Source organism: Phyllostomus hastatus, unplaced genomic scaffold (genome assembly GCF_019186645.2).
Source record: "Phyllostomus hastatus isolate PE091 unplaced genomic scaffold, TTU_PhHast_1.1 phas_contig_40, whole genome shotgun sequence".
NCBI classification, from domain to species: domain Eukaryota; kingdom Metazoa; phylum Chordata; class Mammalia; order Chiroptera; family Phyllostomidae; genus Phyllostomus; species Phyllostomus hastatus.
The window spans coordinates 40,774,236-40,846,324 of record NW_025333872.1 but is presented as its reverse complement, the minus strand read 5'-3'; the positions used below and the strand labels follow the sequence as shown (position 1 = coordinate 40,846,324).

General features: G+C 38.1%; 1 protein-coding gene across 2 annotated transcripts; it reads left to right on the top strand.

The window, feature by feature from the left end:
* Positions 1–18,271: 18,271 nt before the first annotated feature.
* CNR1 (cannabinoid receptor 1) lies at positions 18,272–42,935 on the top strand. Of its 2 annotated transcripts, XM_045844257.1 has the most exons (3): positions 18,272–18,964; positions 20,428–20,464; positions 37,453–42,935. In XM_045844257.1, the coding sequence occupies exon 3, from the start codon at positions 37,516–37,518 to the stop codon at positions 38,929–38,931; it is 1,416 nt and encodes a 471-aa protein (XP_045700213.1). In that variant the 5' UTR covers positions 18,272–18,964; positions 20,428–20,464; positions 37,453–37,515; the 3' UTR covers positions 38,932–42,935. The 2 variants fall into 2 exon arrangements, with proteins under 2 accessions (XP_045700213.1, XP_045700212.1); XM_045844256.1 differs by lacking the exon at positions 20,428–20,464.
* Positions 42,936–72,089: the final 29,154 nt, after the last annotated feature.

Genomic DNA, 72,089 nt, shown 5'->3' with positions numbered 1-72,089 from the left:
AAAAAAAATGTCAACCAATAACACTATACATGGGAAATCTGTCCAAAAATGAAAAAGAAATAGACTTTTTAAGACAAACAAAAGCTGAAGGAATTCATAATACTTGAACTGTCTTAGAAAAAATGCTAAAGGGTTTTCTTCAGATTGAAATGAAAGGATGCTAAACAGTAACAAGTAGCATAAGAAAGTATAAAACTCATTGGTAAAGGTAAATATATAGACAAATATAGAATACTGCATTAATATATTTATTACTGTATTAATTAATGCAGTGTATCACTTAATATAGCATAAACATTTTAGATACTTTTATTATAAAATCATCAGACACTTATATATTTATATGTATAGATATAAATTCATATATATGAATTTTAAAGATTTTATTTCCTTATTTTTAGAGAGAGGGGAAGGGAGGGAGAGAGCGAGAGAAACATCAGTAGGTTGCTTCTTGTATGCACCCTGACCAAAGGCTGAACCCACAACCCAGGCATCTGCCCTGACTGGGAATTGAACCAGCAACCTTTCACTTTGCAGGGCAATGCACAATGAACTGAGCCAAACAGGTGAGTATATAGCTTATATTATATTAAAGATAAAAGTATAAATATAACTATAATTCATATGTTAATGACTATACAGTAAAATATATGTTAATTTTGAGATCAAAAACAAAGTGTGGAGAAGGAAAAGTGTAGAGTTTTTGTCTGTAATTGAAGCTATCATTTTAAAGTAAACTATTATAACCATAACATTTTATGTAAACCCCAGGGTAGCCACAAGAAAAAATACCTTCAAAAGTTACACAGAAAGAAAACAAGAAAGGAATCAAAGCATATCAATACCAAAAAAAAGTAATGAAATACAAAATAAAACAAGAGAAAAAATGAGGATGAAAGCACTATAAGACAGAAAATGACAAAACAGCAATAGTAAATCCTCCTCTATCAATAATTACTTTAAATACACATAGATTAAAATCCCTAATCAAAAGATATTGAGTGGCTGAATGAATTTAAAAAAAGTAAGATCCAAAACTGGACTTCCGGCCAAGACGGAGGCATAGGTAGATACACTGTGCCTCCTTGCATAGCCAAAATAAGAATGACACAAATTTAGAAACAAACAAATAAAAAAACCCAACCAGTACTGACAGAAAATTGAACTGTATGGAAGTCCAACAACCAAGGAGTTAAAGTAGACACATTCATCCAGACCAGTAGGAGGGGCGAAGTCAGGTGGCCAGGCAGAGACGGGTTGTGGGTGACGGCAAAGTGGTGGCTGGTGGACCCAGTGAGGTGGTGGATCATGAAGGGGCGCAGTGCACAAGGCAGCTGGCAGACCTGGCAGTCCCACATTCATGTGCAGATAAACCAGGTGAAACTGGGGAGCGAGACAGACCATGCAATGCAGGGTCCCAGTGCAGGGAAATAAAGCCTCAAAAAAACAATTGAAAACACTTGTGAGGGTTGAGGCAGTGGGAGAGACTCCCAGCCTCACAGGAGAGTTCATTGGAGAGACCCACAGGGTCCTAGAATGCACACAAACCCACCCACATGGGAATCAGCACCTGAAGGGCCCTGTTTGCTTGGGGGTAGCTGGGGAATTGATTGAAATCCAGGAGAAGGTGGAGCAAGTGCTATTGTTCCTACTTAGCCCCTGCCCCCACATACAGCATCACAACCCAGCTACTGGATTGCCCCACCCAGGGCGAACACCTAAGGCTCTGCCTCTCACTACATAACAGGCATGTCAAGACAAAAAAAAATGGCCCAAATGAAAGATCATATCAAACCTCCAGAAAAAATAGATCTAAGCAATAAAGAGATAGCCAACCTATCAGATGCACAGTTCAAAGCACTGGTGGTCAGGATGTTCACATAATTTATTGAATTTGGTCACAAATTAGATGAAAAAATGAAGGCTACCCTAAGTGAAATAAAGGAAAATGTACAGGGAACCAATGGTGATGGGAAGGAAACTGGGACTCAAATCAATGGAGTGGACCAGAAGGAAGAAAGAAACAATCAAAGAGAAAAGAATGAAGAAATAAGAATTCAAAAAAATGAAGAGAGTCTTAGGAACCTCTAGGACATCTTTAAATGTTCCAACATCTGAATTGTAGGGGTACTAGAAGGAGAAGAGGAAGAGCAACAAGTGGAAAAGTTATATGAACAAATAATAAAGGATAAGTTCCCCAATCTGGCAAAGGAAATAGACTTCCAGGAAGCCCAGGAAGCTCAGAGAGTCCCAAACAAGTTGGACCCAAGGAAGAACACACAAAGTCACATCATAATTACATTAGCCAAGATAAAAAATGAAGAAGAGAATCCTAGAAACAGCAAGAGAAAAGGAGACAGTTACCCACAAAGGAGTTACCACCAAACTGTCAGCTGATTTCTCAAGAGACCTTGAAGGCAAGAAGGGGCTGGAAAGAAGTATTCCAACTCATGAAAGGCAAAGACCTATATCCAAGATTGGTCTATCCAGCAAAGCTTTCATTTAGAATGGAAGAGCAGATAAAGTGTTTCTCAGATAAGGTCAAGTTAAAGGAGTTCATTATCACCAAGCCCTTATTATATGAAATGTTAAAGGTACTTATCTAAGAAAAAGAAGATAAAAGACATACACAGTAAAATGACAGCAAACTCACAATTATTAACAACTATACCTAAAACAAAAACAAAAACAAACTAAGCAAACAACTAGAACAGGAACAGAACCATAGAAATGGAGATCACATGAAGGGTTAGCAACAGGGGAGTGGGAGGAGGAGAGAGGGGGAAAAGGTATGGAGAATAAGTAGCGTAGATGGTAGGTAGAAAATAGACAGGGAGGGCAAGAATAGTATGGGAAAGGTAGAAGCTAAAGAACTTATAAGTATGACACATGGGCATGAACTAAAGGGGGGAAATGTGGGTGGGAGAGGGTGTGCAGGGTGGAGGGAGTGAAGGGGTGGAATGGGACAACAGTAATAGCATAATCAATAAACTATATTAAAAAAATAAGATCCAACAATATCCTGTCTAAAAATGGCTCACTTTAGATTTAAGGGCACACATAGGTTGAAATTGGAGGTATGGGGAAAGATTTTCCATGCAATTGGTAATCAAAATAGAAATTGTATAGATAGACAAAATAAAATAAAGCTGCATTTGCTAATAAAGAAAAATCTTTATGATTTATTATTAAATAAAAAGAATAGTGAATAGATACATAAATAATATGATCAAACATGTGTAAAAAGTAAGATATGCATATATACACATGTATAAAGTACCTTTAAAAATAGACATGAGACAACAAAGGATGATTGTTCCTAGAGATTGGTACTGGGCATGGTGCAAGGAGAATGACTTTGATTTTTCATTTTCACCCTGAAAGTTTTTCTATGTCTAATATTTCTTTCATAATTAAAAAAAATCCATAAATTATTTTATCCAGTAATAAAGATTACCTTTACATCAAAAGACAAAGAAGAAAGAGCAAAAGGAGAAGAAAAAAATAGGAGAAAAAGAACAAATGAACGAAAAAGTAACAGGTTGTTGTATTCATAGCATAAGCATGTTATACAGTAATAATTTGGTCGATCAGTTAAAAATTTGTGGATAAAAATAAATGAACCAAAGAAAATGTCAATGATTCAGCACATTGATGCTTTTTGTGAAATTTCTAAAAATTCCTGGTGTCTGAATGTCTCTCAAATCAAACATTTTGTGGGAATAATCAAGGAAAAAAGAAATAGGGTATAAATAAATAACACTAGGAAATAATGGGCAGATTTAGTACAAATATATCAGAGATTAAAATGATAAAGAACATATAGAAACTTCACACTAACACATTTATAAAAGTATATGATATTAAATTCTTATAAAAATATAAGTTAACCAATCTAAATCAAGAAGAAATGGAAAGCCAGAAATGTCTGCAACCATTAAAGAAATTGAATCAGTAGTTTAAAATCTTCCTACACTAAGCCCAGATGGTTTAGCAGGCAATTTAAGAAACTTTCAAAAAAAACCCCCAGAAAACTAGACTATTTCAATCTTATATAAAGTCTTTCAGAGGATAGAAAAGGAGGAAATTCTTCTCTATTCATCCTATAAAGGTAGTAAATCTTAATTACTAAAACAAGACAAAGATGATATAAGGAAGCAAAATTATGGGACAAACATTCTTTTCTTTAAGCTTTTATTTATTTGTTTTTAGAGCGAGGGGAAGGGAAGGAGAATGAGAGAGAGAGAAACATCACTGTGTGGTTGCCTCTTGCACACCCCCTATTGGGGACCTGACCAGCAACCCAGGCATGTGCCCTGACTGGGAATTATACCAGTGACCCTTTGGTTCACAGACCAGCACTCAATCCACTGAGCCACACCAGCCAGGGCCAATTTTACTTATTCTAAAGAAAATATTAGTAAATGAAATTGGCAGTGCATGAAAAAATATATGATGACCAAACCAAGTCAAAAGTGCAAGGATAGTTAACACTAGAAAATATTGAAATGGAATTCAAAGTATAGGGTTAAAGAGAACAATATAACCCTCTCAATTGACAAGGGGAAAAAGGCATTTGATAAAATTTAACACAATGAAGGGTAAAATTTAACACAAAAATACAGTAAGCATCATTATTAGTTTTTAGAAACATTCCCTATAAAATCAGGAACAAGAAAGGATGCCCATTTTTAACATTTCTATTCAACACTAAATTGGAAATCCTATATAGTATGGTAACAGAGAAAAGAAATAAAAGCAAAATGACTGGAAATTAAAAAACAGAAACAAATCAACCTTTACTTGCCAATGATATGACTGTCTACATAGAAAATCTAAAAGAAGTTTACTAGACTACAAATTACTAGATTAAACAAGGTTTGGCAAAGTGACTGAATATGCAATTGATATATAATATAAAATTAATTGCATTTGTATAAAGACACAGAAAAATGTACTTTTTTTGAGAAAGGTATGGTTATGGTGGTTACAAAATATATAAGACACCCAGTGACACCCAGGAAGAAATCTACCAAAAATGTACAAGGCCTTTATGGTGACCTTTATGAAATACTGAAATATATTAAACAAGACTTGAATAAAATTATACAAATGTTAGAGAAAAACACTCAATGTAATAAAAGTGTTAATTCCCTCTAATGTATGGATTATATATAATTCTTTCAAAATCTCAACAAGATATGTAGAGAAAATTGACTAGTTGATTCTACAATTTATATTGAAAAGCAAAGAATGTGGTATAGTCAACACATTTCTGAAGGACAAAATTAGAATTTCAGTTTATTGAAAGACTGTAAAGAAAGTAAAAAAGCCAATCCACAAAATGAGAGGAGATACTTGCAATACAAACGTAACAAATAACACATTATTATTCATAATTGATTTCTCTCTCTGATTATCATTTGTCTACAAATTGATAAGAAAAAACTATATTCTATATATACAATAAAAAGGAGCAAAGACATGGACAGAAATTTCACAGAAGTGAAAATAGAAATGTGAATAAACATATGAAAGATGTTCAACCTCAATAGTAATCAAGAAAAGTCAAAATGAGATACAACTTTATACCTACCAAGTTAGAAAAAAAGTCAAACCAAGTTTTGATGGTGACATGAAGCAGGCAGAAGTATCCTACACTGAGCACAAGAGAGTAAAGTGTACAGGCACTTTGGGGAAATAATTTAGCATTACAACGTGAGTTGAATATGCCCATACATTATAACCCAGCATTTCCATTCTTAGATATATTTATCCTTGAGAAACTTTTATCTCTTATCTGAATTCCTGAACAAGAATCTTTATAGCAACAAGCATCCTTCAAAAGAAAACAGTTAAATTAATTGTGGTACAGCCACACAAAGATATACCATTCAGAAGTAAAATACATTTAGCTATTAAACAAACAAGTTAGATAAATCTTATCTACATAGTACTGAGTGAAATAAGCAATCCACAGTACAATATATCTTTTATAAGTATTGAAAACAGTAGTTTTGGTGATAAATACATGATGGAATTTATTTGAAATTATAAAAAACAAAACATGATAATACAAATTTCAGGATATCAGTCACTCCAATGGGGAGACAGCTTATAGGACAGGACAGGAGTACAAATATGCATTTTAAAAAGTGGAAACTTACTGGCTCTTAAGTTGGGTAGCTATGCACATAAGTATTTGTCTTATTAATGTTTCAGAACTTACTTACATCACATATACTCTTTTCCTGTTACCCAAATGTGGGGAAGCTGCATGCAGCCTGAATAAGAACTGATTCTCTGACCATGTGTTGGGAAAGAGGTGCACTGATCAGCTGACAGGGCTACCTGACTCCATCAGTAGGTTCTTGTAATGAAAGATGGGTGTGTTAGGCTTCCTTAGCTTCATGCAGCTTCTGGGAAGGTCACCAACCTTCTTTCCTCTGTTCTCATGCCTACTAACTATGTCTGATAGTAATTCAACTTCCTGTCCACTGAGAAAGACTGTGCAGGCCAGACAAATCACAGGTGTGCAGTTCTCACCATTCATTGTCATTTCAGCTTATATACACTGGTTTCTTGTGAGTTTGGTTGCCATAAGACAACATTTCTTAGGAGATCTAGGTTAATTAAGGACCCAATCAATGACAAGACCATGTTTCTCATCACACAGAGCCAAGGGTCAGGAGATAGATAGCCTGTGGAATCGCCTTCAATGTGCTGCCACCCTGACTGTCCAGTCCCCATTACACATCATGGTTTTTAACATTCTCCGATGGAATCCCAACATTTCTCTACAATGTGAACTTGTTTAGGACCAAGAAAATGTTTTTTTCTTATGTGAGATAAATGAAAAATGTTTTCTTACATTCCTATGTAAGATATGTAATATCTTACATTTTGAGAAATGGATGGATATATATTTTAATTCATTTACTTTTATTGAGCACCTACATAGCAAGCTTCTTTAGCAAGCATGTTCTAGTGGAGTGTAACAAATAAAAAGGAAGGCTCTCTGCATACACACACAAAAATGTGCTCTTGGAGTAATTAGAAGAAAAGTGGTTTAATATTTTTAGATAAAGTTGAGAGAATAAGATTGAGATGCTAAGATTGAGATGGACTTTAAGCAAGCATAAAAGAAAACAAAACATAGTAGCATAGTAGATTAGTAGCATTAACATGTCTAACTATATAAGTACCCAGGTGTATTTTTAGGTGATCTATCTGCTTTAAAGTGAAATCAGATTATATGATATTGTAAAATACACATATCAATATTTATATAGATAGAGTAACCAGTTTATACAAAAAGACCAAATATTAATAATCATTTCTGGGTGATGGAATTATAAATTACTTATAAGTTTATTATTCATACTCTTCTATACTCTCTAAGTTTTTACAATAAGTATTTATTACTTTTATAAGGAGAAAAAAAGTCTATGGCAGTACTTCCAGTGGAAAATAATAATAGCAACAACAATATTCTCTGCTTACATATGAAGTTTTACTACTGACCTGCTTCTAGTAGTGGTGAGGATTTCATGGATCCTTGTAGCCTCTTATCCATGGGTGACCAATGATACATACCCCCTAGACCTGTGGTAGGCCTCAGGACAATGAGTGAGTATTTTTGTGTTTTTACTACTCTTCATTGTGCTTCATTGTCACTGGTTTGACCAATTTACTTCCTTATAGCAATAGAAAGAAGCTTTTCCACCCACAAATTGCCTGTACATTTAGAAAGTACTGGGCAGACTATCCAGGCTGACTGGTTTTCTGGAGTAGCTCTGTAAGACTGGAGTAACACTTGCCTCTGGGTTCTGTGGCCTGGAGGGTGAAGAAAAGATTCCAGAGCCTGAGCAAGTCAAGGTAAGTTTGAAAACCAGAAGACACACAAGTCAGCATTTCCCATCTGACCTGGGGAACACAAATGTCCCCTACAACAGTGGCTTTTGCCCCTGTCAGGCACAAGGCCTCTTTTTGTAACAAATATTTTGTAGTACAGTAGTCTTCTCTTATCTGCAGGGGATGTGTTCCAAGACTCCCAGTGGATGCTGGAAATTACAGATAGTTCCAAACCCTACGTAGTTTGTTTTTTTTCCCATACATACATATCTACAATAAAGTTTAATTTATAAATTAGGCAAATAAGAGGTTAAAAATAATAACTAATAATAAATTAGAACAATTATAACAATATAGAGGCATACCTCTGAGATATTGCTGGTTCCATTCCAAACCGCTACAATAAAGCAAGTATCACAATGAAGTGAGCTATAACCTTTTTGTTGGAGGAGGGTCTTGTTTTCCATTTGTAAAACACATAAGACCTATGATGCACAAGAAAGGAAAGCACAATAAAATGTGCAATGAAAACTATAATAAAAATTATGTGAATGTAATCTCTCTCAACATACCTTTTTGTACTGTACTTACCCTTCTTCTGATGAGATGAGATGATGCTGATGCGACCAGATGAAGTGAGATGAATGACCTAGGCATTGTGACCAAACATTAGGCTACTAGAAGGGTTACTTGAAGATAAGAACTAGGACACTGCAACTGATAACCAAGATGTCTCCTAAGTGACTAATGGGTAGGAACAGAGCATATATGCAATGTGGAGACACTGAATGATTCACAGCCCAGGCAGGGCAGAACAGGCCTCTTGTGATTTCATCATGCTACTCAGGACAATGTGCAACTTAGAACTAATGAATTGTTTATTTTTGGAATTTTCCATTTAATATTTTCAAACTACAGTGGAACTACAGGTAACAAAAACCATAGAAAGAAAAACCAGGATGGGGGTGACTAATGCATAGTCTTAACTAAAGTGAAATAAAATTCATAGGTAATATAAGTTACTACACACATGCTTTAAAAAAATTAACACCTTGCCTTAAATAAAATATAAAAGAGCCAAAGAAAGTAATTTACATAATATCCATATATATCATTATGTATAAGCTTGGGCAGAGTGATGCCCTTAGTCAGATTACATGTAGAATCACTGTGAATGCACTAGTTATAAATAGATACCAATAAAGACATGTTGGATTAGGGCTTAAATGCCACAGTGATGCTATTTTCCAAAGTATTCCACTCTCAATTTACATGGTGGTTGTAGTCCCGCAAAATTTAATGTATATTAAAAATATGGATAAAACAAAAAATCATAAAAAAAATTTTGAATGAATTTATACATAAAATGTAGTTAAGCTTTGGGCTCAGAATAATATTCTTCACCAATACGAATGCCCATCAATACATTTGTAAATTGTATGGAACACAGGTCAATTTTTAACTGTGTGAGACTGTCCCATGCATTGCAGCTTGTTTAACATCCCAGCCCCTTAATCCACCCTCCCAATCCTGATGACAACAGAATACTCATTCTCCTTCAAAGTCCCAAAGCCCCTGGGGGCAGTACTGGCCTATCAGCTTTAAGTCAGTGCTGTCTTAGAGATGGGGCCAGATTGGGTTTTCACTTCACTCCAGCCATGTGTCCATATGGGTTGATCATGTTCATTTAAAGGGCTCAGCATGCATTTGGCATTTTCTTTCAATATTTGAAATACACAAGGCTTGTTCTCCAAAATTTCATTTCTAGGAATGTCTCCTTTAATTCATTTGGCCAATTATACTTGCAAACATTTGCAAACATGTGTTAACGGATAATATCACACCTAACAGCAAACACTTCTAGATTAAAGAGTTGGAAGATGAGGGTATGAGATGGGGTTTGACTTTTTACTTTCTAATACATAGTTTTTAATTATACTGAGCATGTTTACTTTTATTAAAACACTAGCTTTTAAATTCTATTTTTACTCAAAAATAATTTTAAAGGCTGAGGATGCAAAGATCAATTTCAGTATTGAACCCATGGTTTGCTTCACTGGCCTAATCAATTGAGCACATGAGCCCCAACATATTATTGTAATCTGAATAAAAGATGTTGCCTCGACACTGCATTATCTTTGAATCCTTTTTTAATCAAATAAAACTAAATATTCACAATTTCTCTCAATGTGCTCTAACTTTCAGTGTTATTCCTAGGCCTGTTTGCTCCTCTGAAGTCTTTTAGAGCAAAAATGAGTCAGAGGTTGCCCTGGCAGAAGACTCCAGAATTCTCCAAAGTCAGAGCCTTGGAGCTGAGCTCCCTGAGAAAGCTAACCAGTATTATTGCTTTGTATTAGGCCAAGTGTCAGATCCCAAATTTCACCTGCCACCTCAAGTTTCTCAATTTTAGTATTTAAGAGATTCTTAGAGGTTTAAATATTCTTGAGAAATGTTCCATATTTTCTACTTTCCTCCTGTTTCTTTTTCCCTTCAGTTGATTTTTCCTTTCCTTATCTGCTGCCTGCCCAACCACTCACCCACCAGTGGGCTCCTTATTAACCACAACTCCTATTGAAAGGAGAAAGACCTAGAGAAAGGGTGAGAAAGCTTTCCTCTAGCACAGCAATTTTCAACCTTCTTCATCTCATGGCACACATACACTAATTACTAAACTTCTGCAGCACACCAAAAAATAAATATTGAAAAAATTGTTTTTCTTTTATTGCCAACCTGACCAAAAAATGTGTTTAATTTTGATTCATTTATACCATATGGCTATTTTTGTGTTAGCTGTGGTCATTTTTTTTATTTGACAGTATAAGAGAAAAGAGGTTGATGCCTCTGACTAAATAGTCAGGTATTGTATGTTTTAAACATTCTTACGGCACACAGGTTGAAAACCACTGCTCTAGAAGGTGACAGAGGAGAGAATATTTCAGAGTACTGGAAGCATTGGTCTTGACATTAGGATTCTCCTCACAATAGATCATGATAGAAAACTTTAAAATTGAAGTGTTTTTTTAATGACATTTGCTGATGATTTATTGTCCCCATATGTTCTTCTTTTTAATTTTATTTTAATCATTGTTCAAGTACAGTTTTCTGTCCTTTACTCCCATCCCAGCACCCCCTCCCATCCCTCCCCACCTCCCTCCCATTTCCACCCCTCCTAGTTTTTGTCCATGTGTCCTTTATATTTGTTCCTGTAAACCCTTACCTTTTTCCCCTGAAATTCCCTCCCCTCTCCCCTCTGGTCACTGTCAGCCTGTTCTCTATCTCAGTGTCTTTGGCTATATTTTGCTTGTTTGTTTGTTTTCTTGTTTAGGTTCCTGTTAAAAGTGAGATCATGTGGTACTTGTCTTTCACTGCCTGGCTTGTCTCGCTTAGCATAATGCTTTCCAGCTCCATCCATGCTATCACAAAGGGTAGGAGCTCCTTCTTTCTTTCTGCTACATAGAATTCCATTGTGTAAATGTACCTTAGTTTTTTGATCCATTCATTTACTGATGGGCACCTAGGTTGCTTCCAGCACTTGGCTATTGTAAATTGTGCTGCTATGAACATTGGGGTGCATAGGTTCTTTTGGATTGGTGTTTCAGGGTTCTTAGGATATAATCCCATCAGTGGAATTGCTTGGTCAAAAGGCAGATCCATTTTTAGTTTTCTGAGGAAGTTCCATACTGTTTTCCATAGTGCTTGTACCAGTCTGCAATCCCACCAACAGTGAACTAGGGTCCGTTTTCTCCACAACCTCTCCAACACTTGTTGTTTGTTGCTTTGTTTATGATGGCCATTCTGACTGGTGTGAAGTGGTATCTTATTGTGGTTTTAATTTGCATCTCTCTGATAGCTAGCAATATTGAGCATCTTTTCATGTGTCTCTGGATCCTCTGTGTGTCCTCCTTGGAGAAGTGTCTGTTCAAATTCTTTGCCCATTTTTTAATTGGGTTGCTTGTCTTCTTAGAGTGGAGTCATGTAAGTTCTTTATATATTTTAGAGATTAAACCCTTGTCTGAGGTATCATGGAGCAAGGGACATAAAGGAAAGAATAAATAAATGGGATCTCATCAAAATAAAAAGCTTCTGCATGGCTAAAGAAAACAGTATTAAAATAAAAAGAGAATCAACTGCATGGGAACATTTCCCCATATGTTCTTTAGTAACTTTGATACTATAAAATTGTCATGTGACTTCTTTTTCTGAACTGTTGTGCTGAGTTGATACATAAGATCATATCTGGTAAATTATTAACAGCTTCTTAATGAATTTGTTGCATGGAATTTCCAGTTTTACAGGTGTTTTTCTGACACCTGAGAACCACACATTACATAGAAAGGATATCACCCTTATTTTACTCAGCATGTACTTCAGGGAGAATGTGAGTTATGCAGTCTTGACACTTACCAACCTGTTTTGAGGCAAATATTTTAAAGGTAATAATAAATCACCCATTTTTCTGATTTTTATGTATAAGGATACTATGTCTCCTTGAGTTAAAAAAGTAACCCCCACCAGGCAACAATTTGTAGCATGCAGCAGCAATAATCATGGGTGGACCAGACAATTTACCAGCTTAAAGAGAAATATCATCATTCCACCAACTGAAGTACCTTTCAATATACGTAATCATCCATTACATATATCCTGTATTCTTACTTACCAGTCAACTTGGTGATCAGTACACTGCATCCTTTTCTGGCCCTTAGGCAAAACTCAATGTCTTCAGAGCTCTCAGAGTCACAATTTGTTTATTGTTTTCCCTTGAAATGAGCAGAATAATTAAAATATCCTATGAAATTTGATACATCTGAGAATACAGTGGACCATCACATCAGATAAATTATAAATGGTAATAAACTTTTTCATTGAAATTTTCTTGAAGCTTTTTTCAATGCATTTCTACCTTTATTATCTCACTAGATATTCTCAAAGACTGTGTAAAAGAGGTCAGACAGATTAGTGTTATTCCCATCTCACAGAATAGAAAAGTGAGGTCTAGAAATGCTCATTGATCACCTTGCTCACTGGTGCCATAGCTGGGGGTTTAATATCTACATGCCCAGGTGTTCTGCTTCCAAACCTCACCTCACCCTATCTAAATCAATAGTTCTTTAAGCAAAAATTAGAGAAAACAATATACATTCAATTCTGCAATGCTGTTGAAACATTAAGTCTGAGTTATACTTGGTTTCTTTAACATGTTTTGAATAAAACAGACAAGACAACACATGCATAAACTAATCATACACCCCATTGGCTTTTGTCAATTCTCATTTTTACTGGCAGCTGCATTTCAAGGAAAAGCTAGTGAACTGTAGGGAGTAGATAATGTGGACTTCACTTCTCAAGGAAACAGAACATCCAGACCACTGTCTAAAGCAGATAATCTACAGCATCTGTTTAGAATGGGAGCGACAGCAAAAAAATCACAGCTGAGCCCCAAGAAACCCTCAGAATGTGAGCACTTTATTTATGAATCAGCTGCCCACCCTCTGGTTTGAGAATGAAAGAGCCTCCAGTCACACTGTGGTCCTCTCCAGACGGGGAATACAAATGCAGTTACAGTGTGGCAGCAGTTATCATTTATTGAGAGCCCGAGTTCCAGGTGCCAGGCTGGGAGCTTTGTTTATTATTTCATTTCATCCTCATAACCCAAGATAGATGGTCATTTCTTTTGCTTTTTTAAGTTCCCTTCTGAAGTTGAAAAGACCTTGAAGAGCACTAGGAAGAGAGTTTACTCAGAAGGCAGGCCAAGTAACCATTGAAGAGGTACACATCTCTTAGTGCTATTTTTCTATTACTTGCCATATTTTCATATCCTAATACTGCTGCTTCTTGCCCTATTTTTTAAATGTAATATTTAGGTATACAATTTCATGGCCTTTTTAATTACAGAGTTTTGATGACTATTTTCCAAGAGTTTAATCAAGAGGGGACAAAAGCTGTAGTAACCTGTTTTCTCGCTCTCCTTATTTGCACTATGTGCTTGTTTATTATCTGTGAGAGCATACTCCTCATACGGTTTGAAATGAAAGGATGATCCATCTCCTCATTACCAATCCTCTGCTTGGTGATGAGAAACAAAACAAAACATAGGAACAAAGGAAAAATGCGTTCCTGTCATTTCTCAGCCTTCCTTGCTGCTGCTCAGCTGGGACGTTAAAGAGTGGGGTTTAATGAAAGAAGGTGAGAAGGTGAAAAAAAGCCCTAATGAGCATGTGCTTCGTTATATGGAAAGATCACTGAGAAGCGGCTGTCATTTTCTTTGTGCCTAACATAGCAGTGTCCCCTAGGTCAAGGAAGCCCATCATCCTTCCTTCCCCACCCATCCTTCCCTTACCCTGGCAAATAGCTTCTCCACCTAGAATAGATTTCGTGAAGTTTAATTTCTGATGGTGGAGTGAAAAACAATGTCATTTCCCATCACTAGCTTACAGCCCTTGAGACACATGCAGACATGTTGCAGGAGGTTCTTTCGGTTGTTTGCATCACTGGTAGAGCACCTCATGAGCAGGCATTTCAGTTCTACAGCTCAGGATGACAGAGCCCCAGCCTGGACTGCAGGCTTGCTGACACTTACCCTTTAGACTAAGAATGAAGAAGCAAATTCCCATCTAGCAATACAGAGCCACTGGAAAACAAAATGTTTCAATGCTTCAAAGGAGAGTCGATAATAGCTGTCAAACCTCTAAAGCAATGCTCTGAATTAGAATGAAATCATGTAGTCATAATATCATTCCAAAAATGTCTTTCATCAGTGAACGTTCCAGACCTTGTGTGAGCATCACACCTAAAATGCCAAATAAAACATGAGAACCAAACTCAGAAAGAACCTCAAAACTCTGAGAGTGATGTTTTTGGTCCACCAGTTTTCAAACCAGGAAATAATTTCTCATCATTCCCAAAAGACCACTCATTTGGGGAGTGGGAGAGAGGCATGACCGACCATAACAAGTAAAACCAAGAAATCTTAAAGTACAGCTCCTTTTGAATTGACAGCTATCTCAGGGAGGCAGGACATGTTTCTCTAATGTCTATGGCCAGTGCAACTGTTAACACTGGCAGAAATAAAGATCTTTCTTTGAAGTTGAAATATGCAGCCTTCACTGTGTTCCCATCCTCTACATTTCACCAAGTGAACAACCTAAATTACACGGAATGGCAGTAAATTGGCTCATCATAGATAGCCCTGTTCTAATTTTAAAAGGATAAAGAACTAAAAAACAAGAAAGCTTCGCATGCAGTAGTTCAGGGACTAGTGAAGTCCCTTAAGGGGCTGCCACAGTCTTTCCCTAGAAGGTTATGGGTTCAAATTCAACCTAGATTTGTGGTGACTAAGGACCATTTAATGTCTTGTGTTAAATGTATGTGTGCCTTCAACATAATGTTCCTAATAGGGATGCTGACAGCTTGCATTTGTCATTCTTGCTGACTCTCTTAGGAGTACAGTGGAAAGCTAACCACATGTGGAAACTAAATCATTCCCTGCCATATAAAGATGATCCTTACAAAATGTAAACTCTGAGGCACAAAGAACATCTTGCTTTCACACTGTCTATTGTCTGCCCCTCTTCCATCTCCGAGAAAAAAGTATAGCAGCTCTTTGACTGGCAATCTAACACCCGAATGAGCTCAGGACAGACTTTAAATTATAAAAACCTACAGGCATGTCCACAAGAATAGTGTTTTTCGAACAACATAATAACTCTCTCAGTTTCCACAAAGCATTCACTTGTGGTAATAAAATGCCAGGTCACAAGTCAAATTTTGACTCCATTACAGAGCATTATCTTTGAATTCTAAGTGGAAAGGCAGTACAATTCACAAGCTGTTAGGTTCCAGCCTTACCCCTGGACAGCAACAGAATAATAGGCTAAACAGTTATAGCTGCTGTAATCACTACTTGATTCAATTCTTAATGACTTGGCTCTCTCCACAGGTCACTTCAGCCAGTCATTCAACAAATAGACTTCAAACAATTTGGATTCTAGGCTTCTGCTTGGAATTCCACCATCGGTGGAATTCAGTGAAGAAACCTACCATCAAAAGAGATTTGGTATCACTTAGAGACACTTAAGGTAATTAGGGTACTCCTCTGTGAAAAAGCAAAAGTTGAGGTGGCTGAGTTGACATAGAAGGTTTCCATGGAGTTCCCTCTAAAGTTGTAAATGGTCCCCACCTTTAGATATGATGTTGACTACCAAAGAGTAAGTTGATCAGTGGGAGAATGCCCTATAAGGGACACCTCTAGGATGTGTCAGTGTTGTGTATCTGAGTGGTGCTAGATGGATTGGCCACCCCAACTGCACAGATCACCCAGTGGTAGGAGAGGGTGGCAGCACCCATGTGAAATCCTGTTGCTCGAAAGCTCTCAGTGAGCCCAGCTCCCCAGCTTTTTCTGTTGTCTAAAAGATGTCCTCGTCACAGCCAGAAGGGCTCCCTAGATCCTTGCTTTCAATTACCAGCCATCACTTGAACCTGTGCTACCAGGAAGTTGTAAAACTTTGAAGTTATTTCTTGTCAAGTCACCAGGTCAGTTGGGAAATGAGAGTCTGGAAAGTCACAAGGAGGGAATAATTTTGGGAATACTTCCTCCTCCCAAGGGTGAGGGGAGGGTGAAATCTACCCATGACATGACCCCTAAAAGAAAAAAAAGACAACAGATGCTGTAGCCTCTCCTATACCCTTCACCCGCTGCCCCTTATAAATCTCCAGACGCAACTGTCTTGGCAGTGGAGGTGGGCTGAATCTGCCTGAGGCTGACACTTCAGGTTTAATGCCCAGCTCCCATCCCACATCTACCCACCTACCTAGCAATCATTCCTCCATCTACTGATGGGTACATCAGATCTTTATTTATAATGTCTTCCATCTGTCTACCTAGTAGAGACTGATCATTTCAGCTCTATCTCGAACGGCCATTTTCCTGTTGGGGAAATGGGAAATAAATACCTGTTCTAACCTAAAGCAGTCTAGGAGGATCTTCAAGGACTGAAGCAGCACTCTGCTGGAAAAGTCTTTCTAGATTTGGCCCAGTGATTCCAAAAAGCACTTACAGTCTTCCCTCCTTCAGGCCTCTGTACCCACCAACCTTGGGCTTCCTTCCCGCGATTTTCCTCCCTTCCATGAGAGGTTCACTTTTCCGGATTGTCAGTATGTAGTTCAAATATGGGGACCAGATCTGTTACTCTTGCCGTGGGGCTCTGGGCTCGGGCCAGAGGAGACTGTAGGCGGGAACTAGATGAGGTGCGGGATGAGGACTAGGGCAGAATTTGCCAGATCCCTGGGGAGGCGTCATAAACTGAATGCAGAGGCTGCCACAGAGAGAGACTGGGGAACCGAACCGAGAGCCTTCCGTGGGGCTCTTGGGGCCAGAGTGACGTGGCCTCATCAGGTTGACACCATGCAGTCCTCCAATGACCCAACTCGTGAGAGATGTCCACATAACCACGACCGTCGCCGTCACTACCCTGCGCAGGCCTAAGGAGTGGGGAGGGGGAGCCTTTTCTGCTGAAACTGCGTCTGGGGCTTGTTTGTAGGTTCGCAATTCACCATGATAAATGTAAAGACCAATTAAGGTTTGATCCGTGCACACGGGAGGCTTACGGAGGCTGATAGTGGAACCAATTAACGAGCATGTCCCCTAATTCCTACCGCAGCCGCCGGGCGCACTGTGGATGCCCAGGGGCCTGCGGCGGCTGCCCCGGAGCTCCGAGCCCCTGCCGTGCCCTGGAAGCAGGTGTCCTCCCTGGAGGCAGGTGTCCTCCTCCAGCGAGAAGGTGCGAGGAGCGGGGCCGCGGGGCGGCTGGGGAGGGCCACGCCGGGCCAGGAGGCTCAGAGCTAGCCGCCTACGGGGCCCAACTGTTTGCTGCAGGGGCTGGGCGGGTGGGGGAGCGCCCGAGTGGTCCGCGCCGGGAGGGGACAGCGACTGGAAGGCGCCCGGCGCAAAGCCAGGCATTGCCCGAGGGCGGAGGACAGGTAGCCGCACGGCCGCCGCCAGGTAGCGAGTGGCTCCTGAGCGGCTCTGTCCCAAGGTTTCGCCTGCCCCGGGCCCGGCTAGCTTCTGCCCGCAGCGGGGGCGGCCTGGCGTAGATGGAGTGGGGCACCTCGGCCTCTTCCTTCGAGCTCCTCTTTTCTTTCCGGCTCAGCCCGCTGCCCCAGACATGACCCCCGCGCAAGGTGTTGGTGCTGCGCGCAGCCGGGGCGCGCGTGATTAACGGCCCCAGGTCGAGGACGACGCAAGCACTAGACTGTCCTTGCCTCGGCCAGGGTGTGAGGGTATCCGGGAGGAGAGGCAGGTCACGGCAGTGGGGGCCCCCGGGACCGCGGCCGCGGAAGAGGAAGAGAAGTGGGAGACGCGGGTCGGAAAGGCTCTTTCCCTCTAGCTCCGGGGCAGGCTCCGCGTCAGCAAAGTTTGGAGCCACTGGCGCCGCGCCGCGCGGGTCCCTCCCCACGCAGTTCCCTCGGCGGGGTCTGTGCCGCCGTCGCTGCTGGGGCAGGACAAAGGCTCATTAACACGTGATGGGACCGCGCCTCATAAATGGGACTGGAGCGCGAGGGAGCCTGAGACAGAGCGCGAGCGGAGGGACAGACAGGGACCGAGCGAGCTGGGCGAGGCGACGGGCACCGGGACTGTGGAGACGTGCGACCCCACGCCGGTCCAGGCGGGGCGAGCGGGAGGAATCTGCGAAGAGCCCAGGGAAGGGGCGAGGCTCGCGGGCGGAGGGGGCGCCAGTCCCGACACTTGTCGCTGGCGGGCGCTGCAGGCAGGGAACGCCGGCTCGTGGTTAGCGCAGACCGACTGACTTACTGACCGACGGACTGAGGCACATCCCGCGCCACCCCACCCCGTCCACATCCCAGCGCCGGCGCCGTTTCCCTCCTGTTACTCTCGCGGCCACCCCTTCCTTCTCCACTTCTTTTCCGCCTCCGCCTCTTGTAGGCTCCCTTGGCGCCAGTGCCTTCCCCTGGCCCGGGCGGGGCGCCTCCGCTCCCTGCAGATCTCTCGGTAGAGTCAAGGGGGACGTTCCGTTCTAGCAGAGCAGCAGCCTCTGCGCCGGGCGAGAGGTGCCCAGGGAGCTTCCCATCCAAGGACCAGGGCATGCGAAGGGTAAGACGTGGCAGACTTGCGTTTGAAAATACTTTTTCCGCTTCTCTCCTGCTTGGGTGCTGACCAGTGTGGTCCCCAAGTGTCCATCGCGGAGTTGTTATTCTGTGAACAAATCGTGCGTTGGTGTTTACTTAGCTGTGTAGCCCCAGCCTGTTAACTGTGGTCTGTGCTACTTCTGGAGGTTTCTACCGTTTACTAGTTACTGAATGTGTGTGCACCTGGCTCTCTGTATGCACTCACTGATGTCTGTTTGTGGAAAATGTGTAATTGTGCCTGTTTCAGAAACAGTTAGTGCTTAATGTCTGTAAACCGTATCAGCAGCTGTCTTCCCAGAGAAATACATCGATCTCTGCACCAAATCTAGAAACTGTCTAAATGATCAAATGTCCTATAAAGAAATGTATGTCAAATAATAAACTTTTGATGTAGAAAAATACAGCTACAGGCAGCACTCTTCTTTGAGGAAAAATAAATGGGCATGTAACTAATACCTAATCTGAGTAGTGATAGAACATTTAACTCGGAAGTGGCCATTAGCTGAGAAAAGTTGATGTGTTTTTTAAAAACACATTTCTTGCTAAGGCTCACAACCATAATGGATCACCTCCTGAATGCAAATGTGTTTGCTGTGCTCGATGTGAGAAGCTGTCATTTGGTCACTTGAAAGTTTAAAAGCGACATGCATGTTTCTAATTTTAGTTTTAACTTGAACAGATGAGAAAAAGATTTAGTCAACCAATTAATCATTTTGTCTCTCATCTTTTTTTCTTAAAAAATGTTATTCTTGCCTCTGTTGTTGCTTTCTTGATATATTAGGCATCCTCTAGCATTTAATCCAATAAGAGATTAGAATAGATTTATTGGTTTTAAAGGTGTTGAAAGATATTTCTGTGGGTCCCATAACTTGTCATTTTTATTACCAAGTTAATATCCTTTGAACAACGGGGGATATGCAATTTCTTAGCGGAAACTGAGTGGACATTGACTATCAGTGGGATGGCTACTGCCATCAATCTATTTTGCAGAATATTGAGAAGCTCAGAGCAACCAACCTTTAAGGTTCCCATAGGGCTTTATCTGATTTAAAGTGTTGCTTTTCTAATCCCACCCTGCTGACAATTTGCAAGGGAAGATAGACTGATTGATTTTTCTTGGTCCCTTCCCCCCCATTCCTTTCCCCTCCCCCACTCTTCTAACTCATTTTAGAGCAATTTTATCAAAATAAAAGGCCATGTATACTTTCTTAAGTGAGACAAATTATTTTCTGATTATATCCATTCTGAGTATCCACACACATACAGAATTGTAATCATAATATATTGCTGGCAGTTATTTGTAGGTACCTACAACAGTAGGTACCATAGTTGGGCAGAAGGTTTGAGGATGGATATGGTTTTTTAAAAACTAATTCATTTTAGGTTATCAAAAGAACTTATTATAAAAGGACTCTTTTTGTTTCAAAGATGTCTTCACTCCAGGCAAGGAGCAGTCTTGGCTGAGGTATGTATCAAGTGTCTGATAGGAAGATGTCTCATTGTGTTCGTAAGTCTCCATGGGGGTAAAATGATGCCACAGGGGGAAATGCTCAGTCCTGACCCTTCAAAAACAAAATGACTATGCTTGTTGTTAGGAAGGCCAATCAGATCTTTCATGCCCCCCAGTTTTAATAAGCAACATCAGTAAACATGCATGCATACAAAAAGAATGTTATGCCTAGTCGTTTCAATAAACATAGGTGATAGTATCTAATTTGCTGTGTGAAGTTTTCCCTCCTGGTGAAAATGTGGTCTCACATTGGAGTAAGTGCTCGGCTTTGTTTCTTATCCAACGTTTTCTGTCTTTTTCTGTTACCCTTTTCCCAGTGGACTGCCTGCCTCCCTGTCTCGCCTGTGAGGCTGTTCTTCTCTAATAAGCCTAGCTGCAGGATCAGTGTGTTCTTTTTGGCATTTCAAAATGTTAAAATAGTGAAATTGTTAAATGTTACCAAGATGAAACTGCTGGGAATGAAATTCTCCAGAAGAACCACTATGTTTGTGGCATATTTCAGTGTATTCCAAAAGAAAGCCCCTTGAATTGGTTTACCTATTTTTCTCAAGAAAAAAGCAGCCCACTTGATTAGTGTTGATAAGTGTTTAGTATGCGGTGTCAGCTTATTAATTACTAACGCAAAGCCTGAAAAACTCTTTCAAAATACTGTATGACATCTTTCTGTGTTTTGACCCAGAATTAACATTAACCACCAGGAAACTTAGACAGGCTCCCTGGTTGTCTTGCATATTAGTGATAGAGATTAGAATTGAAATACTTTGCTGTATAAGAATAAACTGTTATGAAATGGAACTCCTAACAGCACTTTACAGTTCACCACGCTTACCAAATGTTTCTTCCCAGAAAACAGTTGGCCTAATAAGAAAGGGGCTTATTTCTTATAATTAGCTCTCCAGGAATGCTGCAAAAAAAGTAATAAATTGAATTTGGAAATCCCGAACAACATGTGATGAATAAAATGAGATTTGGTGATAGCGTCTTGAATTTGGCCAGTAAGCTGGAGCCTGTCCTTTAGGTTGCTGCCTGTAATGTTCTTCTAGGGGGTAATTATGTTAGCTCAGTTGCATGAAGAACACAGATGAGAGCTTTCATTCCTGCAAAAAAAGATGCTGTGTCTCCACCAGTGTAAGTCTGTCTCTTCTATTTTTGTATTCATCACTTTCTAATTGAACCAACAAATTAGATGAAACCAGCATTTGGGTTTAAATTATTTATAATTCTGTTTTTCACTCTGCAACAACCTGACCCAGCAGTGTGTGGAAGACTGTGCTGGGACCAGGTTTATGTTTTGCACATCTACATTTTGAGGGACCACAAGCTCTGCTGATTTTTTTTCTTGACTGAAAATTGGTAAAGAAGTTAAAGAATAAGAGGAAATCAAAACCAATTGATGTACTTTATATTGGCATAATTTTAACTTCATACCACCCCCCCCATATCTCCTGCTCTTTCCTAATCCTGATCTGTAATAATGTTAACTTTATAATTCCATGAATGCTGTTTCTGAGGGGTGGAGGAATTTAACTTTGCCACTGAATTGCTATCAGCTATTTTGATAACCATTTAATTAGATCAGATTAACTTTATGACTTATTGTATAGGTCAACTTAGGTTTCTCTCAGATATATTCTGGACTAAAATAAACAGTAAATGTCATTTGGAATCTATAATATCAAATTATATGCTGCATAATTTTAGGTGATTGGATATATAAACATACTTTTATACATAGATATGAACAAACTTTTTCATAGATGTATATCATGACCAAAAGAAAATTAGATATCTTGCCTTTATATATTTGGACATACTTGAACATATAATTTAGGTTTTAAATAAGTATTATAGATTTGGGGAAGTGTCCAAATTCAGAGCAGTTGGACACTAAAGACTCAAGGCAAAGGGATGTATTCACCTTGCATCAAAACAAGGCTGTTTTTGTTTTCCACCGTAGTGGAACAGCGTTTCAGTCCCAGGTGTTTTAAGAATCTTGTGAAAATGCCAGGATGGGCATAACCACATTTGGTCATGGTTTTATCATAAACACTAATTGATGGGTTTAACACAGTTTTCACCAATCTTGCTAACTGCTTATTATTTGAGGGAAAAAAGTTGGGAGAAAGTTGGAAGAAAATATACAGTTATGACTGCATCACAAAATGCATATTAACATAGTAATATTTGTTACACATAACAAATTGTAATGCTATCAGAAGTAAGTTACAGCTATAGGAAATTTGTGAGGCCTGAAAAAGGGAGGGTTATGTTCAGTGGTTTTTGTGCCTCTCTCTTGATACTATTCAAATGGTTTGATGTTAGATGAACTTCTATCTCAAACAGGGCTGCATGGATAATACAGAAGTTAGGACATATCAACAATAATAGGTCAAAACCATCATTGAAGTAATCATTATGAACTTCTAGTTCATAACATAAAACATTTGCCAAAATTTTTCCTGGGTCATGTTTCTTCAATGAATAGGCATCTCATAAAAAAATAAAGCACTACACTTGATTATAATTGTTTTTTCTAGGACATTCTTACCTAGTTTTCATTGATATTTTCCATACATATTATTAATGTATAATTTGGGGATATCCTCTAATTTAAAAGTTTCATTTGGACAGGTTAATCGCATAACTTAGTGGCCATGGGATTCTTGAAGTTCATAGTTGTGTTTATGTAGGTGTTTGAGGGAAGGACTGTTGACTCACCAGACCTGAGCGAATGGGCCTGGCAGAGTCACCACAGTTGCTCCAGAATGCTGTGAGTTGTTTTATCCCAGCTGGTGGAATTTTCACACCTGCACTTTAGGAAAGCTTTCAAAGTTTTTCTTTTTTTGTTTTGTTTTCTTTTGTTTTTGAATATGTGAGTTGAGACTGGTTAGGTAGGAATCAATATTTTTTAGCTAACTCTTTTTTTTTTAGCTAATTCTCTTTTAACCCACTGTGTCATAGCATTATATTCTGTATTTTTTAGTAAGATTCCTAGATTTTGTATTTTTAAATGCAACAAGGGATGCAAGTTCCCTTTTATCCTAGATGCAGATGGCAAATCATTTTCCCCTAAGCATACAATATTTTATCTAATGTCTTATTTTTCTACTCTAGTTTAGATTCATAATTGTTTAGAGTTTGTATTTGTTGACTAAAAATTTGATATCTTTTGAGTTGACTCCTTACCACCAGTATCAATTCTGAATAGCATTTTTAATAATTTTTAACTTCAGGAAATAAAATGCAGTATAGCTACCTAAATTTGGCAGTGTAATATCTATTTTTTTAATTCCTATTAGCAAATTCTATGCTATTGCTTTTTAAAGAAAAGCAGAGGCATTTTTCAAAGATGTGCCAGGCAATCTGCTGTGGTAGTTGGACATGCTGGCAAATGCTTCCACAAACTGTGTATGTCAATAATATATTTAAATATAATTAAAATAACATGCAATTAGGAAATTATGTTTGTCAAAGTTTATGTTTAAATGGGAGGGTTCCCCTCTGTTCCTCATCATTTCTTCATCCATTATTTTGGACCATATATTTAGAGAAGAGAATTGGAATCAATATGAGTTCTATGAATTGTTATAAGGAGTTTAACATTTAAATTGGTGATAAATTCCACCATGCTTCTTAACAAAATGTCTATTCTCACATATAAACACTCATACTAGGAAGTTTTCTAACGCTGTTTTCCGCTGGTCAAGAGGCTAAAAATGATGTTTTTAGTACAGCAAGTGAACCAACATCATAGGTCATATGCCTTTGTCACTCTTGCTTGCTTTTAACTCAGCTATGTTTCAAAATAAATCAATTTGACTTATTTTTACAAGAGAGACTTAATTCAATGCCACTCTGATCTGTGTATTTTGGTTTATTCCTATGTAGATTGTTAAATGGACTAGATTTTCAACTAATTTTAATGCATTGCTACCAGAATTTGTAAATGTTTTCTCCAGCTTTTATGTAAGTTGCGGTGAGCAAGCAATATGTGTGTGGAGAAAAAGGAAAACTGAACAACTTGACATATAACCAAAGTAAGCAAAAGATTATCTAAAGAATTCTGTATCTTTGCATATGTGGGAATTTAACTTTGGAAAATGTACAGCTACTATTGGAAACTACATCTAACTTCTTGCAAATTAAAAAAAAAAGAAATCTTTGAATGATTTCAGTCCTCACTCAGGAAACTAATTATGAGTAATCTATGATCCATTTTTTATTGATAAAATAATCAGAGAGGGAACAGTCTGCCCATATTTTCGTGATTTGGCATACATTTCCATATACTTATAAATTTTAGATATAAGATACTTGCCATCCATAAGCAGTGTAAAATGTATAATTATCAGGGTAGTTCTGAAAGATAGTTTACAGTGGATCTGCATTACTTGAGCCTGCTGCAAAATTTCTATTTTAGTTTGTGGTTTTCTGGGTTCATCTCCTATGATACATTATTTTATGGTTCTGGGAAAAGAAGAACAGAAACAGAAACATTTCCATCTTTAAACATAACTGCTGTAATGCTAACTACTTTTACTTTTCCTGTTCTTTTATGTGCAGTAACTATGGGTTCCCTCACAATAGTGTTGAAAGAAATTGCTAGCAGTCCTATGAAACTTTACATAGACTTTGCCAATAGAATTAGGAGAAAATGGTTGGTGTAGAGTTCTTAATTTATGTCTGCATCCTGGGTACTTACATCTCAGATCTTGAAGCCACTTCTCTTTGCTGGATAAGATATATAACAGCAAGTGTCCTGAAACAGTGCAGAGAAGCCCTGAATTGTAGGCTGAGAGGTTCCCTACTTCTGTTTATTTTCAGACTACACTGCATTATTTTATTCCAGTCAAATAAAAATGCCATGGATTTAAAGATCTGTGAGATTATTGTGGCCTTGTAGTATAGTTTGATATCAGGTAGTGTGATTCCTCCAACTTTTTTATTCTGTCTCAAGATTGCTATAGCTATTCGGGGTCTTTTGCAGTTCCTATACTACAAGGCCACAGTAATCAAAACAGCGTGGTACTGGCATAAAAGCAGACAGATAGATCAATGGAACAGAATAGAGAGCTTAGAAATAAATCCACACCTTTATGGTCAATTAATATTTGAGAAACAAGGCAAAAACATACAATGGGGTAAAGGTAGTCAATTCAATAAACAGTGTTGGAAAAATTGGACAGATATGTACAAAAAATATGAAACTCCACCTTCTTATACCATACACAAGAATAAACTCAAAAATGAATTAAAGGCTTAAATGTTAGATGTGAAACCATAAAAATCCTAGACAAAAACATAGTAAAATATTGGACATTTCTTATAACAATATTTTTTCTGATATAACTCCTCAGCTGAGGGAAATGGAAAAAATAAGCAAATAAGACTACATTAAACGAAAAAAATTTTGCACAGCAAAGGAAACCGTCAATAAAATTAAAAGACAACCCACTGAATGGGAGAACTTATTCATCAAATACACCTGATCAGGGGTTAATATCCAAAATCTTAAAGAACTTATAAAATTCAACACCAAAAAACCCCAAAACTAACAATCCAATTAAAAAATGGGCAAAGAACCTGAATAGATACTTTTCTTAAGAGGACATACAGATGGCCAATAGACATATGAAAACATGCTCAATGTCACTAATCATCAGAGAGATACAAATTAAAACCACATTGAGCTATCACCTCATGCCTGTCAGAATGGCTATCATCAATAAATCAACAAACAAGTGTTGGCAATGATGTGGAGAAAATGGAACCCTCATGCACTGTTAGTGGGACTGCAGATTGGTTCAGCCACTGTGGAAAGCAGTATGGAGATACTTCAAAAAATTAAAGATGGAACTGCCATGTGATTCAGCAATTCCACTTCTGAGAATAATCTGAAGAAACCCGAAACACTTATTCTAAATATTATAAGCACCCCATGTTCATTGCAGCATTATTTATTGTACTATAGCCAAAATTTGGAAGTAGCCCAAGTGCCCTTCAGTAGGTGAGTGAATAAAAAAGCAGTGGTGCATTTACACAATGTAATACTACTACTAGGCTGTAAAAAAAAAAAAAAAAGGAAATCTTACTCTTTGTAGCGTGGATGGATGGACCTAGAGGGTATTATGCTAAGTGAAATAAGCCAGTCAGAGAAAGACAAGTACATGGGATTTCACTTATATGTAGAATCTAATGAACAAATTAAACTAAGAAAACAGTAAGACTCATAGATACAAAGAACAGACTGAAAGCTGTCAGAAGGGAGGGAATTAGGAGGTTGGGTGAAAAAGTGAAGGGATTAAAAAAAAACTCACACAGACACAGACAACAGTATGGTGATTACTAGAGGGGAAGGGGGTGGGGGGAGGTAGAAGAGAGTAAAGGGAGGAAATAAATGGTGATGGAAGGAGACTTGACTTGGGGTTGTGAACACAATACAAGATAAAGATAATGTATTGAGGAATTGTACACCTGAAACCTATATGATTTTATTAATAATGTCACCTCAATAATTTTTTTAAAAAGATCTGTGAGAGACTGCTTTATCATGAGCAAGCCCCCTTAGCAATCCATTTCAATGATCTAAAAACCTATGCACATAGAATAATCTTTCTTGCTATCTAACATCAATTCTTCTTAAAGGTTAATTCTCTTCCCTCCCTGCCCCTTTCCCCCAGTGTTTTTCATTGGCCATAATCTTTAACAATGGTTCCTAAACTTCAGAGTGTGTTAGAATCTCCTGGAGGCCTTGGTAAAACACATATGCACCCCAGCCCTAAAGTTTCTGTTTCTTCAGGTCTGAGTTGCAACTGAGAGTTTGCAATTCTCAAGTGATGCTGAAGCTGCTGGAGACATCTTGACTGAGTCACCGACTGTAAAATAACTCCGAATGCATTTAATAACTGTTGTGGGACTTCTCCAACTATTTTTGTACACTGGAATTTCCCAACCTATTCTCATCTTTCTTATTTACTAATTCTTTACCTTCATGTTATTTTTTCTGAATACTTTCAGTTACTCAGCTCCATACAAAATTACATAATTGCATTACGCAAACCCTAGGAAGGATTTGACCTTGTATAGGTACAATAGAACTACCTCATGATTTCAGTGGCATAAAAATTCTGTACTTCCATCCAATTTGCATACTTCTTCTTAATCATAACCATATTTACAAAGGGTATTTTGCATCTTTACTGAAACCTAGTTCTTCAAGTTCTGTTTGTACATAATTATTTTCATCTTGAAAGAATATTTCTGTTTATATCTTTTATTGTTAGTACACACTGAAAATTTTTTATTTAACATTTGAACTTAAGTAGGTGATACATAAGTACCTAGTTTTTAAAATCATGTCTGAATGGAACCCTGAATTTACAAGATGATAAAAACATTTAAAATTATTCCAGCAAGAAAATAATAAGAAGGAAATTGAATAGTTTAGAAAGCTACTGTATCCTCAATTTGAACACTTTAGCCCCTATAATAGTGGAAGATAATTTTCCATTCTTTTTCATTTCATCACAGAGTTATGACCTGTGTTGGTGATTTCATATTTGAAAATTGGAAAGCTAAATGTTTCATAAAATAGAAATGAGTTGAGTTTGCTATTAGAATTGATTTTGGGCTCCTGAGACATTCCCTTCTTACTTTTAACCATATCTTGGCATAAACATATCATTTGTTTTCAGTAGAACCACTTTCTTTTACTCATTCTTAATTACATTCTTGAGGCAGAATTCCAAATATTCACAATTAATTTTTATTAATGTATTAAATTTTCTTAACATCCTTTTGCCCCAGAAAAGCAATTTGAAATTTAGTTGTGTAGGTAGTAATACTAACCCATTTGAACCCTCCATAACATATTATCTTATTTAGGTTTTAATTAATTCACTTGTACAATGCATAACAACATGTTGTAGCAGGAGAAGTTGCTCAGCCAAAGCAAGAATTATTTTGTAAATAGAATAATGAATTGGTTCCTGGGGGCTTATAAAAGCCACTCCATCTAGTGGTTGAATTTTAACATAACTTCTCTTGAAAAAGCACTTCCACGTGGAGAAACCCATTAATGGGATTCCTTGGGAAAGAACAATGCATAATAGCATGCATTTCAGGGAAGGAAAAGGGCCATTAAAATCATAATTTTGTATATCATCTTTAAAGGTCTATATCAACAGTGTATAACTAGGATTTGTTGAGGGTTGTACATGTCACAAAGATTTCTTTGTGTATCACTGTTACATGGCTACACATTGCCATTCATAATATACACCAAAGCTAAAGAAGAATGATAGCCCTGACTGGTGTGGCTCAGTGGATTGAGCACTGGCCTGTAAATCAAAGGGTCACCAGTTCAATTCCCAGTCAGGGCACAAACCTGGGTTGCAGGCCAGATCCCCAGTAGGGGGCACATGAGAGGCAACCACACATTAATGTTTCTCTCCCTCTGTCCCTCCCTTCCCTCTCTCTAAAAATAAATAAAATCTTTTTTTTAGAAAATACACAACATTTTCTTTTTTTTTAAAGATTATTTATTTATTTATTTATTTTTAGAGAGGGAAGGGAGGGAGAAAGAGAGAGAGAAACATCAATGTGTGGTTGCTGGGGGCCATGGCCTGCAACCCAGGCATGTGCCCTGACTGGGAATAGAACCTGCGATGCTTTGGTTCACAGCCCATGCTCAGTCCACTGTGCTATGTCAGCCAGGGCTAAAAATAAATAAAATCTTTAAGAAAAAAAAAATGACAACAAAAAGGAGTATCTTTGACCATAACCTCCACTTGCTGCCAGTATCACTGCTACTTGATACTGAGCTAAAAGATCCTGGGACAAATAATTGTTCATGCCTTTTATGTAACTTTTATATTTGAGCAGTTTTTTTCAGATGGAAGTTTTTATGAGACCAAGATTTAGGTTTAATTCTCTAATGATCAACTGACTTTGCCAAGGAAAACTACCCATAGTTAAAAGCCATTCTGCTAAGATAGATCTGCCATGTTGCCAGTGTACAGCAATATTCATTTAGTGAGCAGGTATTGAGTACCTACCTTTTGCCAGGCAGAGGCCATGCAAGGCCATGCAAGGCCATGCAAGATGGAGCCCTACCATCAAGGTTCATGATCTGAGGGGTTTAGAAACAAGAAAGACTGCTGTAGGCTGTCTCAGCAGTGCCCATCATCTCTCCTTGGGAGAAAACCTTAAAGCATATGTAGGAAGGGGATTTATATAATTCAATACTATTTGATGATGAAGTATAATGTACCTATTACATGCATTCATATCCAATTCTATTCTGTCATATGTGGAAGGGGAAGGGCAGATGGGTGAGCTTTATTTGATTGGGTGAGGTAGAACGGGCAATCATTTCCAATGCTTCCTTGACCCATATTCATTATACAGGTATGATTCGTGGATATATAACATCTACAGTACTAAGCATAGAGTAAACACACAATAAAATGTGTTAAATGAAGCATCTAAGGGCCTCTAACTTTATATCCGTCTCTGTGCCCTTGGGGCACCAAGAGGCATCACAGACACTCTCTTGTTGGAGCCCTACAGAATTTCTTCTGCCTGATTCCAGCCAAGATTTTAGGAACTAGGCTCTGAGAGTCTTCTTCCCCCAGGTCTAAGTAAACTACACTGCTCTTGGGGGGAAGTTGAGTGGTTTCAATGCATTTCTCCATGTAAAGAATGAGCATTTAAAGCTTGTTTACTAACAATAGTCGCATCTCATTCAGACCTAAAGGAGGTTCCCTCTTTATTCCTCACTGGTGGTGTGGAGGCTGTCATTACTATTCACAATCCTTACAATTTACTAATGAAGAAAACATAAACCTATCTAATTAAATAACAATAGTGGCAATGATGAGTTAGATTTTATTTCTTATTTGCCAATGGTCACTGCAAATAAAGTGCTAATCGAGGGTTGGGATTTATAGCTTACAGTTAATTGTTGCACTTTGTCCCTGAAGACCATAGAGTGAGGATGATTTGCACGTGCCATGGATATCCTTTTTGCAGTCAGCAGATCATTCCTCCAGATTTGAGCTGTTCACTATATAAACTTATCATGTACTATTTATTACCTGCTTTTCCCTCAATCAACTCTTGCCCCTTCCTTAGAAATGGAAAGAAGAGTGTCTTCTTCAGTGGTTCTTGGACCTCAAAGTTGAGCAGGGACTTTGAGTTATATAGACCTGGTTCAAGTTTTAGCTCTGCCTCTAGTTGGAGACCTTGGACAAAACATTTTACCTCTCAGTTTTCTCATATGTAGAAGGGGGATTGTCACAGCACCTATTTCATGTAAATATTAAACAAAAGTAACATATGTGCTTAGTACAATGCCTGGCACATAAATATTCAAATATTTCTTATTGAAATATTTGGAAGTTGGAATTTTCTCTATTTTGTATTTAAAACACGCAAATTCTTTGAAATTGAAACCTGGAGAAGCAAGACTTGTTTTAGTTGGGTTTAATTCATATGCTCATAGATTCAAAGAGAAAATACCCCTAATTGAAGAATGAATTTCAGTTTCCTTAAACTGAAAAGTATGCTGCACCATTGGACAACAAATAGCATACTTGAAACTATTGCTGTCCTTGGTAATGAATTGTAAAGATAACCTATCTAATAGGTTCTATGTATATTACAGACCAGAATAATATACTGCTTTTTACTTTTACTGACTAGACCTCATATGGAAGATAAAGACAATCTTATGGAGTATTTTATACATGGACCAAGCTTCTAACTGAATAAAACACTTTGTATGTTCTCTTTCAAGGAAAGGCTGCTTCAATTATGCATGATATCTTTCTTTACAGATTATGTGGAAAAGCTATCTGTAAAAAGAAGCAAAAGCACTTATTAGTAGGAAACATCAAAACAGAGCTAAATTAAATGGTAGATGGAATTAGTTATGAAAGTCAGTGAATCATTTGTATCATTAATTTGCATGCGGGGTAGGTTCTTCTTGTGGCATCATCACCTACTAGTGAGTGCCTGTTCAATGTGGTTTAATTTGTTGAGCCCTGAAATTCTTTGTTTTAACAAGCTTTAAATGTTAAATAATTAAGCATGCCTCAGGTTAAATTTGAAAAGAAATATAGTCTTACAAGTATCTTAATGTCTGTTTATATAAATTGATACATTTTTATGAAAAATCTAACATTCATTTTGTTAGCAAGAATAGACCAGAGAAAAAAGTGCATTTAATAACTTCTATTCTACATTAGAAAAAAGGAAAAGCTAAAGCTTTGAGAACTAACTGAGCATTACAAGCATAATGGAATTTTTTTAATATATGGGAAAAAGAGCTGACATTAATACTAGGAAGAATGATTATGTATTTTTGCCTGAATTATCAGGATAATTAAGTCAATCCTTTATTTCTCTTTGCTACAGAGGTTGATGCAAAAAGTTACAAGGCTACTTTAATAATTCCAAAACTCTAATTGTTAGGTAAGAGTTAGGAAAGGCTCAGTTGTCCATTCAGCTGTAACAGAAATATTATTGAGTTATGATGTTTTCTTGTGAGATCTGCCATGTATATTGAGGACTTGACTTAGACATAATGCAATTATGAAGCAATTAAAATTTTTCCTACTAACTTTAGAGAAATGCATTAGCAAGTTATTTTTCTTGATCAAATTAGTAGAAACCAGACTTGTTCCCAGAAGTGAATGGGGGAAAAAACAAGTATATCCACTGGCACCATTATTCTTTTGAACCCTTCACAAGGCTCTTCTATGAAGTCAGCCAAGCAGAACAACACAAGACCAACAAAGAAAGGAGGGAAAGAACAGGGTTAAGCCAGGGCCTGTGACTCCTACATTTGATATCCTGGACTCCTGTCAGTTTTGATACTATGGGCTTGGCATTGTCTCCTTAAAGCATTTATAAACTTAGAATTTTGGAGAAGGAGCTGTGGTGGGCTGATAACAGTCTGTAATTGCATTGGGAGCACCAGTCCTCCTGAGGCCTCCAGTGGGTTTCCTGCCTTTCTGGACAGGACGACCTGCAGGAAGCAGATGCTGCCTGGTGTCTATTCCCCCAGAGATACTGTGCAGGCCAAAACTGCATGGATTTTGACTTAAAAGTGATAAATATCTAAATTATTGAAACGTCTCTCTGAAATAAAGAAGGTCTCCAGCTGGGCAGTGAAAAATAATATAACCAGCTATTAAATTATACTGATATAGAAAAGATGCTATTTGAAGTTTGTTTTGAGGACTTTCTCAATGCTCATCCTAGTCAGAACATGGACATCTTATATCCTTAATGATTATAGAAACAAAGATCTAGACTCTGGGTCGATTTTTTAAAAACTCCATGCTGCTACCATATGCATAAAATTTCTTTGATTATAACCATAGCTTGCTAATTGATGTATAAGTTTGGAAGTTGGGGGGTTGGATAGAGAGGCAGATGTGCATATAGAGAAATAAATAAAAAGAACAGGGGGTGGTATTCTAATAAATTGAAGTTTTCAAAAATAAAATAAAATAAATAAAATAAAATAGATACAACACATTAAAATATTTTATTATTGTTATAAAGGCATGATTTGTAACTTAAAGTATCAGAATATGTTGATTTTATTCAAGCATAATTCAAGGAAAATCCCCTTAAATGTCATTCAATCATTCTTTTACTATAACTGTAATAAAAACCAACTGCTTCTTTAATAAGTACATCTATGCATCTTGCTAGAAATTTTCAATTATGATTCTTCCCAGTAGCAAACACAAACAAAATTAATGGCAGTTGCATCCCCCAAAGCCTGAACTATATTACTAATGAACTCTCAAAGAAAACTCTCAGTGCAAAAAATAAGCAGGTGGAAATTACTGTAATAACCCAGATGTAGAAATAAAAGCAAGAATTACTGAAATGCAGAGAACAGTTTTCCTGCCATGCTCCCATTAACTTAAAATAGCCTGTACACAGTGGTATTTGGACATTACTGAGATCCTTGAACTGCATGAAATTCATATATATTTTTAACTGTATTCTTTAATTATATTTGGCTTATATTGAACAGAAATTACTATGTATCTCATAACCATTCTTGGTTGCAATAAAATAAGAAATTGTGATCACATATGTGGTGATTTTAATCTAGAGTAAATCACAGGCACACATGTTTTACATTATGGAAATAAAGCCTGTGATCCTTTTTCTTCACTTTATAGCTCTTCCAAATGCTAGTTTTAGTACTTGAGGCCATGCCAATAGGCAGATGCACCAAGATGGGCTGGGATAGGAAATAGTGATTTAGTAGAAGGTAGTCTTAATGACTACGATTGATCATAAACCTCAATTTGTGTTTGTAGGAAGCTAGAAGACTTGAATATAAGATTCAAAATGGCTTTTCCTAGTTACTATTAATCCTTAAAGCTACCAAAAGCAGAAATTCCAGAGTCTGAGCAACATGGATTCAGCTACATACTTTTCATATTCTGGATAATTTACTTAACATCTAATGGTTTCCATTTCCTTGTCTGTGAATGGGAATTACAAATAAGCACCTGATAGAGTTGTCATGATAGACTATATGTAGTCTCTCTCAAATGCCTAGAATATACATGTAGACATTCTCCCTCCTCTACCCATGTGTACATCCTCTATTTTCCTTGTGATCTAATACTGAGACAAAAATAAAAATTGAGTTAACAGCCTATGATCTAATTAGGACAATGAATTATCTTGACATATAATTAATAATATAAGGCTGAGAGCTATAGTACTAAGAAATGTTAATAATTAACATTTATTGAAGAATTAAGGTTTGTGCCAGGGACCATATTAAGTGCTTTTTTTAATATTTAATTTTCAGCACACTTCTGTGATTTAGGCCTCTCCCTCCTCCCTGTTTCACAGATGAAACACTGGAGGTTTGAAAGACTGACATGGGTCTAACACTGATCATGGACTGCTGACTCCTGACTCAGTGTCCCCTCCACTGGTTGGAATCACTGGGGCAAAGAAGGGAGATAGCAGCACCCCTGTCTCAGGTTAGAGAGATGGTATCTCATGAAGGTGAAAGGCAGCTCTAGAACTGTCCTGTCCAATATGGTAGTCCCTAGCCACATATTGCTATGAAGTACTTAAAATGTGGCTAGGTCCACATGTTGAACCTACATATTCAACATGAGTGATAATATTTTGGATATATTAGGTTAAGTAAACTGTATTATTAAATTAATTTTCTCATTTGCATGTTTCTTTTTACCTGGATACTGGAAACTAAAATTGTACATGTAGCTCACATTACATTTTTATTGGACAGCACTGCCCTAAAACTAGAACATCTGGGTTCATTCTGGCTCTGCCACCTACTAGCTACCTGAATGGCAAATTACCCTCTCTGTGCCTTTCTCCTATAAAATGGGGACAATAGCAGCACTTACCTCATAGGACCATTGTGAAAATAAGTAATTTGGTATATGTAAGAGGTTCCAGATGCCACTTGCACATAATCAGCTCTCCATGAGTGCTTCAAAAGGGAAAAATCAGCAATACTTGGTAGTCCACCTGATTACAGAGGCAAACAAGGAGGAGTCAGGGGTAAGTCCAAGGTATGAGCTTGGACAACTACAAAGATCATTCACAATACTGCAAGAAGTGTGAAAAATAATGTGATTGAAGGTGATTTACTGCAGCATCCTTTGTACTGGCAAAGAGATGATAAACTAAACTTGCATTTATCCTTAATACTTTGCTTAATGCATTGTATTTAATACTTAAGGCAGCTACAAAATACAGGGAGGTTTTGTGGAATTGTCTTCTTGTAGGTAAAAAAGTAAAGTGCAGAATACTGTGTACGGTATGTTAGAGTTTGTTAAAAGTGAGTGAAGGGGGAATGGCTAGACATATTTGCTTGAATATGCACGGACTATCTCTGGAAGGAGCGACAAGAAACTTCTTACCTTTGAGGAGAAAAGCTGGTTGGCTGGAACATCTGGATCAGAGAGATTGATGCTATATTGCCTTTTGAAATTTGAATGTATAATGTAAATAAATAAATAATGAAAATTTCAAATAAATCAGTCTTTTATTGGGAAGTGCGAGAGGAGAGTTTTCTACTTGAGAGAAGATGACCTATGGGATGGACTGGCTCCCAAAGCTGCTTAGAAGTGGGATCAAGCTTTGGTTTTGGGGTCAAATATTCATCAGATTAATTGCCTTTCTTTCCTCTAATTTTAAGAAAAGGCCAATAAATATTATTAAATTACCACTTTAATATTAATAAAATTCAGTAGTCACCCACTAGGTTCATGCGAACACCTCTGTGGGAGCCCAGCCCTCTCTTTCTCATCTGTTACCATATTATAAGGCTGGTGAATGACATAAGGAAACAAATAACATTCCACACTCTAGTTATGGAAATAAATGTATAAACTCAGGATTAAATGGTATGTCCTGTCTCCACCCACACTAATCTTGAATAGTCTTGACCTTATCACCCTTTCTTTGGGGAACCCTCCTTTGACCCCTCAGACTGGCTGATCCCACAGCATCCTGTACGTACCCAGTTGGAGCTGTCACCACACTTTCTCATGTTTATGGGGTCAGCTGCCTGTCTCCTGCTACACTATAGTTCATGTGGTCAGGGGCTCTTACTTGATGCAATGTGTCCCTAATGGCTAGTGTAGTGCCTGGCATGTGGTGGGTGCCACATAATTTGTTGAATGGATGAATACATGAATTATTAATTCAGACAGATAGAGTCTCTGTATGTTAGCAGGAGAACTCAGAATTTTTAAATTTGTTCCAAGATAATGACTATCTTTTTTCCCTCCAGTACAGTGTAATATTTTTAGTAGCAACAAAAAGACAGTAAATAAATACTGGTTTTTATGATTATTTTAACTATTATAGATATCACTCAGTACTTCTAATTTTTTATAAGCTAACTTCTAATAGCCACATTTTAAACAAGTGTTTACAAATAGTAAAATCAATTCTCTGGCTGTTTATTTTGAAACAAAACCAAATTGCTTAGAATTGAAGAGCTCTTACAATTTGGGCTATCCTCTCAGCCATCCTTATTTCCAGTGCTGTCCACGTGGAAAGCCTTTCATGAAGAGGTCTGTCGGCTGCCTTCAGGGTGCTGTGTCAGCACACCACTCCTGGGTGCACCACTAGGAAGCACTGTCTCCTGTCACTCTGCTCCAGTGATAAAGGTCTTGGTCTTCTCAGGAGCCTCAGTGCAAGTTTGCCCTTCATGACATTTTTCTTGGTTAGTGTACACATATTAGAAGTATTCCTCAGCCATGGCTCAGTCCAAACGTCACCTCTAGGTGAAGAAACTTGCCTGGTGGAGGCAGGACTGGGTCCCAGATTTTCCTGCTCATGTTTTCTTTGGGTCTCAGCAGTTTCTCCCTCCCCCTTCACACTCAGCACACAGGCCACACGGCACAATCTGTGATTCCACACTGTCTTGCTTTTTGGTGGTCTTGCATATTGTCTTACCTGTGAGACAAGGTGATTAGAGTCTTCCAGAGCAGACGGTGTGACACCTTGTTCTCCCTCATCCCCACCAGCATCAGGACACTGCATGTGTGACTGCCGAAGCCAGGTGGTAAACCCTTCCTAACATGAATGTGGAAGGCATGTCACACCAAACACACATTTTCTTCACTTGACATCAGACCCTGGCAGTGCCCACAGGACTCTCACAGTGAGTTACATCCAGAGAACTTAAATAATGAAAGAAATGTGTTTCTGGTGCATGCCAGGTCAGCAACTTTTGGGTGGCTTTTAACTAAGTGACTGAGTCATTTTATTGACTGAATCTGGCAAGGATTTTACCTGTTTTCAGAGACAGGAATGAAATAGCATGATGGTATTCATTGAAGTTTTGTTTTGTTTTGTTTTAATTCTGGTTTTCTCACCATTCAGCTTATCTGTTTTCCCTCTGTTAGGACTCTCTGCTGCCAGTGTCTTTCTCAGTCATTTTGAGTGTGGCCTAATTGAAGACAGAGGTTATGAAGTCGATCCTGGATGGCCTTGCAGATACCACCTTCCGCACCATCACCACAGACCTCCTCTACGTGGGCTCGAATGACATTCAGTACGAAGATATCAAAGGTGACATGGCATCCAAATTAGGGTACTTCCCACAGAAATTTCCTCTAACTTCTTTTAGGGGAAGTCCTTTCCAAGAAAAGATGACTGCAGGAGACAACCCCCAGTTAGTCCCAGCAGACCAGGTGAACATCACCGAATTTTACAACAAGTCTCTTTCATCGTACAAGGAAAATGAGAATATTCAGTGTGGGGAGAACTTCATGGACATGGAGTGCTTCATGATCCTGAACCCCAGCCAGCAGCTGGCCATCGCCGTGCTGTCCCTCACGCTGGGCACCTTCACAGTCCTGGAGAACCTGCTTGTGCTGTGCGTCATCCTCCACTCCCGCAGCCTCCGCTGCAGGCCTTCGTACCATTTCATCGGCAGCCTGGCCGTGGCAGACCTCCTGGGGAGTGTCATCTTTGTCTACAGCTTCGTTGATTTCCACGTGTTCCACCGCAAAGACAGCCCTAATGTGTTTCTGTTCAAACTGGGTGGTGTCACAGCCTCCTTCACCGCCTCAGTTGGCAGCCTGTTCCTCACAGCCATTGACAGATACATATCTATTCACAGGCCCCTGGCCTATAAGAGAATCGTCACCAGGCCCAAGGCTGTGGTGGCATTTTGCCTGATGTGGACCATAGCCATTGTGATCGCTGTGCTGCCTCTCCTGGGCTGGAACTGCAAAAAACTGCAGTCTGTTTGCTCAGACATTTTCCCGCTCATTGATGAAACCTACCTGATGTTCTGGATCGGTGTCACCAGTGTGCTGCTGCTGTTCATCGTGTATGCATACATGTACATTCTCTGGAAGGCTCACAGCCATGCAGTCCGCATGATTCAGCGTGGCACCCAGAAGAGCATCATCATCCATACATCAGAGGATGGCAAGGTGCAGGTGACCCGGCCAGACCAAGCCCGCATGGACATTAGGCTGGCCAAGACCCTGGTCCTCATCCTGGTGGTTTTAATCATCTGCTGGGGCCCTCTGCTTGCGATCATGGTGTATGATGTCTTTGGGAAGATGAACAAGCTCATTAAGACAGTGTTTGCCTTCTGCAGCATGCTCTGCCTGCTGAACTCCACCGTGAACCCCATCATCTACGCTCTCAGGAGCAAGGACCTGAGGCATGCTTTCCGGAGCATGTTCCCCTCGTGTGAAGGCACCGCACAACCTCTTGATAACAGCATGGGAGAGTCGGACTGCCTACACAAACACGCGAACAACACAGCCAGTGTTCACAGGGCCACGGAAAGCTGCATCAAGAGCACGGTCAAGATCGCCAAGGTGACCATGTCTGTGTCTACAGACACATCTGCCGAGGCTGTGTGAGCCTGACACCTCCTGGGTAGCACAGGAAAAGAAATTCTTTTTTTTTAAGCTCAAAATCTCGAAGAGTCTGTCCTCACCGGTTATCATTTTTAACTTCATCATGCTTACTGAAAAGGTGATTTTCACCATGATCAGTTGTCTGTTCTCTAATGTTTTGGTAGTGTAGATTCTCAAACTCCATTCTCTAGGGGTTTACAGTGAAGAAAGCCCGTTTCTTAAGTGACTGGAAGGTCCTTCAAAGTCTCAATGAAGTAGGAGGGAAACCTTCTGCCACACAATTTGAAGTCTAAGTACCACAAGAAAAATGCCATCAAATGAATAATGCCTTTGTAACCACACTTTCATTGTAATGTGAAATGTATTTGTCCATCAGTGTCAGAACTATTTATATTGATAACAGTTATAGAACTAAAGTAGAGCTATTTTGTGAAGTGTACTGAGTCCTGTGAGATGTGCATCAGTGTTTACTATGTGTTGTTTATATTTGTTTAGTTCAGCAAAACTGAAAAGTAGAATTTTATGAAAACAATGGACATAAGCAGTGGATATATGCCAACAAGACCACTTTTTAAAAGAGTATTGCTCATAATATAACTTTAGAAACTTTAATATTTTTTCAAACATCTCTATTTAAATTTGACATTGGAAACAACCATAAAGGTTTATTTTTTCTGTTAATTCAACAAGAAGAATTTGAAGACTCTCCAAAGTACTGAGCAGAATTCATTGACACTTAAACATTTATGGGCTCTGCATTTTCATATAAGGACATTTATTCCCTTCTGTACTAAAGCTGTTCTCTTGGATGATGGATTACAGTTAGAATGGAAGAGAGAAGGCATATTGACTTTTTCTGGCTGACTTTCTTTAGTCTCCAGCTATTACTGGACCTCTTAAGACAGCATGTGTCAATCTCAATGTATATTGTTATCACTGTGCAATTGCTGTTTACTTGAAAAATATTGTATTCTTATATTCCAGGTTTAAGTAGATTTCATGCCTGGGTGGCCAAACAGCAGTTTTCATTTTTTCTTAATTGAAAAGAAGTATTGTCTGGATCAGTAAAATTATTCTGTGTAAGCGTGAATATAAATGTGTATGTGTGTGTTTCTATGCTGTAACTGTTATAGTAATGTCATAAAGTGAGAAAACTGTGACCAAGTGTAAACTGTACCATTGCTGCACTTGTACATGAATTCAGTTTCTAAAATTGAACTCATTCAGAAATCTTGTTGATAACATATTGACAATAAGCATTCAGAACCCTCCCCCTGACCCCTGTCTTTAAGAGATTGGGTTAAGTATTACTAAATCGACCTTTAGGTATTCCATAAGGCCAGTGTTTAGGAAGGAATAATCAGTAGTGAATTCAAGTGAAGGTCTGTATTTACATTGTTAATGTTAGGAAATGAGAGTGTTTTGGTTTCTGAGCACCTAATATGGTCCATGGAGATGTAAGTCATTATAAGCAAATTGACCCTAAAAAATCTTCAGTGAAAACATTTTTCAGTTGTGTTTGTAAGCAGTGTGATCCCAGTTTATGTAACACTAGACACGGTTTGCTGAAAGTTAGACGGCCAGGTCTAGCCCATGTGGCTATGGAGGATGATCAGACCTCTCGTGGGTGAGATAGAAAAGGGCAATGAGGAGCTGACACACTCATGGTTGAGGCCTGGATGACATAGGGCTGCTTCTGTGCTTCACCCAGATGCCCTTGGGGACAACCCAGCACCCAGCTTTGTCTGTGTAGGTTTGAGCTAAGGAATAGCCTCTTGTATGGTCTTGGTTACCAAGACCTGCTATAGCATGAAGATGAGCACAGCTCTCTTGCCTCTTATGCCCTATTCTGTTATTTCTTAATGGTTCCATGGGTGCTAAAAATTAGGCCCTTTCCCAGTAAGCACTGATATTGCTTAAGAAACCAATTGACTCTAAGTAACTTTACCTATAATCTCCTCATACAGATACAGCATGGCTCCTGCAGAATCCAGAGGCCTGCATAGCATGAAGTAAAGTGGAGAGCTAGCATTTTTGGTAGCTTTTTAGGTGTTTGGATACCTGCTCAGCCTGGTGGAGTCTTCTTGCAGTGTATGGTCTAAGGCCAAAAGTGGCCTGTGGACCAAGCAGAGATACTTATACTCATCTGTCTGTACAACTCAAATCCACCTGCTGGCTCCCTTACTTTGCTTTCTGTGATATGCACACGAGGGCTCAGGTTGCTAGAGGATTAACAGGATCTCATTAGAAGAAGGAGAAAAGATTCTTTATGAAAAAACTCACCAGGGCCTCATTTTCATTTTAGAAATGCCACTCTTTTGTCCCACATTACCCTGAATATTAATCCACATGTCTCAGAGCTTACCAGGCAGTACCAATTTTCTTCTCACAGAGGTGAAAACCTGGTGAAAATGAAATTCTAGTTATTGGGTAGAAAAAAACAACAACTCTGGATTCATTTTTGAAACCGTATTTGTGTGTATGCAATGTAGACTTGATTGTGTGTTGTGCTTTCAAGATCTAAATCACATGTAATCAAATAAGGGACCATGGGGCTGACAGCACTACACTTGGTGCTCACTGACATTCTAAGAAATATCTGTGAAATATCATCATGTATGTGTTATGCCACCTTCATCTGAAAGCATTTGAATTAGTTTGATTTACTTTGACACTTTTAATATCATTTCTTAATCTGGGTCATTCAAATGTTCTCCCCATGAATATGCTCATTACAGTTACCATTTATTAGTATCATTCATTAATTAGTCTCTCAATTAGACCTATTAATTTAAACATAACTTAGATTCTAATAAGTTTTTAAAAGTCCAGCTTCAGATTGATCTCCTTTCCTCTGAGGGTAACACATTTGTCCTGACCTTGCCCTCTATGTACCATCACATGTCTTCAGAAAGGGCCAAATTTCCAACCTGCTCAGTTTCATCAGAGCAATGATGCATCTTTCAGTCTTAGGACAATAGTTTTATTTAGACAAGAAGGGCTGCCTCTGAGAACCTCTAATTTTCATTCCATATGAAATATGAGTAAAAGAAACATGGATCTGGAAGAAGCCTCCCCATCACTTTGAGTCAAGTCTATCTGGTGCGAGGGTCAATGTACTTTGGCCGCGTAAACTCACCCTGCAGAAAATAGGCCCGAACACCACAAGAGAATTAGGCCCTGGATGAGTAGCATTCTTGTTACTGTCCTAATGATTAATTTATGCCATTCCATGTTTGTAACGGAGACCACTGATACCATGCACAAAATTAGATTTCTCACAATCTAACTGTATATTTGTAAGATATTTTAAAATCTCCTAAATGCTGGGCAATGGCTCTTAACAATTGTCTTGCACTGGCCTTCTGATGAAATGTTAACAATGCCTATTGTAATATAGACAAAACATCTTATCTACTGATTTGGGCTGAATGTATGTAAATAGGTTTTCAAAAACGTCAGATGTTTAAGCAGTGGCCTACAAATCAGTAGTTTTGGGGTAGAAAAGTTTCTTTACATTGCTGTGGCATCCTAAAAGCTATCTTCATGTAAATTTAGTACACTAGGCCTGCTGGGGATTGGAGTCCCCAGGAGAGGAAGCCTTTTCTTGTAATAATATAAATGAAGATACTAGATCATCTAGATTTTAACTTCCAATGTTTCAAGTGGAAAACAATTCTTTATTGTCTGTAAATCTAACATTATTACTTCTCCTCTTAGAAGAATATTGTATTGTTAGATGTTTGTTGAGCTGGTAACATCCTTGCAACTGCTGTAATTTCTTTGTTAGTAATCTGTATAATATTTTGTACACAAGTACCAGTAAGATTGTTATTCACTGTAGCTTCAGTCATTAAATTACTATAGCAAAGTAGTATTTCTGTAATACACTGTATTCAGCCCACACTATATTTTATTTCAATGATGTAATTAAAGTGTTATTTACAAAATTAATTGTTATAAATTAATTACAAAAGAGAAAACATCCCATTGTGTCTATTGTCCAAAGTTACCTGGAATCAAATAAAAATTCTAGATTATCATGAAGAACATAAAATACCTTTGAATTCTGCCTTCTTTCACAGTCTGATGTTAAGACATTTGGGATTGACGTTCTAAAAGATTGTTAAACAACTGATTATCAGATCCCAAAAAGCACAACTTTATTGGGAAATGGAGACAGATTAGATTAATATATTCATTTTTATTATGGGAAAAAGATGCAAAGGCCATCATTTGCATAATAAAGGAGCACAGTCTGCAATGCCTTTTTAAAACAATTTATCATCAAAGAGTTTAATAATTTTTCAGTAAATTAAACTAAACAAATGTACTGTTCACGATGTGTAAATTAAATTAGAATTTAGCGGATTTAATAAAATTTGTACATCTAAAGAATTTATAAACATCATGTATTCTGAACCATGTTTAAGAGATTACTTTTCAATGTAGCTTGTAAAAACCCATATAATTTTTATTTGAACAATAAGGGAAAATAGTTTAGAAACTTCATAATGAAGTAAAAATGCATTACAATAAAGTTTATACAGGCCCTGACTGGTGTAGATCAGTGGATTGAGTGCAGGCCTGCAAGCAAAACATTGCGGGTTCAATTCCCAGTCAGGGCACATGCCTGGGTTACAGGCCATGTCCCCAGTAGGGTGTGTGCTAGGGCAACCACACATTGATGTTTCACTCCCCTTCTTTCTATCTCTCTTTAAAATTAAGTAAAATCTTTTTTAAAAGGTTTATACAATATTACTATATGAAATAAAGTATGTTTGCAGTTAACTTTAGAAGAATGCTTCAACATTTCAAATAATGACTTGGCAAACATTGAAAAACAGGTTATTTTTAATAACTATAATCCAAATTTATAATTTTCCCTCTTTTAAGGCAAACACCATGGTTAACTACATAATTGAATGTGTCTAATGAAAAGGAAATGACATGTTCTTAGTTTCTAAATTTTATACTGAGACTAAATGAGAATAAGATATTTATTTCAGTATCTTCACATAGCATCTTGAAACTCAAAACTGATCCCCAATCAATAATGTATGTTGCCATCTATAATGAAATACACACTTAGAATGATGTAGAAATAAAAAATCAGTTAAGGTATTGGAGAATCTCCACAGTCTGTCCATAGATTGTTTAAACTAGAAAAACTGCACCCTCACCTCTGGACTACACTATGATCAGTTTCTTCTGGACTGGAGGTGATAACATGTGAAGTTCTTGGCTCCATACTGGAATGTAAAAAGTAAATGATACACCTCAGCATCATTACTAACTTTCCTGTGCCTGGAATTCTGGTAAGGAAAATTTGGAGTGTACATATCTGATTAGCTTAGGGGTAATGAAATGTGGAATGGGTATGTTTCTAAACATCTCAGAAGTACAAGTCATTGGTCTACTACTGTCTGAACCACTTCAGAAGTTTCTGGGTATCAGTAAGTAGTGAATATATAGGATTATAGCATGTAGTTCCCTGTGACATACCCAAAGGAAAAGAAAATGGTAGGAAGGAGTGACAAATGGGATGAGTAATTAAAATATATAGTTATACAGTCTTGGATTAGATAAAAATGAGATTCTGGGACTCCAGTATTAATTACAGTGTGTTCATTGCTTTGACCATGGGTGCCAAAACATCTCTAAAGCAAATTAATAATTTTTTCTTAATGCTAAGACATATGACTAATGCAGCAATTCAGTTATTAATAATAATAATAATAATTACAATAATAATAGAATTCAACCATCTTTTTAAGTGTGACCCGTTTGAAAATGACCCAATGTTCTTTATCCAGAGCACTATCTTTTGACTAACATCAGAATAATGATGAATGTCAATGGTGCCCAGCTTTGACTGACAGAAGCAGCAAGAACACTGGAGAAGAAATTATCATGCCAAGAATACAGTTCTGGATCAGTCACTTTCTAGCAGTTTGGTCTTGGACAAGCTACAACGTCTGATTTGGTTTTCTCATCAGTAAGAATGCTAGCTCCAAAAATATCAGTAGTATCAGAGAATATAAAGTGTTTTGGAGAGCTCTGAACACTGTGAAGGGCTATTCCAATGTAAATTAGACTTAATTCATGTTCAAATAATTTATTTTATCTTAGTTATTCAGTTAATGCCTCCACCAAGCCTTTAGCTAATAATCAGAAACAGAGAAGATACATTTTGTTGTGCCTACTGAGTGGCAGGCATTGTACCAGCACTTTATATTGGCATTTTATATTTGTGTATATTATTTAATCCTTGAGCAATCTTATGATGTATATTTATTATTAATTTCATATAGGCAAAACAAAAGCTCAGTGAGGTTAAGACCACAAAGCTAAGGTTAGAATTCAGGCCTTCTTGATTCAAAGTTCATGTTGTTCCTATTATACCATAGTGCCTCTAGTTATCCATTCATGATTCATTTAAAGCCATATATTCCACAAGTATTTGTCAAAAACTTCCCTTGTGCTAGGAAATGTAAAGATGAAGAGCTTTACCAGAATGCCTAGTAAAAATAATGCCCAAAGTTGTAGTATTTTGCAGTGCATTTCCACGTATGTAGGCCCAAGAGGTCAGGTATTTTGTTCAATTGAATCTCTAAAACTTAAGTGTGGGTTCTTTGGCTCTGAATTCTGGATCTTTCTATCACACCACAGGACAAGAGAGCAGAAGGTGTGATAAGGTGCCAGCTCTAACCATGTACTTGCATTTTACTTCCTTCACTCCCCAGGGGATGGCAATTTGAAAAGTTTATCAAATCTATTCTGATCTCAAAATAAATTAATATTGTGTTCTTTATTATTTATTTAATATGACTCATCACCTACCTTGGGTGGCTAAAACAGTGGCTGAGAAGTTTGATGTGTTTTACCCCCAGAGCTGAATGCTACAAATATATTCCTGATTCCACCTACAGTATCTATTTTTCTAGCTCTCTGGACACTTTCTACAGCAAAGTTTTCATTTTAACTCTTTTAATTAGAAAAGAAACCTGCTTTTTATTTTTAACTTGCATGTAGAACAAGGCATCTAGGAAACAATACTAGTCGATGAGATATAACTTGTTAAAATTATAAAATACAATTTAGCAAGTATTTACTGAGAACCTACCTTGTACTTGGCACTGATAAGAATGGTTATCATTTGTCTCATTTTTTCTGACTTCATCATCTCATTTAAACCTCTCAACCAGCCTGTGAAGTATTATTATTGGCCTTTGACAGACAGTAGCTCACCCAAGTTCATACAACTAGTAAGTGGTAGAGTTGAGATTTGCTCTTAACCACTACATTACTGAGTTGATAGATACAAGCCAATTTCCATTTAGAAAACCATACTGTGAATTTATTCTGTTCAATTCAAGCAACATTTATTGAGCATCCATCATGCATCATCAACTTACAAAAGAAGATGAATATTTAAACAGACCATTTCAATGCAATACAATTAATGCTAAAATAGATGAGGCTATGGGAAACCAGGAAGGGTACAAGTAGCTGACTTAGGAAGAAAAGGGAATACTGAACTGAGTATTGAAGACCAAGTAGGAGCCAGCAAGGAAAAGAGAGAAGGGGGAAATGGAGATAAACAGTGGTATAGGGAGGAAAATACTGGTGGGGTGGGGATACAGGTGAAAGATGGAAGAGAGCGTGATGTGTCCAGAAAACAACACAAATTCTTATGTGGCGGAGACATGGTACCTACAGGAGAGTAATGAGCATGAAGGCAAGGACCCAGATCAGCACAGGCCATAGATGCTCAGAAGGCTGATTGTTCTTGGTGCACCTAATTGATCTGCAGAAGCCTGAGCAGATTCATAATATTAGTCAAAAAGATCAAAGTTTAGATAGCCTTTTTGCTAGTTCTGCTAATTCAATAAGATTTTTACAGAGTATCATATATATGTAAAAGTATTACTTCCTGCTTGGCTGAGTAGAGCACCCAGGGGTGGGGGTAGAGGCTCCATGTTCTGTTTCCTCATTAGCTGGCCACATGTTTTCCCTCATGATGACATTACTGTCACAGCTAGAAAGAGCATTATTCACTAGGAACTGAGGGACTTCAATTAGCTCCCCAAACAGAGCAGTCATCAGTCACAAAGTGTTCCTGGTCATTATTCACCTGGACTGGGGCAAACCCTCTGATCTCAGGATGACAGGGACAGTATTGAACGCCAGTCCTTGGGGCTGCAACCCTCTGCCCTCCTGCCCTCTTTGTAAATAAGGTTATTGCTGCTACTACTGCCTGGTTTGCCTGAAGAGACACAGAAATTCTTCAGGGAACAGAAAGATAAGGACTAAGGAAAAGATTCTTTAAAAAATGTCCAAAGAAACCCAACCCTATACCTGACCCAAATGTAATTATTTTATCCATATTGAATAACACAGATTGTTTTTCAATTAAGAGTTTGAGTTTTTAAAGGGAAGGAAAAACAGCAAAAGCATCTTTGAGTTATGCTGTCGGTAGGGGAATAAAGCTTTAAAATATTCTGGCATTAATCATTTTCCAAACTAATTGTATATTCATGTTATTGTAAAGATTTTACCATACATATATTCACAAAATCTACACAAATAAATTTTGTGTTTTTTTAAAGGAGGAGGAGCTTTGCTATACATTTTCTTACAGATTTTATTACTTGCATTTATAAACTGAACAATGTTTTTTCTGCTTTGTGCCTAATTCAAATCTGTGATTATTCTAGAAAGGGACAGAAACCCTTTAGCTATTCAATTCAGCCTCTGATTGCTTGCTTGTTAAATCCCAGTTTTTCTAACCTGGGTGCCTATGAACAATTTGTCTTCTTACTTGATCATTAAATGCAAACATTTTCAAGTATTAATCCCTTCCCACTGATTAAGGAATTAGAGATGGGAAGACTTAGAAAATGCCCTCCATTTCCTAATAGAAGGAAAATCCTACATATTTCATTATTATTCACCAAAATTAGATAAATCCAAATAGCCCTTTGAATTACCCAGAATAGGTCACACTTGTTGCAAAATTGCCACTATTTCCTGGGGACAGCCTCCAGGGAGAGGCGAATGTGATAGTGCCCGTGGCTGTTAAAAGTATCAAAGGTCTTGGCACAAGTTGCCCTTTGGGGCCTTTCCAAGACGATATGGGCACATTTGTTTCTGGGGCACATTAGTTGCCCCCAGTGCCCCAGTTGCAAGCCTGCTTGGTTGAGCTTCCACTCTTGCAGTCTTTATGATGCCCAAGTGGAAGGAGAAAGGAGAGCTGCTATGTGATGGAGCATTGCTGGACAGTGTTTTCTTTAGCAACAGTTCTGATAGTCCCAAAGCCTGAGAGCTCTTTGTGCTAATCATATCACATCCAAGCCAAGGGAAATAGAAACAGAATTATTGATTCTTAGAAATTGATTATGAAAGTAAATTTTTTAACAAGGTGACCTCAAGAGATGCCTGCAGTAGAACAGGAAGCTTCTCTGGTCTTTGAGTGTATATTAACAGACCACCTTAGTAATTCCGAAGCTAGAAATCAACACTGCCATGGTGAAAATGAAGTGCCCACCAATGGAATCAGCTTCCAAGGATCTTCTTTTCTAAAAGGCACATACCTAGATTTCCTAAGGTTGAAGGACAACTGAAAGCTCTTCCAGGTCTGCTTTTAAAAATAATTAGGTATGTAAACAAGATGTGACATCTCATCTTAGATGCAAAGATGAGAATGAAAGTCAAATCCAGTAAATAGTCATGAACCAAGGGATTTGACAACAAGGCTTAGTGCTGTCCTGCTCATTGCTATCATCTCTGATAGTAAATAGTACAAACCAGTCTAAAAGCAAGCGCTTTCTTTTGTGCCAGGGGCCACAATGTTCAGAGTATAGCTAATGGATGTCAGACAGTGGCCCAAAAGAAACTAACACTGTAAGCAAAATCAGCTTTACTGTGCTTTAAAGACTTAAAACATTTTTGGCTTATTGTTCATGGCACTATATGTTTGTACTGGAGCTCTGAAACCATCTGCACAAATGACAGTGAAGACAGAGCAATCATCTGAAAAATGAAAGCCAAAAACACTGGCTTTTATCTAGGGGTAGAAAAGCAAAGATGAGGTATAAACAGGAGAAAAGAATATGAAATTTACAAATGAAAATGAATTTACCCCAACTTTTTTGGTCAAAATGAAAATTCTGATGGCAGAAGCTTAAAGTATTAGCAAAGATACTACATTTAGAAATTTAAAATAAAAACAAATGGTTCTTTCTTACCCAAATATACCTAAACACGATAAGCAATAGATTTAGCATTACATAAAGCGGAAGCTTCCAAACCTGGCCATATGAACTAATTCATTTGCTTTTCTCCTACACATAGAGAGAATGAACCTTATAAAAATTGTAGGAATCTAATCAGGTGTGGCTCATTAAAAACCTTATGTCCAATTTATGATAAGCACAACTCAGTTTTGAAAGTAGAAACAGCAAGGCAACTTCTAATGTTCCTGTGAGAGAATGAGTCTGCTCATCTACCAGGTAGTCAATGAAGAGCATTTTGGCAGATTTAGCTCTACAGGTGTTTTAAGACAACTAGATATATTCAAATTCAAATTCATATAAAAGACAAATTAGGAAGGTATTATTTCCTCACAATATTTTGCACCTGCGAAAGAGTTCATCATAGGGTGAGCCTTGAGTTGTAAGCTCCTCTGGTGGATTTAAAATGTAACTAAATGTTCATAAGTCCAATTTATAAAAACTTTTCAGGAATAGCTCTATTATTCAAAGTGAGATGTTCCTACAGTTTAAAACTTTTCTACCCATTTTACCCTTTAATTATGTACAAGCGTTTCTCATGTCCATGGGTATTCTGTAACCTGGAATTGTTTGCCATGGATAGATGTGATGAACTAACACGTTCAGTTCTTCAGGGCAAAGGACCCCTTTGCAAATTTGAAATTGTGTTAGGGATGTAGGCAAACCTAAGCCATTCACAAGAATAGTGAATGGAATAGCATGAGTAGTGAAATCCATAAAAAAAAACCCAGATGTCCAAATCCTTGATAGCTGAATATGAAACACCCTGTAAAGGTTTTTCCACTAATTCTAACAAGTGGAGGAGGCAGCTGATTAACATCTGATGCCTTCTCTCACGGACCTCTCTCTGCTGACAGAGACAACAGGCAGGCAAATGGTGAGAGAGCAAGCAGTACAAGGCTTGGGAGCAGAGACACTCAGCAGACTGCATAATTAGCTCCTAAATAACAAGAAGAAGACCATAAACAAGACAGCAGCAAGCCAGAGGGGACTTTACTTCCATTTAGCAATGATTTCACCATGTCTACTGGGTGTTGAAAAGACAAAGTACCTCAGCCTGCATGGTTCCCTGGACTCCCTCCCCAGGCTTCTCAGAACAGCCCTCAGCATCATCATCTCACAGTGGCTTCCTGAAGCCTCAGAGACCCTGTGAGGCTGCTGCACGGCCACAGAAAGGATGCCAGGCCCAGCTCAAGGCTAGACTCATAGCTAAGTTTGATCTTGACTGTACTTTTCCCCTGTCCCATGTGTAAGGCCCCAACACCCCTTCTCCTGGCTGCTTAGAAATGCCAACAGTCTAGAATTATAATTAATGGGGCCACTTCTGTGGCTACACCTTAAGTCTGCAAAGTGCTATATTAATGTAAGGGTTTTTTTTTTCAGGAGGGTTTAGAAAATGAGATAACTGTTCAAATATTGTCAGATGGACTGTGTCTTCTCATGAACTTCCAAAAAGGCTCACCCCCTTTATTCTATTCCACCTTCCCTACCTTCCTCCAAGAGCTCTGACAGCCTGAAGGGAAGTGTGATGTTTGCAGCCAACACTGAAAAAAAAAGTGGCAGACTTTTGCTATATGGCTGAATTGCTGGGAGAATTCTTTTAAAAATATGATCCTGTCTTCTATGATCAAATTCAGTGCCACCTAGCTCTTCCCAGAGCCTCCTGGGTGACTCAGTAGCAGTCAATCTCTGTGCATGGAATTCATATATAAAGTCAAATTCTGCAATAGATATTACTCTTTTCCAAAGGTCATATATATGCAAAAAATTGAGGGCACTGAAAATAAAAAGGTAGTGGATTTAGAAGTATACTTAAAACTGCTCCATGTAACTAATATCACTGTTTCAGTACCAATTTGAGGTCTAATTTTGGGCATCAATTTTGGGAATATAGATTGAAAACTTAACTTGTACATTTGACTTTCAAAAACAGGATTGTACTGTGATTCTCAGCTCTCAAATTTTGCATTATGATGTTTTGATACAATTGCTTAGGGCTACATTGTCCTTGGCTTTTTAGCCAGACTAAAGCATTGTACAAATACAAAATTATTTTACTCTGTTCCTTCCTTAATGAGAGTTGACAGGAATCAACCAGAATTTGATTATTTGTTGATTAATATGTTATTCACTCAACAGACTCCTGTGCTAATGTATGGTCTGTTCTGGGAAACTCTTTGGTGGTTATATGGTTCTGTGATGATTCACAATATACAAGGGGGGATCCCCAAAGACAGAAATTATCTTCTGGAGGGCAGGCCCTTTGCAGTACAGGCTTCCCCCACTAGGTGAGTGTTCTATGAACCCATGCATCAGTGTACCATCTGGTATTATTGTGAGAGGCTGCATTTGAATTTTTTTTTAAGATTCTTTCAACGTGTTTGCCCATTTTGAGTGCACCTGCCCACACCACGCTGAGTGTTCAGCAGTTTTTTACCAAAAATAGCATGACCCCTGTGCCCCACTCTCCCTAGTCACTCAATTTTTCTCCAGGAAACAGTTTTTGTTGTTTTCCAGGTGAAAAAAGTCATCAAAGGGAAACGTTTTGCTGATGTGGAAGAGGTGAAACAAAAAACCGTCAGAAGCACTAGAAGGCATGAAAATCCACAAGTTCAAAAACCTTTTGAGCAGTAGAAGAAACATCTCAATAGGTATATTGCATCAAATGGAGAGTACTTTGAGGGTTACTGAAGTTTAAACATGTAGAATAAATAGACAATTTTAAAAATAAATTCCGTGTTTTTAGGTGCCCCCTCATATTGTAAGTGATCCTCTGCAGTCATGGGTCTATAATTCTTTGTTTTTGAATATTTTCTATGTTCTTGCCAATATTCACTTCTCCCTCCAAAAATGACTATTTTTACCAAGTCCTATGAGATATGAAGTCACTTGTAAAGGTGTTAGGATAGAGAAGTATAGATGACATGAGTCTTCCTCATAAAGAGCAGTGTTGATACTGTGCATTTTACACCATATGGGACTAGTTTGCAAGGCAGGGAAAGAGACACATTGATTTCTCCGATTAGAAATGAATTCAGATTAATGACATATTGAACTTACCAATCATTTATATCTTAATGTAAAAGGTTTAAAATAATAACTTCTATTATGTGTATTTTTTAAAAGATGTCATTTATTTACTTCTAGAGAGAGGGGAAAAGAGGGAGAGAGAGAGGGAGAGAAATATCAGTGTGTGGTTGCCTCTCACATGCCCCTAACTGGGAAACCTGATCTGCAACCCAGGCACATGCCCTGACTAGGAATTGAACCAGCGACCCTTTTGGTTCACAGGCCAACACTCAGTCCACTGGGCCACACCACCCAAGGCAATTATGTGTATTTTTTAATAAGCACTTTTACTTCACTTACTATGTACTTGGCACTATTATAAATGTTTCCTAAGTTGTTATTAGCTGATCTCATAGTAAGAGCATGCAGCTGCAATACTCAGGAGTATTTTCCCTCAACTTTTAAAAAATGTCACTGCACACATTTTGTAGAGCATAATAAATATTAGAGTAAACTTCTGAGGCTTTTCACGGCTGGAAACCACTGCCCTTGGACCCCACCTAGCCACCCTAAGGACTGAAAAAAGAAACCATTCCAAACCTATCTATGGCACACTGGTCGTACTGTCTGACTTAAGAAGCTGAGATTTATTTCGGCGATTATATAAGATAAGGAATGTTGGAGCACAAAGTATTGCAAGGGTGTCCAATCTGCACCCCACAGGCCACATGCAGCCAGGATGGCTGTAAATGGGACCCAACACAAAATTGAAAATTTGCTTAAAACATGAGATTTTTTTTTGTGGTGACATGTTGCAATGTATTTAATGTGTTGCCCAAGACAACTCTTCTTCCTCCACTGTGGCACAGAATCACCAGAAGATTGGAGAGTTGGAAGGCTTTGAACAACCAGGGGGTAGCAAGAAGTCTTGGATTCTTTTAATCTGACTGAATATGAAACTAGAGGACTTTTCTTCATCTATTGTTAGGGTGTTACTTATCAGATTTAAAAACCATATGGTTCTGGTACATAGGGAGGAGAATCTACCATTTATGATACTATATAAAGCCTGCATTTTAAATGCATATCTACTATGTAGTTTTGATCTATTGTCAGCTTCTCTTTCAGATTAACCACTGACTTTTCTGGTAATTCTCCTGGGGATGTCTTGATCTCATTTGTGATGAAAGCAGCCAGTAGGCTGCCAGTAGGCTGCTTTCATCAGTTCAGTCTAAAGTCTTTTAAACTTCCAGAGTTTCATCAATGAAATAAGTGTTTATTTTGCACTAAGAATTTCAGTTTCTGAATAAACATTGTAGTAAGTCACTATTTCTGAATAAAAATGATTGAAAGATGATTTTGATGGGATGCAATGTGAGAAGGTCTGTATTCTTTTAAAGTTAGTAATGCTGTTGTTTACATATGTGACATTTTATTCTACTTGAAAGTGTTTTCTAATGATTTATTAGTTTCACTCAATTGAATGCATTTGCTCTTCAATCTCCATAATTCTAATTTTAGGCACATTCTTCTATTTTCAAGTAATAATTGTTGTTATATCGGAATCTTTCATTTCTGTTTTAATTGATTTAATTCTTTGGCTCAAGAAGCCAGAAATCACTGTCAAACAAATTACTTTTTAAGAACCCATCAGGCAATTGCAATTAGCTGCTATTTACAGATATAGATACTGCCATTTACAAATATAGACACTAGAGTCACCTGAGAATTTTAAGGACATATACAAATACATAGCAGATCTGGGAGTTAAAGTTTTCTAGCCACTGTGATATCCCCCTTAAAGGATAAAGAGATAGTTGGGAAAAGTAAGTGAAGACTAGAGGGAAGAGAAATAGTCCAATAGAATTCTTTCAAACTAAACCAATACATTGAAAATGCCAGGACAGACTGACAGTGACCAGAGGGTGGAGAAGAGGGAATTTCAGGGGAGAATGGGTAGGGTTTACAGGAACAAATTTAAAGTACACATGGACAAAAGCTAGGGGGAGGGTGGTAATGGGAGGGAAGTGGGGAGGGTAGGGTGGGTGGGCTGGAATGGGAGTAAAGGGGAGAAAACTGTGCTTGAACAATGATTAAAATTAAAAAAAAGGAAAAAAGAGAAAAATGCCCTTAATTTCACTAAACGCATATCTGAACTTGCAGAATAACTGAGGTTAAGTGCAGAATTTAGAATACAGAGGATCTCCCACTTTTAGCAGGTTAGACTATAAAAGTCCAGCACATCCTTTTGTCCATACATCCAGAGATTGATCATTTAGCTGATTAAGAGTAGAGCTTCTTTAAGTGCTCATCAATAGATAAATGGACAAAGAAGTTGTGGTACATACATACAGTGGAATATTATTCAGCCACAAAAAATGAAATCTTGCCACTTGTAACAACATGGATGGATCTAGTGGGTATTATGCTAAGTGAAATAAGTTAGAGAAAAACAAATCCTATATGATTTCACTTATATGTGGAATCTAAAATACAAAATAAATGAACAAACAAAGCAGAAACAAACTGATGGATACAGAGAGCATACACAGTTGCTGGATGGGAGGAAGATGGGAGATGTGCAAAAAAGGAGGAATTAAGATGTATAAATTGTCAGTTATAAAGATTATAAAAACAGGGTTGTAAAGTACAACATAGACAATATAGTCAATAATATTGTAATAACTATGTGTGATGTCAGATGGGTACTGACACCATACATGGTTCTTGGGGTGATCAGTTTGTAAGTTACATAACTGTCTAATTACTATGTTGCACACCTGAAACTAATGTAATATTATAGGTCAACTATACTTGAAAAAACTTTTTAATTAATTTTAAAGAGTAGAAGTTATGCAGTTAGAGCATCTGGGTTGAAACCCCAGCTTACCACTTTGTCACCTTGCACAAATTACTTAGCCTCTCCTTTACTCTAGGCTTCTCCATTTGTACCATTTTGAGAGTTCATGAGAAATTATGCATAAAGGACAGTGGGTCAGCCATTGAAAACTTAGAAACTAATCCTTCTCAGCTTTCCATATTATCTTGGATATCAGTTCCCAAAATAACCAATTTCCTACACTGAAAAATCTGTTGGCAAAGTTGCCTTCCACCTGTATCATGGGGTATTTCTGTGACCACCAACCCCTACCCTTGTTGTCTCCATCACTGTATGACCTTGAGCAAATACCAAAGAGCAACTTGGAACTTTGTAATCCCACTGCTCATGGCAAAATATCATTGGGAGCACTTTTATCATAGTTTGATTCTAAAAAAAAAAAATCCAGGTATTCTACTGCACTTGTATTAGAATATTAGGAATCCTATATTGGTTCCAATACTTAGGCCACACACACAAAGCTTTTCCAACTGTCAGTCACTTTCTTGTTTTTTATCTTAAAAAAAGGTCAATATCTCCAACTGGGAATCGACTCTAGGACCACATTCAAATGCTGCCCGAAAGCCAGTCCTACCCCTATTTCTTGGCTTTAAAATGACCAGGAGCCTAATTCACCCACCATCTTTGCCCACTCATCAAAATGGTTGTGGTGTTCAGCAGTACACTAAGAAGTCTTCTTATATTTGCTCACAACTATTTTTTCCACTATAGAGTTGTAGAAGTATAAAAAATACTGCACTCTTATTGAAGAAATGTATCTCTACCCTTCCCTTAGCCCAGCATTGAGTCGCCAAACGTTGCTTTTAGTGACCCTATCATTAAGGGAGAGAGCTATATTCCAACTACATTTCTCCTTGTCCTTTATAAATAGTGATTATGTCTAGTTAAAAGCCACAATATTAATGCTATTCTACAGGCATGGAATGGTTACCTAATGACCATAGGCATCAAGATATCGATAGGAAAGCTTTTTCCACATGCTAAACAATCAACTTACAGACAAATTTCAAGGTATGAAAATTACCTTTAGACTAGATTCAACCTTAAAGATGCTGTGTTTATTGCTTGAACTTCCAGCGAGGTCAACAGTTGATTTTCCCTTGAGGTTGGCAGTCCTAGATATGGACCAAGAGTATACCACCTGTCTGTCTCTTAACAAGCTGTGACATAGAACTGCCCATGTGGTTTTATCATGCCCCTTTTGCTTAGAATGGCTTTCTCTGCAAATGGACTTGGAAAACACCCACCCATCTTTCAAGATTCAACTCAAGCATCTCCAACCCTGCAAAGCTTTTTGACTGCTCTCCACCCAACCCAAGTAGACTTGACTAGTCCCCCCATTATACCCTCACTGTACTCTGTTCATCTATAACATTTTATTGCTTTTACTGCACTATTGTGGTGTGCCCTAGACTATGAGCTCTACAAGGTCATAGACTGCACCTTAACTGGCTTTGGTGTCTTCAGAACTTAACATGGATCTCAATATTGTGCATTAATAAATATTACATAAAATTCCCTTATTCTCATACTTCTAATTACTGTATAAAATAAAAACATCTCTTTCTGATTTATAACCATTCATCATACAGATACTTTTTTTAGCATTTAAAAGTTCAATCTCTACTATTTTTATTTCCAGAAGTTCTATCCAATTTTTTCAAAATCTATGTAGTCTCAAATTTGTTATGTTGAAGACTTCAGTAGCTAGTTTTCATTTGTTTGTATGTCTTGACTCTCCTTCATGGTGATTCATTTCCTCATGTGGTTTGTAATTTTTTAATTTGTAAACTCATCGTCTGCAAACCTTACTTTTCCCTGGAGATCCTGATTGCTCTAAATGTGGAGAAAAAAAATAAAACACTTTTGAGTCCTTTCCGATGTATTTTCACTAGGGATTTGAAGTCATTCAATAGTCCTAAATCAGCTTCTAATGCTAATTTCATGGTTTAAGTTTTCCATACCACTTTAGTAGAATAAATTCAGGCTCTATACCTACATTTGGCACAACCAGATGTGGCTTTAAATTTCTCTTAAGGAAAACTTCCCCCTTCCCCCAAGGCCTTGGACAAATAGTGAGCTTTATTTGTTTTTCTGAGCTGGTAAGAACAGTTTTTGAGATCTCTTTAGACAAATGATCTAGCTTTTTAAGATCCCACACTTTGTGCACAGAGTTCTTCTTCAGCCCCCCAACCTCACACAGATCCAAGGCCATGTTTCTGGTTCTCAATGCCTGGACTCTAGGTACCTACCAGATCTGAAACGCACTTAGGAAAGTGGTATCAGCTCCTACTCACTACTCTAGTTTTGATTTCCCTCTTAATTTCTGTTGCTTAGGATTTTCTTTTCATTTTTTGGCTATGTACTAAATGATTGGTGGAGAAATATTTTTTCAGCACCTGAATTTGCACCCTTGTATTCTTAATCTTCCACGTTGCTGAAAGTCCCATTTTAGATTTTAAGAATATTTTCACATGCTTTCTTAAATGATCTACCTAATAACTTTCAAAAAAGATTAGTCAAGTCCTCTTACACTAGGTAACTTCTGTAGATTTATAATAGTTCAAGACACTTGCTTCAGTGTTCATGGATAATTAGTTGCCTCACCAGTTTGAAAAATTCAGGTTTTCTATTTATAGCCTAATGTTGTGCAAACTGAGGCCCAAGGATTCAATCAATACTTAGGGAAGGTAAAGGTGGCTTTTTGGCAGGTAGTCCTAAAATGTACCATCAACTCTGAACCTAGGTTTATTCTCTTGGATCTGACCTTGCTCCTCTCCTCTCTCTTATATCTTCATTTTTTTGAACATCTAGTATTCTCAAATACATCAAGCAATCTTTTCCACCCAGGTATTTTTTAACCTATCTTTCAAACCTCATGAAATCACCCAAAGCCACATTTGTCCACTTGGAATCATTCTCCTTTGTCTAATTACAGTGAAGATGTTCATCTTCAACCTGCATGTCCTATACATTCTGCTCTAACTCCATCATTTTGTACTTACACATCATTCCCCAACCCAGTGAATAGAGGTAATTAGGAATACAGCTCAAATTTAAACTGCAAGAAAATGATTTAGAGACCTCTGGGTCTACTGAAAAATTACATGCTCATCACAGAAATTGTGTACATTTTTTTGTCTTTTTGTCCCATATTAGTATACTCTAGACTCTCCATTGCATGAAAACTACCTCTAAATATGGTGTGTTCTGAGATGTCTGAGTTCCATGTAAAAATAACAATCCCACATATGGAAGACAGTCATGTTACTCACTTGAAATTGGCCCCTTTCAACACACCCAGTCCAGGGGCCATAGGAACCCTTAAAAAGCCAGAGTGAGGATCAGAATCTTAAATCAGAGCATTCACTTAGCTCACCTACCTCCCTCTACTTCAAATCTTTTCTCTCATTGAATCCTCTTGGTTCCTGAAATATTTGATTTTGCATCTTGGACTTTTTTAAGGACTTGTTTGGATTCAGTGAGTTTCCCCCACCCATTCTCCTTGGTACTGACTACAGTCCCTTTGGAAACATGTTCTGGAAATTTCTGTGACCTTGAAAACCTCAAGAGAGTGTAAGAAGCATTCTGTTAGCTGAAACTCAAAGGGCCCCACTCCCATCTTCTATACAGTGAGGGAGATGAACCTTTTTAATTTTTGAACACTAAATAAATAGTAATAAGATAGTGCAAGAGTAGACATAAATCCTACACCAAACATTTTATTACACATTCTGAATACACTAAGAGCAAATTGTATATTGACACACTAGATTGAGGGAAATTCTGTGCCCACCTTCACCCCCAAAACAACTCCTAAAGCCAATCAAAAGTCTACTAGCTTCAAATTTTATTACAAGCAGAGAAAAAAGAAAATATTTATGGATATAAATCAGAAGAATAGGCACTCCTGAGAATTAGCTTCAAAGCATTTTGTTAATTAGTCAGCCTTTGTCATCTCCTTACCTTAGGTCAGTGTACACAAGGAAAATTTATTTAGAAACATTTGTTTTTCTAGGATTTCTTATGCTAGCAAAAGATGTTTGTTCTAAAATTAAATGTTAAAGGTTATCTTCTTGTTGAAGACGACACTTGTCATAGTGTAGTTGCTAGCAACCCAGGGGAGTTAAAGCAAATAGTTTTATATTATCATGTCTGAGATGTATTACATTAGTGTCACAGTGCATTGGGTTAAATATTTCTAGTAGCTTTTTAATTGTTGTTCAGTTACAGTTTTCCCCATTTCCCCCCATTACTCTCTCCCACTACCCACCACCACCTCCCACATTCAATCCTCCCCCCACCACATTGTCTTTGTCCATGGGTCCTTCATACATATTCCTTGATGACCCTTCCCCTTCTTTGCCCCATTATATCCCTCCCCCCTCCCCTCTGGTTACTGTCAACTTGTTCTTTATTTCCATGTCTCTGGTTCTATAAATGGAACCTAATCAACAAAACAAACAAGTAGGTTAAATATTTGTAGCATGTTATAGCTCTATTGTCCCTTCCTGTTGATGGGCTGCAAAACAAAAAAGAAAGAAAGAAAGAAAGAAAGAAACCTAAGTCACTCAGCTGTGATCTGAAGAAATGTTAGGATAGGAAGCTATTCTTTCAGCCCAATATTATTATTATTATTCTACTAGTTAAAAACATTCAAAACAATTAAATTAAGCAATTGGCAATGTAACTGTTGACAATGCAGTGTTCAGGGAGCAAACATGACTTCAATGATTCTGCTCTCATAATTTCACAAATATTCTCACATATCTCCTTCAAACAGAAGGGGTTAACAAAGCCAGCTTGGAGCACAGAGGTTGTTTTTCTTCTCCTTGGCTGCTATAGAGAGCTCTTGTCTTCTATAATTTGACTTTGGGGGCTCTCTGAGTCTGGTCAGTAAGTGCAGTCTGAGGACCTGATGCTTGTGTGGAAAGAAAATGTCGCAGAACATGACAATCTGGAAGGTCACAGAACATGACAATCTCATCCAGCAGGAGTCCACTTATGTGCATCTACTGGGGGCAGTGAAGGATATTGTTGATGAATGTTAGCACGGCTGTTGCTGAAATCAAATGCTTTTTTCGAGATACAATGTTGCTTTATTCTGGGACTCTGCAGGGTTCCTGTGGCATTGAGCTTTGTTTGAAAATCCAAACAATTCTCCAATGGCAAGCTTGGCTGTTATAAAAAAATAATCAATTAAAAACCTAAGTGCTTTTGGTACTATAAAAGCAAGTCACAAATGTCCCATTTTGCACCTGAAAACAAGAAGAGAGATTTAATGTTATTTTAGTATCAAGGACAGCTCTCACTTAATGGGCTGAATTCTTTCCACAAAGAAACTATAAGCAATGGAAAATGCCAAGGTCTATCATTGTGTTAGCTGCAGGTTAAACTAAATAATGTGTTCTAAATATTTATTGTATAATTGGTTTGATTTTATTGCTTTTTAGGGGCTGCAGAGATATGGAAAGAAAGGCACCTAACTTTCTTCAGAAGCTGTAGCCCTACCAGTTATGTCAGTGTTTTCACTACTTGGTCGCACTGATTTCCCAGAGAGATTTTCCCCAAGTGTACTATGTTTTGTCCTTGTTTATGCATTGGATATATCATCCTCATCTACCTGTCCCATTCACCCTGCCATTCACCACTGCCCCAGCTCTATCAGTATCTGGAAATAACATTACCCACAGAATACACTCATATTTCTGTAGTCTGCTCTAGGTGTGAATGGTCAGAAATATTCTTCTCCTCAGAAAATAAGCCATTTTTCCTGGAAAGAGAAACAAAGGAAAAAGGCCCTGAGTTGTACATTCATATCAAGCCTTGCTCCTTCTGTAAGAGGTGAGGATGCTATGGAACCCTGGGAAAATTATAGCTCTTCCCCAAAGCAGGAAATGTGGCTCTGAAAATCCCAAAAAGCAGGATCTCTCTACAGACTTTGCAGAGTCCACCCCTGTTTTCTCACAAGGTAGAGAGAAAGGCAACAACAATAACAACAGCTGACTCTTAGTGAGTGTAGAACCAGGCATTGTAGGTGCTTTAAGTATATTAATTCATAGAATCCTCACAACAACTTGTCTACAGATAAAGAAACTTATGCATGGAGAAATTTGACATGTGTTCAAGGCTACAGAACTGGCAACAGCAAAACAGGAATTTGAGGCCAATCAGTATACCCTATGCTCATTACTCTTCTACTCTTACTGAATCTCCATTGAACGTCAATGTCATGCAGAACACACAGGTACTTAAAAGAAGGAGCTAGTATTTCGAAAACACACACCAAGTCTTAGACACTATGATAAATGGCCGTGTTAAGAAAAAAGATAAAGACCTTTATCCCTAAAAGCAGCTAACAAAATAAGTTGGGTGGAATAGAATATTGTCATGACTGTTATTGACATTTTCTGTGTGGATGTATGTGTATGTGTGTGTTTGGATGTTTAAAACAGAAAGACATGGTCCAGTTCTTGTCAGGTTTGTTTTCCAGTAGCCTCAGCTTTTACTTTACGATAGTATCTGAAGTAACAGGTGATAGCTGACATTACAATCAGCTTTATACTCACAGGGAGACCTTCCTTGCCTCCTTTCTCATAATATTGCATACTTATTTGCATATATCTTCATAAGTGATGGATATGTTGCTCTTCCTTAGACCTGCTATTTTTTGATTCCTGTAGATTATTTTATCATCCTCTAATCCATTTCTTTCCAAGTGTTTGTTTCCTTCTTTTCCCCTCAGCCCACCTCTTGGTTGTTGCTTCTAGATATCACTTTAGTCACTATCAGGAAAGTTGTTTTCAGGCTGTGCTGAATATTTGAGCTCAGACTTTAGATCCAGAAGATCTTAGATACCAGAATCAGTCACTTTGCCATTGAATCACCGAGTTGTGTCATGACCCTCAATCACCTGATCAGGATTAATGACCTGAAGGTGGAGTTCAGATGAAAAGCCCTGGGAGGAGAAAATTGAGATCTAAGACCAGGGAAAAGAATATATTGGAGTAAAAATCACCAGATGATGTAGGAGACTGGAGGGGTTCTCTCAGTGAAGGTAAACAGGATGATGGAAAGTTCCTACTGGTGAAAGAAGTCTATTGTGCCCCCTTCCATGATAATAATACATACCAAAGGGCCAGTCTGACCCCTTTGACTTCACTTGTGGTCCCAGGACCTCTAAATAGAAGAAAGAAGCAGATATTACTAAGGAAGCAAGGCTGACTACTTAACTGCAGTGCCCCACACAAAATGAAGATGCAATTCCCCTTGATAAAAAGTTATTAACAATTTTAAGGCCATGACAACAAAGCATTATACCAAGAATGGGGCCCTTCTAAACATGGGACCCTGTACAACTTCACAGGTCATGTGTCCATGGAAACAACCCTGCTAGAAAGTTGCTATGAAAAGAGAGAAGGTCTCTCTTGCTGGAGAACTGTTTATTTCACACTTATTAATTGGCTTTTCCCTGTGGGCCCAATATAGGAGAAGACATGTGATAATGATAGAAATGCTGTTGGAGAACTTGAGGAAAAAATATAAATCTTACAAGCAATTGTCAGACACAAAAATGTCTGTGATAAAGTCATGTGAGCAGTTAACAATCTCCCCAGCAACAGAAAGCTATCGTCTATTTTTGTGTGTGTGTATTTGGAGATAGCACCAAATTGGAAGATATCAGCCTTGAGGTCACTGAGTTAAGTTCAAAAGTAGTAAAAGAGAGAAGAAGGAAGGAAGGAAGGAAGGAAGGAAGGAAGGAAGGAAGGAAGGAAGGAAGGAAGGAAGGAAGGGAGGAAGGGAGGAAGGGAGGGAGAGAGAAAGAGAGAAAGAGAAAGGCATAATTTTGAGACACTAGATCAAAAGGAAGAGAAAGTTGCTAGAGAAATGAGAGAGAAAGGGTGCAACATGTTTGTATCATATGCACATGGGTTTTGTGGGAGAGGGAGGAAAAGAAAAAGAGAACTATGAAAAACGTAGATTTATAATGGAAAATTACTACAGGTTAAAGAATTGAAACAAATATTTAACTGAAAATGTTATATTCTTAGGAAGAAAAGTGGTTGATCAGTTGAGTGCATGGGAGCAAAGGAAGAACTCTGATTAATCAGCTTGGAAATACTTAAATTAGTGACTAATGAAAAACAAATTTGCTTTTTTCTCTCCTCATTAATTTGTATTATGTGAGGGAAATTACACTGACAATAAACATTAGAGAACCGAACATTTTGTTAAAACAGAAGATACAACTGTATTATTAAATAAATACACAGCAGTCCCTCTCCAATTAGTTACTGTTTATAAAGTGCAGTGAGACTGCTGGATGAAGGGTGCTGTAAAATTGTATATTATTATAGTTCTGATTGTGGCTAAAATGACTGAAAATGAAAAAACATACCCATGCTCCACAGGAATGCATGTATGAGAAAGTTATCATATAAAGAAAAAAAAAGAATAAGATGGTTGTTCCTTGTTCAAAGGGTCTGAAAATCTCTGGGAGAATGACAAATGCATATGCACGATGAATCTTTATGGACTGTGTTCTGTGGTCAGTTAGGGCCAGAAGAGGCCAGAGAGAACTGGTTAACAGCTGTTGTTCACAGTGGAATTTTTCTGCCTACTGCACAGTACCAGAATAAAACTGACAGGGATTCTGATAAATGTACCAGGAGGATAGAAAATCCTGCCAGTATCTGCTGAATTGGGCTGTGTCCACTGGGTTGCTGGTCACTTGGGGAGACTCAAAAGGGAAATTCCTATAGACTCCTAGAACCTGAGCCTTGAAAGACCTTGCAAAGAATCTGGCCTTGGAAAGACACCAAGACCTCCTGGAATAGGCTCTAAGAGTAAACTCCAAAAATAAAGCAGCAAGAGGAGTTAGGTGAGTAGGGTGCAGAATATAAACACAGGCTGGTGGAGAAGCTCCCAGAACAAATAGACAAAAAGGCATTTTGCCCTTGAAAAAGGGTATGAGTTGGAGATTGTTCGGTGTGTGTGTGTGTGTGTGTAAGCATGTGTGTGTGAGAGCATATGTGTGTGTGAGCTGTGGGGTTTTGGCAGGAACTTGCCTTCCTTGAAAATTTGGCCTAAGGACAACATGAGAGGATATTTGACCTATTCATTTCTCTAAGAAAAAAAAAAATGGAAACCAAGAAAGTGAAGCATAAAGTTTATTGTGGAGAGAGAGCCAGTCAGGGTATTTGTAGAGCAATGAGTTCAGAAGTTGTCAGCAACCAAGACAAGGAATTAATAACCAGGACTTATGAAAGGCTAAATAATTTCATACTGATAGCTTCATGGTCACAAGGCGACATGAAGTTATTGGTCATGTGGTTGTCCCCTAACCCTTTCTCTTTGTATTTGTGTGAAATGGCTCCCTTTTGGCTGGCCTGAGCCTGTGCTGTTTTTGCATTAGAAAACATGGTCACAATTATCATGAATTACTTCATTTCAGATTAACACTTGGCATGGCTCCAAGTACAGCAGTCAGACACCGATGGGCTTTAATCCACACCAGATGGCAGAGTGAGCAGGCTGGACTTTCACAGGTAGCCATGCCCAGGGCATGGTGCCGCATAGTGGGCTGGCCTTTGGGTGTCCCCTGGGCATTAAAAAACAGAAATGTATCCCTAGTGCCATCTGATGCTCAAACTGAAAATGTGAAGGAGGAGGCTATTAAAAATAGAGTTGGGAAGGGGAATCAGAGAGCAAAGTATAAAGGATATTGGAAAGGCAATTAAAGATGGAGATGTGCCATACAACTCGGTAACCCTTTTGTTCTCATCAGTCTGAAATTTCATATTATTACAATCTCCTGGAAAATAGGGAGAAAAAATATTTAAAAATATTAGAAAAGCAAAAAAATATAAAAGTCAGAAATTTGAAAATAGCTAATATTTAATGTGTACATTCTATAAGCCAGACATTTGGCTAAGAACTTCATATGAATTTTATTCTTGATTTCTTATCACAGCCTCACGAGAATCGATCTTTAATAACAAGGTACCTGGGAAACAGGTACTAATCTCCTCTCCTTTTTGCTGATTAAGAAGCTGGTGCTAAAAGAAAGTCAGTCACCTGCCCCAGGATGTACAACTAGACAAACAAACCTGAATCTGTCTAACATGGGAGTCCTCACTGCTACCATGAGGCTGCACTATCTCCTCTAAATAGACTAGAGAAGGGATTGAAGAGTCGCATAGTTAAAAAGGACCAGAGGGAAAAGTATTAGAAGGTAAATGTTCTCAGTCTCTAAGAGTTTTAGAAGAGTTTGCAGATAAAGTGAGATATTATTCATCAATAACAAAGGATTCCATAATTGTTCAAAGCAAACTCATAAACTATGTTCCAGTTCAATATCTATTCCTCCACATAGTGGAAATAACAAGTTTTGTTGAATGACACCTTTACTTAACATGAAAGGGAATATAATTGAGTAGAATTGTCTCCTCCCAAGTTGGCCATTGATGGAAATACGGAGCATCTTTCTTTAAACATGATTGTTTCTTGAGTCATCCCCATGTGAATCATATAGCTCCATCTTTAGAAACTAAATTCAATGTATAGTTCACTTTCCTGGCAGCATGAAACATGCATGAAGGATGTTAATCACTTTTTATTCTTTGCCCTTTATGCTTTGAAATGGAAAAAAGTATGTTAAGTATTTGGACAAGTGCCTGGAAGAGAGGCCTTAAATGATGTTAGTCTTCCTACCCTGCTTTTCCTCATCATTCTTCTGATCTAGGAGTCTCCAAAGATTTTTTTTGACAGAGTGAAAGAGAGAGAATGAAAAATTTGAGAATGTGCCATTGACCATTGGAGTGACTACTGGATACTATGGTATACCCCTCAAATCCCCTTCTCAGGGCTATGTACATAATTCCTTGCTGTTGTAAATATGGATTGCTGATGTAACAGTTGCATCTTTCACTGGCAATTGCCTTCAGCTAGAGGGAACTGACTCATTCAAGGTATGTTCCTCCCATGGGGTGGTCCATGGCTAATGACTGGCCAGTGTGGAGGTAGGAAGACCGGTGCCTTTACCTTAATTCAGGATAACTCCAAAGGGTGTTCCCAGCTCCAAAGTTGGCAGTAGGATCTACCAAGGCCTCAGCCACAAACATATCACAGGTCACCTTATCCTTCTGCCTGATCCTGCCTCTTCCTTTCCTGGAAAGTCTATCTCTGAAGAACCCTCTCATTCAAACTTATGAGTACAACTCTTCACCTCAGAGTCTGTTTCAAGTGAATTCAGTCTAAGACAAGCCTTGGATATATTGTTATAATGCATACTGCATATAAATGTTGAATATATACATACTTTATTCAAATATTTCACTATAAAACATTCACAAAATAGAAATTTAAAATAAATATGAAAAAATGTCTACAAATTGAAGTTAATTTTTTCTTCTCATATCTCAAAGAATTGTCTGTGTAACCTCTCCATCCAAATTTACACATACACGGAGGAGACTGGTCTTGTTCAATTAATAAGAGAAGGTTCTAGCGTAAGTGTCACAGAAAATGTAAACATAACCTTACAGTGTAGTTGGGAAGAAATTACCAATGTACAGAACTACAGGATTGCATAGGGAAGCAGCAAGGCATGTGTGTAATAACAAGTAAGAGACAGAGACACCAAATACCCTAAGGTATCCATTGGAGCTGAGGCCACAGTTGGGAAATTAGGATGTTTCCTGGAGGAAGTAAGGTGAAAGAGGGTGGTAGTATTCCTAAAGGAAAGAATAAAGATGAAGAGTAGGCATTTCAAGAAGAAAAGAAGACAGGCAAGGAAGATGCAAGGTAATTTTGGAAAGTGAAAACCAGAGAAACTTTAGGTTCATAGGTTTTTGTGGAAAAGAAATAGAAGATAAGGCTGGAAAGGTGAAGGAGGCAGTCTACATGGTGAATAAAGTCTGGATACAAGGCTAAATGGTAAGCCTGTGCTATGCTGGCAATGAGGAGCCAGAAAAAGGTTTGGATGAGATGATTGGAAGTCTTTCCGGGACATCAGTCTGGTAGCAACATGCAAACAAAGTGCATAGAAATTGTACCCAGAGTACAGGGAATTTAGCACTAAAAGTAAAATAGATTAGCAACAGATCAAGGAAGAACTAGGAGACATGAGTGAGAAAAGACAGAAAAATATTCATAGAAAAGATTTCGCAGAAAATGTACATCATCAGTAGAACAAGGAAAAGCACCAGAGGACTGGGTTTTATACTATAATGACTTACAAGTTATGGTGCTATTACCAAATATGAGGACATCAGGAGGGACTAACTCTGAAGAAAATGATGTCTTTATTATGACATTTCATCTTTAGGATGATCATGCGACATCTAGATGGAAATATTTAATAGTTATACATTGCAGGGCTGGGATCAAGAGAAAGGATACAACTGGACATGTAAATCTCAGAGTCATTTGCCTAGTAATCCTATTTGAGTTCTTTGGAAGGAATGAGTCTCTCAGAGAGAGTCACACAGAGCCAGAGTTTCAGAGAATGGAAGACAGACACTGATGGATCTGAGCTGGGGAAGGGGAGTTAGAAGGTGAGAAGGAAGACACTCTCAAGACAAGGGCAAGAATAATGAAAAACAATTATCAAGGTAGTGAAACCAATGGGAAGTCCAAGAAGAATAAACAGAAACCATCAGGAGGGTGACAAAGAGATTATGATAATCTTTAAGAGAATAATTTCAATTGATCTGGGGAGAGGAAAAAGATGGGTGTTGTGAGTTGTATACAGCTTTATTTTTAAGTTTAGCTATGAATATAGTGTGAAAGAATGTTGCGGTGAGAGAGTGATAGATACACAAATAAAGGCACCTTCAAGACAGGGAAAACTCAGGTAGGGAAAACATGTACAAAGAAGAGGGAAGATAGTGCTAGAGATTAAAAGTGTGGTGGGTCATTCAAATATGAGGTAAGATCACCCAGAGCATGGAGGGTAGGAAGGTGCCTTGAAAACAAAGGTCTAAATTCTCTGAGTCAACAGACAATAAAGAACATGGGTGGAGAGATTAGTACTGCAAATCTGGTCTGAGTTTGCCCAGTTTTTGTTGCAATCACACAGATTTCATTGTCTTGGGAGAAAGCTACCACTCATACACACACACACACACACACACACACACACACACACACACACACATATATATATATACACACAAACATATATGCCTCAGAGTCCAGCTCCCACTAAAACCTAAGTAATTCTAAAAGGGGGAGTGTTTTGGCAGCTTGGTATACAAAAAGAGAAATTAGATTTCCAGCTCCCTGAGTGTCCTCCGTTTAAAGACACTGCTGTCAACCTCCATCTGGTATAAATGCCACCCTCTTTCCCTCTGATCTTTCAACCCTGCTAAAGTCCTGAGACCTTGGCTTAGGAAATAAAGGAAGATTTGTCTTCCTCCTGTACTTCAGAGAGTGCCAAAATAATTCTGTTCTGATGTGGCGGGGATCCAGTCCCTGAAGTCTGAATGGGTTAAATACCTTCTTTAATAAACACTGTGTAAGCTACACACGATACACCAGAATTTTCACTAGAGGGGAATCAATAGGTTTTGCATCTGTAAGGCTGTCTAAGCACTCTTTTCCTTTATTCCACTCCTAAATATGATTGGGACAGGCTAGAATAGCCTGTGGAAGAATCAAGTCCAGAGATCCAGACAAAGCAAATGGATATATGACAGAGAATGTTCTGACAATGAGAAGCCTTCTGATGGAAAAGACAAGAAAAGGAATAGAGCTATGGAGCAGAAGAATATATCTAAATCCTAAGTCTTTGACTTGGTAGCTGAGTGGCCTTGAGTCAATAACTTGCCTGCTTCACACTTGTTTCCTTACTTGTAATAAAGGCTTAATAATGTTTAATCTCCCTGATAAGTTGTTCTGAGGATTGTAAGGAAGAACACCTGGCACATAGTGGATGCTCAGTAATTACTGGGGAGGGGGAGACGGGGACCAAAGAAAAAAGATGAAAGAGCTGCAAAAGAAAATTTCTTCAGTCCTTCAGTGAAATTCTGCTGGCTGGAACAAGAAAGCCAGAGGAAAGCAAAGAAAGATCATGTTTTCCACAAAAGTAAGAGTGGGCAAACAAAATTTGATGTAAGAGATAACAGTAAAAAGTCAATGACAAGCCCAGAAGAATGGAAAAATATTCCTAAAGATTGTCATAGCAGCAAATACTAAAATATGATTGGAGGTTCTGAGAACTCTGGTGAGATTGCTTTTAAATAATTTGGAGCTACTAAATTATTTGTAAATGGTTGAAACAACAAAAACATTGTGATGCTTTTGTTTATACACATTTGCCAAACTCTCCACAACTTCCTGAAGGAGAACAGGATGCAGGCAGGGAGGTTCTGAGAGCGGATTACAGTTTTCCAGATGTGTGGTCCCCAAGGTCCAAAAAGACAACATAGCCATGAACATGGAGAGACAGGGAGTAGAGTGAAATTGATTCAAGCTAAAGAATCTATCGTGGTTATGAACCTCAAAGAACTTGGGAGAGACAATGAGTCATCACATCCTGCTTCATATGCACAGAAAATTGGAAACAAAATCTGTTCAGCAGTGGAAACTGGATGCTGACCTGGAGAATCATAAAGTGAGGCATGCTTCGGAAAGTTACTGAGGTTATTCTCCAAAAATCAGGCACAGGCAAGAAGAGGCAATTACATTTTTCTATGGCCTCCAGAGTGTCCTGTGAATTTTTTGGCTAACTTATGCTTGTAAGTTATTGAAACCATTGTTAATTATTTCACTTATTAGCTGACAAAAGACATCATAGCCCCAACAGTGGGCATTGCTTAAAACTCACACAGGCACACAGACATCCACCAAACTGCACACCATATGCAATCCCTGCACACCATCTGTATGCTAGAACTATGCATTGGAAAGATGGAGCAGGGATTTGAAACACAGAGAGGAAACAGAACAAAGAACTTTCTTCCTTTTTCTCACACCGTATCCCTTCTTCCTCATTTAAGAGGATTTTCTATCCTTACTGTAATATGGCTTAATGAAGTGTTTTGGTGAGGTGTGGAAGCATCTAAAGGACTTTTCTCCTTGAATGATTGCTAGCCAGAGGGCTGGTGACTGGCCTACTCACACCAATATAGAAATGATTCTGAACAGAGAAAAATTCAGCCAACATCTGCCACCACTACCTAAGTAACAGTGCTGATCATTCCGTAGGACGTACACATAGGTTGGATCTAACCCTACCTGGATTGGGCCAACAACTCATGACTTTATCCTTGGCAATTTTGGCAAGTCCTGAACCTCTGAAAAGAGCCATGGCCAACAACACAGGCCTCCTTGCTGTACTTTGACTTCACCAAGCACATTTGGCCCAGCTGTTTCCTCTTCCTAAAGCTCTCTTTCCCTAGATAACCACAAGCTAAACGCCCTTGCTTTATTCAAGTCTTTGCTCATATTTCACCTTCTCAGTAGACCCACTGCGACCACTTCCTTTGTTGCAACCTGCCTGATCTCCCTTACCTACTTCCTCTGTATGTGCCTTTTTCTATAGTTCCCATTATTTTCTAACACACTAAATACATGATTTATTTGTTATGTTTATTTTTTGTCATCTTGGCTAGAATATAAATAAACTTCATTACAGCAGGACTCTTTGTTTTACTTACCGATGTAGCCAAGTGCCTACATATTCCTTGGCACATACTGGGTACTCAATATATATTAGTTGAATAAGTGAAAGTACATAACTTTATGCCAGGTACAATTCAAGGAGCATTGCATTTATTTAAATCTCTTAATAACTTGTATTGTTATTATTCTGAGTTTACAGATAAGGAAACTGAGGCACAGGGAGGTTAGTAATTAACCCAAGGTCACTTTATTACTAAATAATGGAGCCAGAATTCAAAGACATTCAGTATGATTCTAGAGTCCACACTGAACTGCCTCTCAAGAAGTCTGCATATGAGCCCAGGCCAAAATGGAAAAGGTTCTCTCTAAAAGGAGGGATTATATTTTCCTGCTTGCTCTAAAGCAGAATGATTTTAAGCTCTCCCAGAGATTCTGTTACTGCAATGGGATTTTAATAATGCTTTCAAAATTTTATAGGTAGAATGAAGATTGAATATGCTAATAACTGTAAATAGCTGTTCCATTTACTAAGCATATTAGTGAGTCTCCAGATTCAACAGGTATTAAAATATGCTAATATGGTTACTGAAGAAATTGTTGACCCCAAAGGATTAGATTTGGAGCAGCAAACCAATTATCTCAACCAAAAGTTACCTGCAGTTGCCCTGGTTGCTTTTTTATATGTTGATGACTTAAAATGTGAACCATCCATTTATTAATTTCTGCTTGTTAAACTTGAAAAATTGGTGCCATATTACTTTTAATTGCATCAATTACAATGAGAATCACATACATAGCAGGATGTCATTGAGTGCATGTAATTAATTAGAGGATGAGGGCAAAGAAGCCCACTAAGATATTAGCATTATAATGTACATTAATAAATAAGGGAATTTTGTGGATTTTTAAGCCTTATATACGTGATAACAATTTAGATCATTTTAAGAGGGTAAAAACTCAATTAATTAATTGTTCCTTATTTTTCCAAAGCATAGTACAAGATATTTCATTTTCAATTTACTATATAGTTTATATGCTGGGCTGTATGTTATTACCCCCAATAACAACATAGCACCAATACTATGATGTAAGAATCCAATGAATTAAACAGGGTATATATTGTCATATCTCTGTTCTTAAGCCTAATACTATGTTTGCAAGATTCACCTATGTTGTCATGTTTAGTGACAGTTCATTCACTCACTTCAATGTATAGTATTCCATTTTATGAATATACTACCATCTGTTTACCTACCTTATGGTTGAAGGAAGTTGTTTTCAACTTGGTTATCTATATAGATATCTACAGGTATTATTGTACATGTTATTTG

Bases quoted from the DNA above. Each gene is read 5' to 3' on its own strand.
- CNR1 (XM_045844256.1), top strand. From the start codon at position 37,516: ATGAAGTCGATCCTGGATGGCCTTGCAGATACCACCTTCCGCACCATC.